Genomic DNA, 72,089 nt, shown 5'->3' on the forward strand with positions numbered 1-72,089 from the left:
GTCCTCTGGCTTTGGACAACATGAGTCAGGCTCAGGACAATCCTCTGGCTTTGGACAGCATGAGTCTAGATCAAGTCAGTCTAGTTATGGCCAACATGGTTCTGGCTCAAGTCAGTCATCTGGCTGTGGCCAACATGGGTCTAGTTCAGGACAGACAACTGGCTTTGGACAACACGGGTCAAGCTCAGGTCAATACTCTGGCTTTGGACAACATGGATCAGGCTCAGGTCAGTCCTCTGGCTTTGGACAACATGGGACTGGTTCAGAACACTCCTCTGGTTTTGGACAACATGAGTCTAGATCACGTCAGTCTAGCTATGGCCAACATGGTTCTGGCTCAAGTCAATCATCTGGCTATGGTCAACATGGGTCAAATTCAGGACAGACATCTGGCTTTGGACAACACAGGTCAGGCTCAGGTCAGTCCTCTGGCTTTGGCCAATATGGATCAGGCTCAGGTCAGTCTTCTGGCTTTGGACAACATGGGTCAGGCACAGGAAAATCCTCTGGCTTTGCACAGCATGAGTACAGATCAGGTCAGTCTAGCTATGGCCAACATAGTACTGGCTCCAGTCAATCATCTGGCTGTGGCCAACATGAGTCTGGCTCAGGTCCAACCACAGGTTTTGGACAGCATGTGTCTGGCTCAGACAAGTTCTCTAGTTCTGGACAACATATATCTGACTCAGGTCAGTCCACTGGATTTGGATTTGGCCAATATGGTTCAGGATCAGGTCAATCAACTGGCTTGGGCCCGGGTGAATCTCAACAAGTAGAGTCAGCATCCACAGTTCATGGGAGACAGGAAACTACTCATGGTCAGACAATAAATACCACTAGACATAGCCAGTCTGGTCAAGGACAGTCCACACAGACAGGGTCCAGGGTAACTAGAAGACGAAGATCTAGCCAAAGTGAGAACAGTGACAGTGAAGTGCATTCAAGGGTCTCACACAGACATTCAGAACATATTCACACACAAGCTGGATCTCACTACCCAAAGTCAGGATCCACAGTTCACAGAAGACAAGGAACTACTCATGGACAGAGAGGAGATACCACTAGACATGGCCATTCTGGTCATGGACAGTCTACACAGACAGGGTCCAGAACATCTGGAAGACAGAGATTTAGCCACAGTGATGCCACTGACAGTGAAGTGCACTCAGGGGTCTCACATAGACCACACTCACAAGAACAAACTCACAGCCAAGCTGGATCTCAACATGGAGAGTCAGAATCCACAGTTCATGAGAGACATGAAACTACTTATGGACAGACAGGAGATACCACTAGACATTCCCACTCTGGTCATGAACAAACCACACAGACAGGGTCCAGGACAACTGGAAGACAGAGAACTAGCCACAGTGAGTCCACTGACAGTGAAGTGCACTCAGGGGGCTCACACAGACCACGCTCACAAGAACACACTTACGGCCAAGCCGGATCTCAAAATGGAGAGCCAGAATTCACAGTTCATGAGAGACACGGAACTACTCATGGACAGACAGGAGATACCACTGGACATTCCCACTCTGGTCATGGACAGTCCACACAGAGAGGGTCCAGGACAACTGGAAGACAGAGATCTAGCCACAGTGAGTCCAGTGACAGTGAAGTGCACTCAGGGGTCTCACACACACATACAGGACACACTTACGGTCAAGCTGGATCTCAACATGGACAGTCAGAATCCATAGTTCATGAGAGACATGGAACTACTCATGGACAGACAGGAGATACCACTAGACATGCCCACTATCATCATGGATTAACCACACAGACAGGGTCCAGGACTACCGGAAGAAGGGGATCTGGCCACAGTGAGTACAGTGACAGTGAAGGGTACTCAGGAGTCTCACATACACATTCAGGACACACTCACGGCCAAGCCGGATCTCAACATGGAGAGTCAGAATCCATAGTTCATGGGGGACATGGAACTATACATGGACAGACAGGAGATACCACTAGACATGCCCACTCTGGTCACGGACAGTCCACACAGACAGGGTCCAGGACAACTGGAAGAAAGGCATCTGGCCACAGTGAGTACAGTGACAGTGAAGGGCACTCAGGGTTCTCACAAAGACCACACTCACGAGAACACACTCACAGCCAAGCTGGATCTCAACATGGAGAGTCAGAATCCATAGTTGACGAGAGACACAGAACTACTCATGGACAGACAGGAGATACCAGTGGACATTCTCAGTCTGGTCATGGACAGTCCACGCAGTCAGGATCCAGTACAACTGGAAGAAGGAGATCTGGCCACAGTGAGTCCAGTGACAGTGAAGTGCACTCAGGGGGCTCACACACACATTCAGGACACACACACAGCCAAGCCAGATCTCAACATGGAGAGTCAGAATCTACAGTTCACGAGAGACACCAAACTACTCATGGACAGACAGGAGATACCACTGAACATGGCCACCCTAGTCATGGACAAACCACACAGACAGGGTCCAGGACAACTGGAAGAAGGGGATCTGGCCACAGTGAGTACAGTGACAGTGAAGGGCACTCAGGGGTCTCACATACACATTCAGGACACACTCACGGTCAAGCTGGATCTCACTATCCAGAGTCAGGATCCTCAGTTCATGAGAGACACGGAACTACTCATGGACAAACAGCAGACACCACTAGACATGGCCACTCTGGTCATGGACAGTCCACACAGAGAGGGTCTAGGACAACTGGAAGAAGGGGATCAGGCCACAGTGAGTCCAGTGACAGTGAAGTGTACTCAGGAGTCTCACACACACATTCAGGACACACTCACAGCCAAGCCGGATCCCAACATGGAGAGTCAGGATCCTCAGTTCATGGGAGACAGGGAACTGTACATGGACAGACAGGAGATACCACTAGACATGCCCACTATGGTCATGGACAGTCCACACATAGAGGGTCCAGGACAACTGGAAGAAGGGCATCTGGCCACAATGAGTACAGTGACAGTGAAGTACACTCAGGGGTCTCACGCACACATTCAGGACACACACACAGCCAACCCGGATCTCAACATGGAGAGTCAGAATCCACAGTTCATGAGAAACACCACACCACTCATGGACAGACAGGAGATACCACTGAACATGGCCACTCTGGTCATGGACAAGCCACACAGACAGGGTCCAGGACAACAGGAAGACAGAGATCTAGGCACAGTGAGTCCAGTGACAGTGAAGTGCACTCAGGGGGCTCACGCAGACCACACTCACAAGAACACATTCACGGCCAAGCTGGATCTCAACATGGAGAGTCAGAATCCACAGTTCATGAGAGACACCAAACTACTCATGGAAAGAGAGCAGATACCACTGGACATGCCCACTCTGGTCATGGACAAGCCACACAGAGAGGGTCCAGGACAACTGGAAGAAGGGTGTCTGGCCACAGTGAGTACAGTGACAGCGAAGGGCACTCAGGGGTCTCACACACACATTCAGGACACACTCATGGCCAAGCCGGATCCCAACGTGGAGAGTCAGGATCCTCAGTTCATGAGAGATATGGAACTACTCATGGACAGACAGGAGATACCACTAGACATGCTCACTCTGGTCATGGACAGTCTACACAGAGAGGGTCAAGGACAGCTGGAAGAAGGGGATCTGGCCACAGTGAGTCCAGTGACAGTGAAGTGCATTCAGGGGTCTCACACACACATTCAGGACACACTCACGGCCAAGCCAGATCTCAACATGGAGAGTCAGGATCTGCCATTCATGGGAGACAGGGAACTATACATGGACAGACAGGAGATACCACTAGACATGGCCAGTCTGGTCATGGACAGTCCACACAGACAGGTTCCAGGACAACTGGAAGACAGAGATCTAGTCACAGCGAGTCCAGTGATAGTAAAGTGCACTCAGAGGCCTCACCCACACATTCAGGACACATTCACAGCCAAGCCGGATCTCGACATGGAGAGTCAGGATCCTCAGGTCGTGGGACACAGGGAACTACTCATGGACAGACAGGAGATACCACTAGACATGCCCACTATGGTCATGGACAATCCACACAGAGAGGGTCCAGGACAACTGGAAGAAGGGGATCTGGCCACAGTGAGTCCAGTGACAGTGAAGTGCACTCATGGGGCTCACACACACATTCAGGACACATTCATGGCCAAGCTGGATCTCAACAAAGACAGCCAGGATCCACAGTTCATGGGAGACTGGAAACTACTCATGGACAGACAGGAGATACCATTAGATATGGCCATTCTGGTTATGGACAATCCACACAGACAGGTTCCAGATCTAGTAGAACAAGTCATTTTCAGTCACATAGTAGTGAAAGGCAAAGGCATGGATCAAGTCAGGTTTGGAAACATGGCAGCTATGGACCTGCAGAATATGACTATGGGCACACTGGGTATGGGCCTTCTGCTGGCAGCAGAAAAAGCATCAGTAATTCTCACCTTTCATGGTCAATAGATAGCACTGCAAACAAGCAACTGTCTAGACATTGACAGTTATTTTCTAGTTCTGACCTTATAGTATCCAAAGCAACTAAAAGAACAGGAAGACACGGTTTAAATCATGAACAGTCAATGATAAGTTATGAACATTCAGTTGATTCTCAGTATCAGTCTCAACCTATTATAATAAGAAGTCAGGAATCTAGTCATGGACATTCTGTAGTAACTCATAAACAGTCAAACAACACTTATGTTCAACCTGGATGTAACACAGCCAGAAGGGAAGGATGTACACATAGCCAGTCAAATGACCACCTTGGATTTGGCCATGGACAATCCATATCAGTTCATGGCCATTCAAAATCTAGTTCGATCAGAAAACAAGAATCCCATACTGATAATAAAAAGCTTCAGAAGACTGGGAGAAAGACACTCATGAGCAATTAGGATCTAGGCATGGGAAGTTAGAGTTCAATACAATAGCTATACATGGATCTAGTCAGCAACATTTCGGAGATACAACTTTTCATGGGCAGGTAAGATCCAGCACAGGTTTTGCCAGATAGATATTAAGTCATGGGCCATCAAGAGATGCCTAGGGTCAGTCTGGATTCAGCACCAATGAAAGACAAGTATACAGCCATGGCCAATCAAATGACAGTTACGAGTAGTCAAATGACAGCAAAAGTCAAAGATACATTTTCATTCACTTTCTTGACAGCCAAGACCCTGCAGGAATTGAAGAGTATAGGTATAGATATTCATCAAGCAGTACAACCACATGCAGTGGGGGAGACAAAGGCAAGAGTCAGAATCAAGTCTGTCAGGAGGTATCAGTATATACAGTGAGGATGTGGGCAAAAAACAGACAAGAGGCTCTGAGGCCAGTGGTTACCATACAAAGGAAAGAACAGGCTCTGGTTCCTTCTGCTTAGATAGCAACACCCCACTCTATGAATATGTCCAAGAACAAAGGAGTTATTACTTTGAATAAGAAACCAACACAAGCTAGCCCAAGATAAGAACTAACCCAGAGAAGAAATGAGACACATACATGAAATTAAGGTATTTAACATGATCTCCTCTTTTGGTAGTAGGGGTATATGTCTGTGCTTTCATTTTAACTATAGTTCTGTATGATATTACTTTTGTTTGGTGCCAGGTGTTTATGAAAGGCTCCACATTCATTGAACTCCTTGGTTAGAAAATAGTGAATAGGGCCGGGCACGGTGGCTCACGCCTGTAATCCCAGCACTTTGGGAGGCCAAGATGGGTGGATCACGAGATCAGGAGTTCGAGACCAGCCTGGCCAACATGGTGAAACCCCGTCTCTACTAAAAATACAAAAATTAGCTGGGTGCAGTGGTGGGCACCTGTAATCCTAGCTACTCAGGAGGCTGAGGCAGGAGAATTGCTTGAACCTGGGAGGCAGAGGTTGCAGTGAGCCGAGATCGCACCACTGCACTCCAGCCTGGATGACTGAGCAAGACTCCACTTTGAAAAAAAAAAAAAAGAAAGAAAGAAAATAGTGAATGGAAGAAAAAAATAAACATCATTTGGGGCTATATTCAGAACTATATAATAAAGTGAGATTTGTGTGGTTGGGAATAAAATTAGGTTTTAAAAAAATTTCCAAGTTTCAAAATTTGGATTTTCCAGATTTTGTTTTAATTAATTATTGACAAACCTATCCAAGGAGCTAAATGATGTGGTTTAGGAGCCAAAATGTCTCTAGAAACATTATAACACATCCCATCCTGAACAAAGTATGTTGTAGTAGTTTCCCACATGAATATTCAGAATATTTGCATCTTTTTGTGTCACTACTGGAACTCTGTACAATTATATTTAAATTTATTGTCATGGCCTTCTGGATATAGGATCCAGAAAATTGTACTTCATAAAAATTGGCAATAAACATTTCATCAGGTTATAGTTTCTCTTCTCTTTCATCTCCACAAACACATAGTTTCCTGCCATGAGATCAGATGCGGTTTTCTTCCACCTCCACACAGCTAGATGACAGTGAAGCACTCAGGTACTAATAATAAGGACTCCAAAGAAGACAAAACTCAACCATATCTGATCTTTTCCTCAATCTAATCGCTGTCCAATGCTTCTGTAAAGCATTTACATAAAGGCTTTGTACTGATGAGTTGACCTCAGATGTTCCGGTTAATCATGATCATCACAGCAATTATTATCAAACATAATCCCAAGTAGCTACTTTCTAAGACAACCCAAGCTCTGGAAATAAGAGTTATACACCATGGATTTTCTCTGTCAAAGATATTAATGGAAGAATCACTATCAATAGAAGCTAATTGGGTCCTGAGGTTTCCAGTAGCAGAAAAACAATTAAAAATATATTATTCCTGCCTATAAGGAGAAAATACATGAATTTATTATGAATAGTGAGAGAAGTAATGATGAGTAGAAGAATTATGTACAAAATGCACTATCCTCAGTAGAAAGTTTACTACTATAAAACCCAAATAAAATGTCCAGAATGTCAGAACTAGTAAGAACTTTAAAGATTACTTCCTTAATTTGCAAGTTAAAATAAAAAAACCAAGCACACCGTGTTTAATTAAAAGAGTGATAATTCTCTCCATTAAATTTGGTGCTATCCAAATTTATCCTCTTTTCACTCAAAAATCAAGCTACTTTTCCTCCACCTTCACTTTTGTAATTCAAACTAAACTGAAATTCATCAGTGAGTGTTCAAAATCACAAGTCCCTATTAGAAGCAGAAGTTACATGAAAAAACAACAACAAAAAACAGTCTCATTCTTCTGATTAGACTCAGAATATATCTATCTAATCTAATTTTTAAATTTTAATATTAAGAAGGACTTGTACTTTATGAACTTTAAATCATGCTATGTAATCAACATAACATTAGTCTGTTTGCTAGTGAAAAAGCTACTGTTATGCTATTAATGATACTCAGCAAAATTACTGTGTATATAGGAGTTAACTCTAAATAGTAACCAATTCATACCAATCTATCAATCACCATTTATTCACTGAATATAAATACTAATTATCAGAGAACAATTAGAAATTTAAATTTGATATTTAATCTCTTTCTATTATAGATAAAGTAAGTCTCTACCTACAATAAAAGGAGAAATCCATAGATTTTTATCCTCCCTCTGCACAGCTAGATGGCAGTAAAGTAAATCTATGGATTTACTTTATTTACAATAGAAGAGATTAACTTGCTAATTGGAAGTGCTGCTATGACCAAGGTATAGGTTTCTGATTCTCAAGCCAAAGCTCTCTCTATTGTGTCAGGGCGTCTGCACTCATTCCATACATCTGTAATTCCATATTCTACCGCTAGACGGCAGTAAAACACTCAGATACTAATGATGAGTCCAAAGAAGGTAAAACTCAACATCTGATCTTTCCCTCAATCTAATCACTGTCTAAAGCATTTACAAGAAAGAAAGGCTTTATTCGCTAAGTATACGTTTACAAATGTCTAAAGTTTCACTGGTATCCTGAATAAACGTTAATGTGCCTTTATTGTATGTGTGTGTAAATATGTATATGTGTATATATAAATATATAGGTTATGTACCTAAATGACCCCCATAATCCCTTGACCACACCCATTTGAAATTTAAATATAATATATTCCACATTGCTAAAACTCTCAATAATATGCTCTAATCAAATAGGGGGCAATTGTTCCTTATAAATTACACCAGAAGTATTAAATAACTCAAAGAGAGTTACACATCTCCCTTCTAAGATAAAAGGAAAGATAAAAATGAGACACCAGGTATGGTCTACAAAGAAAAAGTTCAAAACTGGGGTGCCCCCATGTGAAACCTCTGTGAACAGTTGAATTTCTTAGATGCTAGAAAGAGAAGTGTCATAGGTACATACAGTTAGAGATTTCCCCTCTACTACCATCTGTGTGCTAGCAACCTATAGGTAAAGCATTTCTGTGCCAAGAAATACCCAGTGATGTCAAACCATGGCTGAGACTGTCATGGAGAGTACATGGCACTGAAGAGGAACTCTGGGTGGTCAAAATGGGAGGAAAGAAAGATAAAATCCCTCTTCTTGCAAACTTTCTAGATAAAGATGACCTTTGGATGAGGGAAATTGAAGGTCAGTTTGTACCAGACACACTGCATGCACTGGCTGTTCTGTTAGAGTGTAATACACAGTCCCTGTGTTCCAAGAGTCCTTGATAACCAGAGAAGACTTTCTAATACTACATGCTCAGTGCAACCTTTGTGGAGCACTCTAACACAATCAAAGGTGAGTATGTAAACTGTGGGGAAATGAGCAAGACAAAATAGAAAATTTTTAAAAAGTAAAGATTGAGGCAATTCTGGATGTGGTTGGAAATTAATCAAGCCAGCAAACAGAGAGAAGCTTCCTCTCTAATAATGATTTGAAACAATTAAAAGGCCACTAACTCAGGCTTTGAAACTGGTTTTAAGCAACATCTTACTGAATCTTTGGAAAACATGGTAAGTGAAAGTGAGTGAAGCTCTCCTTAAAAGTGCATAGAATTACCAGTAGAAGTTCACAAGTATATTTTTTGCATTATAAAGCCATCTAACACAAAGAAGTATGAAATTTGCAAGGAAAAACGTGATCATTTTCTAAAGATTGTTTAGATATGTTAAGTTGTCTCATATTATTTTTTTCATTTCCCCACAATGTACATTAATAAAAATCTTACGTCGTCTTACTTTCTACAAATAAAGTGCAGTAATTAGGAAAAGGATGAAATGGAGGAACAGCCTCTGGTTCCAAATCACTTAGATGTGTTTCTGGCTTTACCACTTTCTCTAGAATTAAAGTTGTAAGAATTGGCAGGTTATCCGTTTTTAATTAGAACATAGAAATGAAGGGTGGGAGAGGAGTTTCGTATACCGAGGCTATTAGAGAAGAGGAAATATAGAGAGACCCTGAAATTCACAAATAGGGTGATCTGCTTTGGCTACAAGAACAAGATCTAAGGAGCTCAAGAACTTACATACAAGTACAGACAGATTATCCCTAGCTTAAAGTCATTACTTCAAGATTCCTCTGAGGCTGATTAAGAAACAACAACAAACAAAAAAATCTGTATCCATCTACTGGTTGCTGCTTTCTAAAACTTGGTACAAAATATTCAATATTTGTGTTATTTATTCCACTCTGGATTACAAAAAGAAAATTAAAATTTACCGAATGCCTACTCACTATGTTTAAGACACTTGCTCTAAAACAACCTTGCAAGTAAAAAATTAACCATACCTTACAGACAAAATTGAGGGTCATGGAGGTCAAAAAAAAAATCCTAACACTCAGAGAATACACATCAAATGTTACTTTCCCTCACTTTCTTTCCTCTAAAAATCACTTTATACTTCCTCTTTTAGAATCAATAGACTACATAGGTAGATTGATGCTAGGTGATAAGAGATAGATAGATGACAGATAGACTAATAGATACATAATAGATTTTAAATATATTTTTAAAATTTTTAAATGTTAAAATATTCTCCATACCTCACTCAGTAGTATCATTCTTTATCTTTTGTCAAGAGGGCTTTAATAGGACAGTAGTTCAACCCTGCTTCTTCCTGAAATTCTCAAGATGACATTTTGTCAGCTCTGATGTTGTTTGTTGCCTTGCTAGTCTAGCTGAATGTCTTAAAAACCAATCAACCAGTAAACAAATAAAATCATGTCTCATCCAAACTAATTTTTTTCAGGTAGCATTAAAAAATGTATTAGAGCCTGCAATTGTTTCCATTTGGTGCAATTTCAGAGGCTGGACAAGGGTTATGTTGTCTCCCAAAGTGTACCACATAGGCTCTAGATTTGAATATTTGCAGATTAAGGGAATACCCAATAGGCTTCATTTTCCAGCAACATTACTAGTTCCTACTGCCAGTTCCTACTGCTCTTTTCTTTACAATACTTGCCCCATTCTTCCTAATACCTTTCCTGACTAGTTTTGTCAGGGCTGAAAGAATAGATGGTTGAGCTCCACCTATGTGTGACCAAACATTCATATTTCTACAGCTCTCCTGCAACATATAATCCAAGAATGTGGGCTAGGCTGATTAGCAATCTCTCTATGATTATTTTAATGACAGAATCCAGATGATCCAGATAATGTGGGTGTTGTCAATGCAACATTAGGGTCACTCGTTCACTCATCTATTCATTGGAGGGAAGTTAATAACAACTTAAATGACAGATAATGTACTTGATACTGAAATTAGAAATAGAAGACATTGTCCCTGTTCCTTTCTTTATATGTTCATCAAGGAGATCAACATATGAGAAAACAACAGATATGAATACTGTGGCAAGTACTATAATAGACATGATCAAATAAGACATAATCAAGGAACTATTATTGATCATGTCAATTATAGTACTTGCCACAGTATGATCAGCATGCGAAACTTCCTCTCCCACCCTTCATTTCTATGTTCTAATTAAGAACTGACAATTTGCCAATTCTTTTTAATTCTAGAAAAAGTTGGTGAAGCCAGAAACACATCTAAGTAATCTGGAACCAGAGGGTGATCCTCCATTTTCAGTAAAGTGATCAACTAACCCTGATTAAAGGTGAAGAAAGGATTCAGAGAAATCTCATGGAAAGAGGAGAATTTGCAGTGGGTCTCCAGAGATGGTCAGGAGTTATTCAGGTTTACCTGAGGAGACTAACTACTCCAGGCATTTGTTAAGTGTACGTAAAGTCTTAAGTAAGGAAGACCATAGTGAGTTTAGGGAACCTGAAAATAATCCGGCATAGCTAAGACATAGGTTGTATGTGGAAGCATAGCAAGAAATGATGTTGGAGTAATAGGCATGGGAAGATTGTAAAATGAAAATAAAGATAAGTTTCTTTGGAATCTTTTGTAGCAAGTTAAATATGAATAAAAATTAAGATACTATGGAAAATTGTTAACTTTTTATTTAAAATTGCATAAATGGTATGATTCCATTGTGTTAAATAAATTTCGTCTAACTCTCCATCCAGCTGCATACAAAGAAATTTGAAATAATGTTTTCCAGAAGTTAACATTGATTATTTCTATGTGATGGAATTCATGATGATTTGTTGCTGTCTTCTATTACAATTTTCTGTATTGCTTGACTATTTTATAATTAAGGAGCATTCATTCTTTCAAATTTAAAAAGTCACTAAAGTAAAATATAAACGAACGCATATGTTTACACTCACACAAAGTATAGACAGAGAGACTTTGGAGCAAAAGAACATGATCCAGATAGACAAAGAATAATTCCTGCTCCAGGGAACTGGGAAAGCAAGGTCATTCAGGCAAACAAAGAGAGGTCAGATCAAGAAGAAATGTGTCATCAAAGTCATACAATAGAGCGAGACTTAAGCTTAGGTTATTCTTCTGGAAGGAGGCAAAGTGTTAACACGATCAGAGAGTACAGAAAAAGAAGATCTAACTGGGATGGAGATCCAAGCATTTTTATGAAAAACTCCCAAATGGAATTATTTTATGTGGCAGATCTCCAAGCTTTGGTCAGCATTTCCGGCATATAGGATCCGTTTTCTATTATGAATTTGGCTCTTGTCAGCCTTCTAGCTAAAAAACATGATTGCAAAAAAGTCCATTTCACTTAGAGAAAAAAGTTAAAAGTTATTCATAAAAACAAGAAATTGAGCATGATGACAATGTCCAGGATGAAGGTAAACCATAGTTTTCTCCGTATTTTTTATCCATTTAATGAACAATTATTTCTACAGAGAAGTAATTCTCAGTAGAATCAGCAGAAGTGATTCTTGAGGATTTCTGCCTCAAGTCCCCTTTTTGCTCTTAAAAATTACTGACAAACATGAAGAGCTTTTGTTTATGGGGATTATGTCTATCAATATTTTCCATATTAGAAACTAAAACTGAGAAGTTTTTAAAATATTTATTCATTTAACAAGTCCATTACATATTAACATACCATATTTTTATTAAAATGTAACTATTTTTAGAAAACAAATAATGAGAAGAGTGGCATTGTTTTACACTTTTGAAAATCTCATTGATGTCTAGCTTAATGGAAGACAACTGGACTATAGTACCTAGTTCTGCCTTCCAGCTGTTGTGACATCATACATCTAGAAAACTCTACTGGATACTTGTAAGAGAATGAAAATTAAAAGGACAAATAATGTCTTAGTATTATGATGAAAGTACTTTTTACTTCACATGTACCACAAGACTACATATTGAGAACCACGGCTATAGAAAATTCTAGTAAGAACTTTAAAAAGTGTAACTCTATTATTTTTTGCAAGGTCTTTAATAAACATTCTAGGCCTTGGACCCTCTAGGTGAGAAAAAAGACAAGAAGTGAGGAATATGAGGCCAAATTTTGGAAGAAACTAACATTGATTGAATGCCTATCATTTTCCAGCTTTTGGACAAAGCAGAGTTTCTACTGGTTTTCTCAGAACTTAAAGAATTTTCCAGCCTTAATCATTGACTATTTCAAAGTTTATCACCTTCCTCCCTCGAGCTAAAAAAATTATAGGCCTAGCCTACTGGCTTAGGGATTTAAACTTGCTGTTGTAACGCCAATAAATTCCACTACTGCTCTTTTTTAAAAAAATTATGTTGTTTGTTTACTCTGTGCCAGACCGTGGTAAAGGGCTTTACATGAATTATTCCATTTAATAATCATATTAACTTTGGTAATCAAATATATATTTTGTAGTTGATGAAACTTGATAACTGTTTTTTGTTTTGTGTTCAGGAGTTTGATAAATGGAAAGAGAAACGGATAGGACAGGGCAAAAAGCCTCAAGCCTCAAGGATTACTTTTAACAGAATTTCACAGCTGAAAGGTCACTGAAGATCATCTAGGTCAATGGCTCTTAACCTTTTGTTGTTTTCTTGTTCCAGAACTATTTGAGCATCCCTCTCCCAAATGCCCTTCCCCTCAAAAAAATGCGGAGACCCACTTACAAATGTTTCCTTATAATTTTGGGGACTTTACAGACCTTTCAAAGTACACTCGTAGATATTGCCAGGCTAGGAACCCCATGATATTCCCTTTATATTTCATTTGAAAAAAGTGAATTCCAATGTCACACAACCAATAGATGTCAACTGTTTAATCAGAACAACACTGCATACCATAACCCAGACCAGGGCTTTTCCTACCATCTCATGTTGTCTTTTGGAAATACAACCAAAGGGAAATGGGTTAGTGTAGGTGTAGCGGAAGTTAAAGGAGGACTTAATATGAGAGCCCATCTTTTTAAGTGTTATCAATGTTTTTTCTTATTTTTTAATATAGACACGTTACATAAACATGCACCAGGTATGGTGGCTCAGAGGCCATGGCAGGAGGACTCCTTGAAGGCAGGAGTTTGAGACCAGTCTGGGCAATGACGTGAGAACCTGTCTATACACACACAAAAAATTAAAAAATTAGCTGGGTTTGGTGGACTGTACCTGTTGTCCCAGCTACTTGGGAGGCTGAGGTGGGAGAATCACTTGAGCCCAGAAGTTGAAGGCTGCAGTGAGCTATGACTGTGCCACTGCACTCCAGCTTGGGCAACAGAGTGAGACCCAGTCTCCAAATACAAACAAACAGACATGCAAGCCTGCTAGTAAAATAAGCCAATATATTACTGTAAATATATAAAATTGTCATCAAAACTATTCTCCTATTAATTATATGCACAAAAATTACTGAACACATCATTAGTTCATACCATGCATTCTTTCAACAAAAACATGCCGCAAATAAAAAACATTTTAAAAATTGATTTTAATTATGAAATGATACAGAAATATATTCTTCCTTTGAAAAATTAGAATATTTGTAGATATATGCTATAGCCTCCTCTGACCTTCATCCCAAATCCAATAACTTCTTTTCTCTACCCAGGAATAATCACTGAGGAATAGAGCTTGATTCTTTCCAGACAACTTAAAGATACTTTTATAGACGTATATACACACAGAAAACACCTAACATTTAGAGTACATTTTTAAGTGGTATGTCTAAGTGAGAATGCAGATATCTCTTCAACACCAATTTTAATTCCTTTGGCTATACACTCAGAAGTGAAGTTGATGGCTCATATTGTAATTCCATTTTTTTTTTAAAGACCCCCATACATTTTCCAAACTGACTTGACAACTGGTCATCTTAACATGCTGTATTTCACAATTTATTCAGATTTTCTTTTATATCCTTTTGTAAGTTTTTTGTCCTATAAGAATATTTCCCTTTTTCATCAGGTTTATTTGTGGGTTTATTTTTGTTAATACAAATGGAATTTTTCTATCATATTTTTGAATCGGTGATTTCTATTGTATAGGAAGCTATGAACTTATTCATTCTGATTGTATATTTGACTATCTTGCTGCACTCTTATCTTTGTTTTTTTTTTGTTTGTTTGTTTTAGGAAAGAAAGTGATAGCCAAAGCCTTTATGTCCAGATACACTGTTCTCCAAGCTATCAGAGCTTTAAAAAATTTTTTTTAATTTTTTTTTATTATTGTACTTTAAGTTTTAGGGTACATGTGCACAATGTGCAGATTTGTTACATACGTATCCATGTGCCATGTTGTTGTGCTGCACCCATTAACTCATTTAGCATTAGGTGTATCTCCTAATGCTATCCCTCCCCCCTCCCCCCACCCCACAACAGTCCCCAGAGTGTGATGTTCCCCTTCCTGTGTCCATGAGTTCTCATTGTTCGATTCCCATCTATGAGTGAGAACATGTGGTGTTTGGTTTTTTGACCTTGCGATAGTTTACTGAGAATGATAGATTTCCAGTTTCATCCATGTCCCTACAAAGGACATGAATTCATCATTTTTTATGGCTGCATAGTATTCCATGGTGTATATGTGCCACATTTTCTTAATCCAGTCTATCGTTGTTGGACATTTGGGTTGGTTCCAAGTCTTTGCTGTTGTGAATAGGGCCGCAATAAACATACGTGTGCATGTGTCTTTATAGCAGCATGATTTATAGTCCTTTGGGTATATACCCAGTAATGGGATGGCTGGGTCAAATGGTATTTCTAGTTCTAGATCCCTGAGGAATCACCACACTGACTTCCACAATGGTTGAACTAGTTTACAGTCCCACCAACAGTGTAAAAGTGTTCCTATTTCTCCACATCCTCTCCACCACCTGTTGTATCTTTGAATGTTTGTCAATTAATTTTGGGGGGTTCATTTTGTCTGAAACTGGTGAACAAATTATCTTTCTTTCAACATTGATTCCACATTTCTAAATTATTTATTGCGGTAGGATACACATAATATAAAATTTATCATTTTAATGATTTTTGGTGTACCATTAAGTAGCGTTAGTACATACATATTGTGTAACAGTCAAAACCTTCCATCTCCAGAAATTTTACATCTTCCCAAGCTGAAACTCTGTATCCATTCAACAATAATCCTCCATTCTCCCTTTCCATCAGCAGCCGTCATTCTCTTTTCTGTCTCAATGAATTTGACTACTCTAGGTACCTTATCTAAGTGCAATCATACAACATTTGTCCTTTTGTGTCTGGCTTCTTTTGCTTGGCATAATTTCTTCAAGACCCACCTGTGTTGTAGCATGTATTGGAATGCCATTCCTTTTTAAGGTTGGACAATATTTCATTGTATGTAAATACCACATTTTGTTTATCCATTAACAAAATTGACATTTAGGCTGTTTCCACCTTTTGGCTATTGTCGATAACACTGCTATGAACGTGGGTCAAAAAGTATCTGTCCAAATCCCTGCTTTCAATTGTTTTGGATAACTACCCAGAAGTGGAATTGCTACTTCATTTCTTATTGATTAGGACTATCTAAATATTAGTACTCATAGTAGGCATCCTTGTCTTCTTTCTGACTTCAATGACATTGTTCTAATGTTTCAGTATTTGAAGTAGAGCATAATGTTTGCTATAGATTTCTGTTAGATAGCCAATATCAGATTAAGAAAGTTCCCTTCTATTCCTAGTTTGCTGAAAACTTCTACTACAAATGAGTTTAAAATTTTATCAAATGTCTTGTTCAATCTACTGAAAGGATTATATATTTTTTTCACTTATTTTTAAATTATATTAATTGATTTTCAAAAGTTAAACTGATCTTAGAATCTTTTGGTAAACTGTATTTGGGAAATAAATTTGGGACACTCCTGGAAATTGATATGCTAATATTTTATTAGGATATTGCATTCTGTGTTCATAAGTGAAATTAATCTATAGTTTTATGTTCTTGGGCTTTCACTATCTAATTTTTGTACCAGGTTATACTAACCTGATAAAGTTGGTTGGGAAATTTTCATTCTTTTCTGTGCACTGGAATAGTTCATGCAAAATGTGGATTTCTTAAAGGTTTGGTAGATCTAGCTAAAACTAGTGGGTGGGCCTCCTGACTTTGGAGTTTGAAACAGTCAGTCTTTCATGGTTGAAAATAGAAAGTCAGATACAGATTCCTTGGCAATTGACATTTTCTTACTAACCTATCCATTTTGTGTTGATTTCAACATTACTGGTACTTAGTTGTTCATAATATTCAATTTTTTCAGCTTTTTGGAGGGATAATTGACAATAATATTCTATTTTTAAATCATTAGTTTATCTGTAGTTATTTTTGTTACTTTTTACTGCTCTTTAACCCTTTGCAAAAGGTTGCAAAATATGTTATGCCTTTAATTACCAAAATTCTTTATCTTTAATTCTATTTTAATCTGCTGTTAACTGTATTAGTGTTTGCCTGCCATATCTTTTACATCCTACCTTTTTAATCTTTACTTTGTCATTTGTTTTAGGTATGTTTTTAATAAACAATATACAGTAAAATATGGGTTGTTTATTTATTTATTTAATTGGAGTTTATCTGTTAATAGAAAAAATTAGCCAATCATTTTATTTTAAAAAAATGTAAACAACCTATAGAAAAGGCAAAGTATGAAATAGGATGGCAGAAATACTATGTTAGTTAAATGAACATAATTAAAATAACATAATTTCAAAAATGTAAATAGCCTAAACTAATGAAATGACAGAGACATTTATAGTTGATAAAAACTACAAAAAAGATTCAACATGTTGTCTACAAAATACATGCTTAATAATTATATACATATTATGTATAATTACCTATATAATCATTATATATAATGATTAATTCAGATTGATAACAGGATGCAAAAACTATTAAAAATCATATAACCTATCTTTAAAATTTGTCACATTAATATACTAAAAAATTAAAATAACATGTTCATCTCAATTAATTCAGGAAATACATTGACAAATTTCAATGCATATCAAAGATAAAAACTCATACTAGAAATAAACGGAAATTTATTAATATATCAAAAAATACAGTATACCTCATAATTAATGAAGAAATCTTAGAGGCATTCCCTCCAGAAACAAAATCAGGAGCAATATCATTATTAGTGTTTACCATAGTGGGGTGCCCTGCCCAATGCTATAAGGAAAGAAAGAGAAATAAATACATTGGTAGAAAAAAAAAGAAAACAAATGACATTATTTGCAGGTAAGATAATATGACTCTCTAGCTAGAAAAAAGCACCTAATCAACAAAGTATTACAACTAATAAGATAATTCCACAAGTTTATCAGAAACAATCAAGTTACAAAAATTAAAAGCGCTTTTCTCTCCAACAATAACCAATTACAAAATGTATTTAAAAACAAGATATCATTCAGAACAGCAACAAAAAATGTAAAATAACTAGAAAATAATGACAACATATAATACTTCCATGGAGAAATTTTTTAAATCTAATAAATGACACAGAAGATTACCTGAATAAATGGAGTGATATTCCATATCTTGGGTGGGATGACTTAATATTATAAACATGTCAGTTCATATTAATCCATACATTCAACACAATCACAGATACTTCAAAATATTTGTGTTGAATTTCTTGAGAAGTTCAATAACCTCAAGTTTTCATGGAAGAATAAAGATCCACGAACAGGTAAGTCAACATTTCAAGAAAAAGACAAAGAATGGGTACTTGCCCTTCCAAGTATTAAGACATACTACGCAGTCAAGTAATAATAACAATGTGATATTATTGCAATGACAAACAGATCAGTGAAACATGATAAGGAGCTTAGAAATAAAGTATGTTTATATGGGAACTTAATATATAGTAAAGTACGTACCATATATCAATGGGAAAAGGGCAGATTAATAGAAGGAGTTGCAAACCTGGCTCATGCTGTAGATAAAAACAAAATTGGATCTTTACCTAAAGTCACATACAAAGGTAGACTGCAAATGAAATAAATATCTAAATGTGAAGCTTAAAACAACAAAGTAAAGAAAAGAAAATATGGGAAAATACCTTAGTAATCTCAGCACAGGAATGAACATTGTAGATAGAACTTTACATGCACACATAATACAAAAATAGTGATGACTTTTATTACATTATAATTAAAGATTTCTGTTCAGTGAAAGACACCATGAACAAAGTTAACAGAGAGATGACACACTGAAATTATTTGCAGTGTCTAAAAATAACAATGTACTAATATCTAGAACATAAAATGAACTTCTTAAAGTAAAAAAGAAAATTAACAGAAAAATGGGTAAAGTATTTGAACAGGCAATGTATAGAACAGGGTAATCAAAATGGCTTACAAATATACATAAAGATGTTCAAACTCATGAATAAGGGAAATCAAAATCAAAATAACAGTGAAATGAGCTGGAAAAAGTTAGGAAACTAGATATTGCTAGGTGTTGGCTGGGATGTGGGTTCAGGAAATCTCATGTACTCCTGGTAAGAAAGTAAAGCTGTTCTGGAGAGTTATCTGACAGTATCTAGTCAATATCAAGTATACACATAGCCTACCACCCAGAAATTCTACTTCTGTGTTTATGACCCCCCAAAATATCTCCCAGAGATCAATAATGGACATATGTAAGAGGATGTTCATCACAGCATTATTTTTAGTGCTGAGGAATTAATTAGAAGCAATTTGAGTGTTCATCACCAGGGAAGTGCAGAGGTATACTGAGTAGATGCAAAACAACAGCACAATTAGAAGCAATGGACTAGACATACATACTGCAACATGGATACTAAATGAAAAAAAGGTAAAAAAAAAAAAAAAAAAGAATGAGATCTAACAAAAAATAGCACTTACATAAAAGTAAAACTCTATGAACATAAAAGTAACAATAGATACTTTACAAGCACCTGTACAAGTTAAGACATATACAGTAAACTCATTAGAATAATTATCTGGTGAGGGAGGGGGAGAGGACTGGGAATAAAGAATGGGGATGAAAGTTAACCAACTCTTCCACAGAAGAATCTGCATAGCTCAATAATTACAATGTGCCATGAAATAAGGAGTATGATTAACTCATATCTCTATACCTAGGATTTAAAAAAAAAATGATATCCTGAGTGCTGATGGTCTCAAGTCAGCAAAAAGTCTGGGGCCAAAGTCTATGAATGGTTAATTTTGCAAGCTCACATAACTGAGTGCTACAATAGAACATCCTTGGTGAAAGCATAGGAGAGAATAAAAGGGCTGAGACCTAAGAACAAACAGATTCTGGATTTCTGGCTTCGGAAGACAAAGGAAAAGAAAGACAAGGAAAATTGAATCATTTTCTAGAGGGGTGTTAACTTAAAAATTACACAATTTATAAATTTCGAAAGGAGAGCTATATTTCTCATAGGGGGTTACAGTCACAAAGTTGACAGGCAAATTCTGACAAGCTGGGAAGCCTGGCCTCTGGCAAAGGCATGTACTTCGAAAGAGGAGGGATTGGGGTAGGAACTTTATGCTGAATGGGTTGACTAAACATATTCAATGGATTACAGAAGGAGCCATGAATATTCGTGGTCCTCCTAATGCACACATACTGAATAAATGTACATATTACATCTGAGCAATGTTCACCTTGGGGTGGAGACTTAACATTTAAATATATTATAATTAGGCTTTATAAGGTCTTTCCAGGACACAAACGCACTCACGTATGCAGCCTTCGTAAACTGGCCAGAATCCATCCACGGTCGGTGGTCTTCTTATCAAGAGAAAGTTATTGAAATAGCCTCTTGTCTAATCAAAGCTGTAGCTATAGTTTGTGGAACAGGAGGATGGAGTCAGTGTCTGGCAGTGAATGAGCTACGAATTGTTTTCATATTGCTCACCTGGAGGCCAGTGCTTGTTTAGCTGCTGAAGAAAAATAGAAACCTTATGGCATTTAGAATATAGTTTATTCTTTAAGTGCGGAAGTGTGTGACTTAACCCTTGACTGGCATGGTCTTACCTCCTGTTTACAATTTGGTATCTTAGTGCCACAAACAGTCTGTTCTATCAGTCTTAACGTTCTCTATTTTCACATCAATGCTGGCCAGTTGTGTCTAAACACTGCAAAAGGGAGGGTATATAACAAGATATATCTGACTTCCTGAGCCATCATGGCTGGGAACTAAGTCTTTAAGATTTATCCAGGGTCCATTTGGCCAAGATGGGGGTGGGGAGGGTCTGTTCAGTCACTTGAGGGCTTTAGGATTTATTTTTAGTTTACAGGAGGAACCATGCTCAGACTGCCAAATAGTTTCCAATGCTGAGCAGGGCTAGGGCTACAGACACACATTCCTGTTTCCATAGAAATTCCTCAGGCAGGCCTCATGTACTTAGCCAGGACCCTGCTCTTGCCCCCAAAGGAATTTATCCTTTTAAAAGTATAATATTCCTCTTATCTGACTGTTCTACTGCACAGTGGGGTAACCACAGTTAACAATATCATATACTATATCTCAAAATAGCTATTAATAGAAGAGAGAATTTTGAATATTCTCACCATAAAGAAATGACAAATGTTTGAAGTGATTGATATGCTAATTACCCTGATTTGATCATTACATAATGTAAACATGTATAGAAACATCACTTAAATATAAACATGCACAATTATTAGATGTCAATTAAAAACAAAATAAAACTTAGAAAAGTATAATGTGATAATACTGGTTCAGGGATCTGATCTTTAATCCGAAGGAAAGGAGGAGACATGAAAGAACTGAAGGGAGGGCTTGTTATTCCTCTTCCTCCCCTTTTTCTATTACCACCCTTGCATTAACATGCCCCTGGTTATCTTGCCATGTTTTTTATATTTATTATGAATGCAGAACACAGCAAAAAGTAAATAGCAATTATATCAGTTCTAATTCTGCTTGAAGTAATAGAACAACTCAAAGCTTATTAAATAAAAGGGATAATGTATTGGTTCACGTAACTGAAAAGTCTTGAAATGGGGCAAGCAGGCTGTACTCACTTCAAGGCTCAAAGTATATCATCAAGATTGGGTGAGTCTCTCAATCTCTCAGCTCTGCTTTTCCCTCTGTTGACTCCAGTTTTGACATGTAGTCATGAGATGGCTGCAGCAGCTTGGACTACATTCTTCCCTGTTCAAATCTCAAGGTGCAGGGGCCAAGGGGTTGGGGGGAGAGGTGGAGGAGGAATGCTATGTCTTTACTGGTAGTTCCCACAATAGTCCTGAGATTCACTCTGCCTTAGACATCCCAGGTCACATGCTCACCCATCCCTGTCCACTAACATCCAAGCAACATTCTTCACCCTCATAAGTCAAAGATAAACTCCTCCCCTCACCCTGACCACAAGGAGTAAGAATGGGCAATAGTTGGATTCCTAAATGAAAATCAGGGACTGTTGCCAGAAAAAAAAAAAAAAAGTGGAATGTATACAATGGAGGAAAACAATAAATGTACTAGAGCAATTTTTGCTACTTTTTTTGTAGTATTTGTACTCAACATTCAATATTCTCCTAAAGCTACTCTTTTCCTAAAACAGATGAAAACCTTCTCCCCAATCTTCTAGAGATGATCACACTGAACCCTAAAGGACATTTAAAAACCTCCATAATCTCACGGAGAGGGACTCAATTAAAAAAATTCTTGGAAAAGAAAAAGGAAAAGTTATATGTTTCTTGCTCTTCTCTCTTGATGGAAACAAATACACCTGCAAAAATTCAGTTGCAATAAGAGTGTCTCATACTGAGTTTACCAATTCTGTAAGACTTCATAGTTACATAAAGCTAATAATTACCATTTATTGGATACCTTGCTATCATGCTAGGCAAAGTGCCAGACCATTGACATATAATTCATTTAATATACTGAAGAACTATGAAAATGAGGTATTATTATCTTCACTCTATAGATGAGGAAACAGACCCAGAAAGGTTAAGAAATTTGCTCAAAGTCATAGAGCTGGCAACTGGAGGAGCCAGTAGTCAAAGGCAAGTCTGTGAGGTGTGTGAGATTGTGCTCTCAACACTATACCATGGATTTTGTGATCTTGGCTCTAATTAGGGGGCCAATATGATGGACATGGTGTTATTTGAATTTAACCATTTTTCATATCTCATATGAAAAGTTCCTAGAATTAAAAATTTCATGAAGAAAACAAAAAATAGCTGAGGATTTCTAGATGCATACTGTGAAAAGAAATGCAAATATTAATAGTAATCATGTTCTATGAATTAGTTTAAGCATATACATGAAATGCTGTTAGAGTACACGTTGCAAGAGTAAGTAACTAATGGCCTGATTAGAAAAATGATAGAATGAGGTAAAGAAAGAGGTAGATTCTGGGAAATATGGATTAAAATGATGAAACAAAAAATGAGAACAAAAACTACCTTACCTTCTCAAGTACTGCCACAGAAGAGCAGAAGTCATCCTGAGCAAAGCTAAAGGCAAAAAACCTAGGCTCCAGACTGATACACTGGCTTGATAATCCACACTGTGAGATGTCACCAAAAGTTGTCTGATCTAGCTGTGGGGACTTGGCTCCAAGTTGTCTGGATATCCTAAAATAATATAAATCCCTTGAAACAAATGCTCTAAGAAATGGAGGAAGCCATACTTTAGGGAATGCTGATAAAATGAGTGGAAATGTTGGTGGTGTGAGTCCACCTCTACCTCAACAAGGTCACCACTGATGTGAGAATCCATGAGGTTAACAAAAACGAGCATCATTAGTCTCATAAATAAACACTTGAAGGACTTTGGAGCCTTGGGTCTCAGTAATTCTTCTGGAAATATGGTAGTTTAGGGTCTTGAATAATTTTTTTAACTTTTGTTATGAGCAGAAATTGTAAATAACATGTAAACACAACTCCAGAGTGGTTCTGATGTTCACCTTCTGAACTCATCTAGTTCTCAAACTACTAGATTATGCAACCCTTCTGCTCCTACAGCTAAACCACATATACTATTCTGAGCCCTCCCCTAACTACACCTGGGTAAGAGGAGTGTGGTGTAGTCTGGTGTTGTGCTATACCAACAGTCATGGAGATTATCAATCAAACATCTGCCTAATCTACAGGGTGTAGGTGGTGAATTAAGAAGAATGAGTAACCAGGAGACTTACAATGACAGAATAAAGTCTAAGTTGATAAAAAGTTAGTGCTGAGTAGATAGAGGGGTCTTCAGGTATTGGAAGCTTGGTGAGGGTCCCCATCATCCAGAATAAGTACTGATCTTCAGCAGGAAGAATTTAAGAATAGAAGTTACCTAAAGCTCACGAATTAGCATCAGTTCAATTATGCTGCTAATCTGATTTTGATCTTTCTCAGTTATGATAAAAGTCTCTGCCTGGTCATGATAGAAATCTTCTTTGTTCTTTAGTCTTCCCTACTTCCAAGATTAAAGTCCTGGCCTAAAATATGGGCCCTAAGGTCCTGCTACCTAGTGACATGATATTGTTGATACCAACTCCCCATTACCCACTGCCCACTGAAATCTGCTATTCCTGCCTTCCGCATCATTGAGTTCTGTCCACCCGTCAGACTCTACTTCATTGGGTTGCCCTCCCTAACTTGCCCAACACCGACTGCTTGCCAGGCCGCTAACCTATTCCCTCTTGTTCTTCACCGTCTCTCACATTCCACCTCCAATGCATCACCAAGATCTGCTTCTAAAATGTATCTTCTCTTCAATCCCACTGCCAATGCCTTAGTTTGAGATTTTACTATCTCTTCCTTCTTTTATATAAATTGCCTGTATCCAGCTCAATCCACCATCCATACTTCCAGTAGTTACATTTACTGAATGAAAATCTGCTCCTGTCACTTTTCCACTTAAAAACCCTTCAGTTGCCACCCAATGTAAATAATATATACATCACTTAGAGGCTTCCAAGGCTTCCAAGCCCTTTCCATATGACCTTTCAGGCCTGCCTCTCCCTGACCTTTCCCATACAATCCAATAAATGCTTTTAATGTCCTTTAATGTTCAGCTCAAATATTACCTCCCCTTGACCGCTCTAAAAAAAAAAAAAAACAGCTTGCTTCCTCAAGTAAAGCTATTTACTAATACCTAAGGTATTCCTAAAGGTATTTACAAATACCTTTATTATAACACATATCATACTGTTTATATGTATGCTTTCTTCATTAGATTATAAACTCTTGGCAGACAAGGAGCATGACTTCTTCATTTACAGTTCTGTGACAAGCATGGTGACTGGCAAGTAGTCACTGGCAAGAAATGTTTCTTGAATGAATAAATGATCCCTAAATACTGTGACCTATCTCTTAGTCTGAATTTCCCTCAGTTACCTGAAGAAATTTTCCCTCTGGAATATATTCTTGTCTATCTATCTGTCTACCTGTCTGTCTGTCTATTCTATCTATCTATAATATCCCTATATACAAAGGAAACAGGTGAGAAAGGGGAGTAGAAGCTTATTTCAAGTTCCAGTCCCTCCTGATCTACATTCTCCTGTAATTATTAGCCTTTGTTACCATGTCTGAACAGAAAATATTGGTGACACCCTTGATCATGAATAGCTATCACGTCTCTGTTCTGGCTTGCTCCTGGATTTTTTTTTCCAGTTTCATGATGCTGCATCACTCTGTCACCAGTCCTCACTGTTTGTTTCTGCGGAACATGAAATGGTGAATGGTCCATCCTTTACTGCTGATACTAGTCATTGCTGAAATAGCCACCCTAAAGATCTCACAATCTCTCTGTTTATAAACATTTAAGAGTCAAGTCATGAAGGCTTTCTCCCTTAACTACATGGGATGATCAGTTGTTTTATCTGTTATTTTTTCTGTTATTACTTTTGTCCTTAATTGTTAGAGAAAACTTTCATATAACACAGTTACTACATAAATGACCCTCCCTTCACACTTTAGAATGCCTCTGGCCATCTCTGTAGTTGTACCTGAGAGGTTTAATAAAGCACCATAAGTTTGGGAAAATTAGCTTTATTGATATAAGCACTTCCTGGAGAATATTTCTTCACTATACAAAAAACTCCTATTTGATCATTGTTTTCTCTGTATCTATCTCTCTCACATACATTCTGAGTGTGTGTGTGTGTGTGTGTGTGTGTGAGTGTGTGTGTGTCCAGTGACTTCTGCATGATAAAATCTTCTGGAATAACATGTGTGTCACATGTACCCCCACTACACACACACACACACACACACACACACACACACACACCTCTGCCATAGGCTTCATTCAATTCTATTCTCAATTTCCAACCTTGTCAGCCATCTTGATTTCCTCTTCTCCAAACCTCAGAGAAACTGTTAATGAGTACCTGAGAATGAAAATGTTGGGCATATAGAAAAACTGAAAGACAATCCATATTGGCATAAAATGGCTTGCTTTTATCTGGAAAAGCCTTATTATCACTCACACTCATTCCTTCTACATCCTTTACCTCCTTCTCTTTGTCTTTCTGTCTCTCTGTCATTCTGTCTCTATCACACACACACACACAACATACACACACACACACACAGAGAGAGAGAGAGAGAGAGACTGGCTATAAAGAAAGCAGCATCTGAGGGCATCAATGGTAATTTGAACATTTTGTTTGCTTGGGATCAAGATTCCTGTCCATCACCATTGTCCTGGCAAATATAAGCTGCAAGTGGAAGTGTTTTAGCCAGATACTGCTCCACCACTGTATGGCTAACTAAGCAGGAATATCAGCTTCAACTATGGCATGGAATTCAAGAGAATATTCAACCTGGAAAAATTCTAACCCCAAACAGCACCTCCCAAAAGATGACTACAGCTCCTGTAGGAAATCATTTAACCACAAATTCCAACTCCCCTTCACTCCTACAGCCTCAGTCACACATCTCAAAGGGCTGATCCTTGAATCGTGACAACCTGACCCACATCAGCAGCCCAGAGGCCAGATGGCAACACAATGCCTTTCCAGCCTACTGGGTAGGAAAAGGGAGGGACAACCAATTGAATGATTATAATTGAAATCCTGTAATTTATTATTTGTCAATAACCCCTGCCTTGGGGGAGTTCTCTTCACTGCTTAGCAAATGCTGGCAGCCGCAATATGTGATCACAGACACCTAAAACACCACTGAAAGCATTTCATTATGTGGCAAAAATGATATGGAGAATAAGATCTCTCTGGAGATACAGAAGACATGCCACATCACAGAGTTCACTATTCAACAGCCAAGAATTTTAAAGACTTAGGGGGGAAAATTCCTGTGAGATTCTGAGGGTAAAAAGCTAGCATGCAAGTGGGATCAGCCAGACTGGCAGGAAGTGGGGCATGAAAACCCAAGAACTATCCTCCTGTTTGCAGCATAATGTTACCCCTGCAGTTATTAAACTGCACAGATCAAATAACTATCTGAACTGAGCTGAGCTGAGTCAAGCAAAGAAATTTACTTCAATCATAGAATAGTAGCTGTCAGGTTGAAAAGGGCATCTATCAGACATCTACCCAACGTTCCTCTACCTAAATCCCGTCCAAATTATCCCTGTCTCATGTTCATCTCCCTTTAATTGATGCAACCTGATGCAACATAAAGAGGATTTGGAGTGAAAAGCCCTGAGTTGGAGGCCTGGGCCTTGACTTTTTAATTTACTAGCCATACAACATTGGTCCTTCTAGTCTTCAGCTACAATGTAAGCAGATTAAACTAGCTGATGCCAAGATTCCATCCAGTTCAAAATTCTCTAGGCAATAATAGGGAACTCACTATCTCCAAAAATAATTATTGGCATGTTTGGACAATTCTATTAAAAAGTCCTTACTTATATAAAGCCAAAACATGGTTTATTATAGTTTCTACATATTTATCTGAGTTCTACCTGCCTTGAGATTATATAGTCCAAGTATAATCCCTCTTCTATATAACAGCCACTCATATAGCCAAAGAGATATTGCATCTCCCATCCATCCATCCATCCGTCCATCCATCCATCCATCCATCCATCCATCCATCTATCCCACTGAGTTCTGTTTGCCGTTCACCTAGACAATCATTCTATCTATTTTACTCAGAACACATACCAATTTGTCCACATCCTTATTGAAAAATGGTCATCAGAACTGAACAAAGAGCTACAGAAATAGTCTGATAAATGCTGAGCAAAGTACATCACCACCTATTTTGTTCCAGCTAATGTGTTTCTTTTAATGCAGCCTAATATCACATTACCTTTTTGGCTATGGCATCACTCTGCCACTGTCACAATACTGCTTCTTTTACTCATGTCTTCTACCCTATCCTTGTAAAGTGTAATTTGGAACTGGAGTCAGAATTTTACTTTTTCAATAATATTCATTTATCAGATTTGAGCCATTGGTGCAACATGATAAAATCTTCTTGAATCCTCAGTCTATCCTAAAAATATTTGCCATCTATCCAAATTTTCACCTAAGTTATTGATAAAATACAATGAGCATAACATGGTCAGGAAAAAAGTCCTAGAGCAGACCACTAAACACTACCCTCCATATTGACATAATTCGGTAAGATTTGGGGTCTTTTGGCCCCAAAGAAGGTCATATCCAAGATTGCCTCATTCTTGACACTCTCTCGACTCTACCTTCTTCACTTACTCATAGTCCATGGTCTAGTCTTTCTGCTGATCCTGCAATAATTTCCACAGTTAAGTTCACCCAGACGTAGGTACTTTGAAAGAAATCACTGTTTAAAACATTAAAAATATAAATAAGGCTAACAAAAAAAGGATAAAAGTTCACACCCAGAACAATATGCCATGGTGGAAATAATGTGGGAGTTGGAGTCTGAATAACCTCAGATTAAATCCTAGTTCTGTAACTTACTTGCTTGGTGACCTTGGGTGCCTTATCAGTATCAGTTCCCTCATCTCTAAAATAGAGGAATAACAATGACTTCAAAGGTTTGTCCTGATGATTAAAATTAATACATGCAAAATCTTAGCACATTCCTATCACATAATGGGTACACAATATAGATTACTATCATTATTACATCACGGTAGAGACAAAAATGCAATAACTACTGGCATAAAAAAATTAAACCCAAGAAGAAAAAAGGAGAAAATGAATATCTGTGTTCTATAGATGTTAACCAATACTCCACAAAAGAAAGAATCAACGGTCTGATAAGGTTAAGAATGAGGACATTAAACAGTTTTAAAATCTTGGGCATATTTTTATCTCTTTGACTCTGAACAAGATTGGCACACCCTTGCATCTCTTATTTGATCATGTCCCAGGCATTGCTGTAGGGCCCAAGGACAAAAAGGATGACTCAGACCCAGTCAATGCTAGGGTGAGAAGAAACACAGGATTCAAGGCACCAGGGGGCCGGGGGCACACATAAAAATAAGTAATTAATATAAAATATCACCAGTGCTATTGAGAGGTAAATACAGAGTATGTGAGGGAACACTGATAAATCTGGAGATGTCAGGTAAGGCTTTATGCAGGAGGTGGTAATTTTGAAGAATCTTAAAAGATAAAGAGAAGTTATGGTTGACAGTCTCTCAAGTTAAGGTAGTGGAGGATAGCACACAAAGATTTTGAACAGTAGCGGACCAATACGGGCTCATCCAAGAAATATTGCTCATTCTAGAGTGACTTTTCCATGAGATACAGGTAATAAGAGGGACAATTGAAAAGATACAGATTCATGCCTATTGTAAAGGGGCTTGTATGTCAGGTAAAGAAGTCTGGAATTCTGCAGGCAAGAAGAAACCAGCACAGCAAATGACATAAGATGGCAAGCCAGCTTAATAGTAGAAAGAGAGGCTAGTTACGACACTTTTTTTCTTTACCAATACCCAACTGAAAGATGGTCAGGTCCAGAACTAAAATTATAGCACTGGAGGTAGAGAATAGGCCTACATAACAAAATCTAAGCCTGAGTAGAATTGATATGATGTGACATGAGTATGAGGGGTTAAGGAAAAAGAGAAATGAAAATGACTTTGTCTAGCTTGAGACACCCAGTGTGTGGGGGCATCATTACCAATATATGGGCTTCTGGAGGATAGTACATTTTGGTAGAAGGCACAATGTAAGTTCAGTTTTCAACACTATGGATTGAGATAACCACGGGACATCCATATGGAGATGCAATCTGCTCAACATAACAGTGCGTATATCATAAGACAGATCAGGGATAGGAGTCCCCTGTATATTTGTGGCAATAAAAGAAAATTCATGGTTTAAGAAGGAAGAGTATGTGGAACATGTCTCTGATGCCACAATGTAATAACCTTGAAAACAAAGTAAAATTACACTAATGAGTCTTGCCTAATAAACTCATGCTCCTAGTGATCACCACTTCTAATTCAATTGTTCACATTCTTGCTCTGCTTTGAAAAATTAAAATTAAATCTGCCTATCCTCTACTGACCATAATTTCTAGAAGACAGCATTCATCTCATGGCAAGTTCTTTCAGTACCCAAAGATGGAATTCATAGATTAAAAAAGAACACATAAGTAGATGCTTGTGATGTTTTCCTATCATAAATTGAATTTCAAGTTCTTATAAACATATTAATATGTCCTGCTCTTCTAGAGACAAGGATCAGGAAGTGTATTTATCAATAGATATTTATCAAGCACCTGTCAAGGCAAAGTGGGGTTACAGAAAAGTAGGTATGGGCCCTGCACACAAAGAACCTGTATTAGCCAAAGGGACCCTTCAATAAAATTTCCAATATGTAAACCTAAATTTGGAACTTGATAAAACAAGTACAGATGAGTACGTGAGGAAGCTGGGAAGTAAACACATGTTGCTGGAGAAATACAGGTGGAGATATGGGTGGATCTAGGTTTGGTTAGGAATGAATCAGACCATCCCACAGAGGGTGGCTCCTCCCTGCATGGGGCCTGCTATAAAAGGGCCATTATCTCAGCCTTCAGTACCCAGCAGGCTCCTTCAGGCTACATTCTATTTGCTCTTTTGGTGAACGAGGTAAGAAGGAATACATTTAATTTTGCCTACTTACTATTAACCAAGGTGGAAATCTGAATGTATGTGTACTATAAGGCAAAAGGTTCTGGAAGTTTCGGGTTTTTCTCTTTCTTTTTAGTGGCACTGTCACTAAAAGGTTTATTTCTATATAGAAGGAAAATGAGGGCATAAATTTGCTTTCCATGGAGCTACTCAATACTCTGTATTGTTAGATTGTCCATTTATTCATTTACTTAACAAATACGTATTAACTACCTTCTATTTGGTCTTGGCTCTGACTATGCGGCAGTGAACTACATAAACTTCCTAGCAGCTTACCTTTAATAGGGGGAAACATTTAGTAAACAACAATAAACGAATAAGATAATTTCAAACAGTGATAAGAACAATGAAGAAAATAAAAGATTGATGTAGTAGAGCAGGGGTGTCCCATCTTTTGGCTTCCCTGGGTCACAATGGAAGAAGAATTGTCTTGGGCCACACATAAAACACACTGACACTCATAATAGCTGATGAGCTTAAAAAAAAAAAACTCATAATGTTTTAAGAAAGTTTACAAATTTGTGTTGGGCCACATTCAAAGCTGTCCTGGGCCACAGATTGGACAAGCTTGTAGTAAAGTGATGGGAGGGAGGAGGAGAGTCCTTTAAATTAGATGGCCATGGGAAGACCTCTCTAGGGAATTATCTTTGAGTTGAGATCTTAAACACAAAAGAAACTAGCCAAGGCAAAGGGCAAGATTCTAAGCAAGAGTAAACTTGTCCCAAAGAGCGAAAAGAAGCAAGTGTGCCTTAGAGCATACGTAATTAAAAAGAGGACCAGTGGTATATGGTGATGTCAGAGAGCTAGACAGGGGTAGGTCATGTAAAGAGGGACACAGTAGAATTAAAACAGTACATGTTAGATTTTAACATGTACTTAAAGGGATATTAAGCAGGAGGAGTAAGATAATCTACATTTTTAAGAGACCACTCTGGGCTGCTATGTGGAAAACAGGAATATAGGAAGGCAAGAGCAGGAACAGGGAGAGACTGCATTCTTTTACTGAAAGATGATGGAAATAATAGAAATAACGAGAAATAACTGTTTGCTCATACCAAAATCTAGAAGTTATCCATGATTCCTGTTTTCTCATCACACTGATTCATCACCACGTCCAGTCAACTCTGCCTATAAACCTGCCAAATCTATCCATTTATCCCCCTCTCTGCCATTATCATCCTAGTCCAGGCTACCTTTATCTCCCAACACTGACTATTATGTTATCTGAAAATATAACAACTTATTTATCCATTTGTCTATGGGTAGATATTTGGGTCTCTTCCATTTTGGGGGTTTTTAAATAATAGGGCTATGCACTTTTTTGTATATTACTTTTGGTTACACATATTTACATATTTCAGTTGGGAATATTCCTAAGAGTAAATCGCTGGTACTTAGATACTGTCAAACAATTTTCCAAAGTGCTTCTGTCAGTTTATGCTGCCTCCAGCAGTACATAAAAAAAAAAAATCTCAATTCTCCACATTCTCACCAATATTTGGTATTGTCAAGGATTTTTTTCTTTCTTATCTTTTTAGTCACTTTGGTGGGTGTATTGTGGTCTCACACGTTATTTCAATTTGCATTTCCCTGGTGCATAACAAGGTTGAGAAGTTTTGATATGTTTATTGGCCATTTGGATATCCTTTTCTGTAAAGTTCCTAAGGTAGAGATTCATTTTTCTATTGAGTTAACTGTATTTTTTTATTGATTTATAGGAGCTATTTTTATATTCAGGACAGATTCCTTTATTGGTTAAATGTGTTTTGTAAATCCTCCCACTGTGTGGCTTGTCCTTCTCTCTTCTAATGCTATCTTTAAAAGAATAAACATTCCTACTTTTAATGCAGTACAATTTATCAGTCTTTTTCTTAGTGATTAGTACTTTTTGAATTTTAAGTATTTCCCCACCCCGAGGTCCTGAAGATATTCTCCAATGTTATCTTCTCTTATCTCTTACATGTAAAATCAACCCAGAAACTAATTTTTTTTCCATTTGAAAATTCAATTAACCCAGCACCATTTATTCAAGACTATTCTTTCTCTACTGACCTACACTACCATCTTTGCCATTAACCAAATGTCCAGAGTGATATAAGACTGACTTTATAGTATTATCTTTTATCATGCCATTTGTTTAGCCTTGCACCATGCCATATTGTCTTCCTTTATAATACACCTTGCTATCTGGTATGTCTTCCAACTTAGTCTTCTTCAAGATGGTCTTACCTAATCTTGGCCCTCTACATTTTCATATAAATTTTAGAAATCACCTTATTAATCTTTATTTTTTAAAAAAACTTCAGATATTCAGAATGGGATTTCATTGCATCTAATGGGATTTCATTGAGGAGATTTGATATCTTAATGCTATTGAGACTTTCAGTTAATAAACAAGCTATATATTCTTCCAGTTATTTAAATATTTAGTTTATCTCAATATTTATAATTTTCTGAGTATAGCTCTTTCATGTTTTCTTAGATTTATTCCTAAAAATTTCCTTTTTATGCTTTTATGAATAGCCTCCTTTCTTATTTCATTTTCTCAGCACTTATAATCTCAACTTTTATAATATTCTGAGTACAGTCATTTCATATCTTTAATTAGATTTATTCCTAAAATGTTTCTGATTTTTTATGCTTTTGTAAATAGCATCCTTTATTTCATTTTCTAAGCATTTATTGCTGTTATATAGAAATACAATTGATTTTTATATACTTATAACCAGAAGCATGTTTAGTTTATTTATTCTAATAGTTTAGCTATATATTCTTTTGGATTTTCCACATACAAAAGTTATATCATTCCATGAGTAATAACAGTTTTATTACTTCTTTTCCAATTACTCTGCTTTTAATTCCTTTTCCTAACGTATTGCTCTAGCTAGGACTTTTAGTACAATGTTAAATAGGATGATACTATACATAGTATATATCAATAGGATGATACAGGCATACTAGCTTCATTCCCAAACTTGGAGATGAAAGCTTTCATTTCACCATTAAATATAATTTTTGCTATGACATTTTTCAAAGACATAATCAATCTTTTATTTATTAATCAGAATTAATGTTGGATTTTATCATTTTTTCATCAATTGAGAGGTTCATATAATTTTCCCCATTATTCTATTTCAGTACTTACTTGGTTGGTTTTCAAATGTTAATCCAAACATGAATTTTGGAATAAAATGTAGTTAGGAATAACATATATTCTTTTTATATACCACTGAATTCAGTCTACTATTATTTTCTTTCAGAGTTTTGCATCTATATGAAAGGAATTGTCCTGAAAATTTTGATTCTTATATCATTGTCAGGTTATGGTACTGAGGCCAGTTTGGATTAATAAAATGGGTGTTTCCTCTTTTTCATTTCTCTGACATAATCTATGTCATATTATAGTTATTTCTTTCTTTCACATTGAATAGAATTCAGTAAAGCCATCTGACCTGCAGTTTCTCCCCCACTGGAAATGAATGCATTTAAGATTCAATTTCTTTAATAAACATAGGACTATTTAGGTTTTCTATTTATTGTTGGTTCAGTCTTGGTAACAAGTGTTTTTCTAGAAACACTTCTTCTATGTCATCTAAATTTTCAAATTAACTGGTATAATGTTTTTTATAATATGCTCTTGTCATCTTTCTAACGTCTAAAACCTCGATAGCAATGTCCCCTTTTACTTTCCTGATATTGGTACTTACTCTTCTTTTCTTGATTAATCTTGCCGGGGTTATCAGTTTTATTAGATTTTTCAAAGGCTGCATCTTGGCACTGTTGATTCTCTAAATTTTCTTTCTATTTTATTAATTTTAGTTATCTTTATTATTTCCTTCATTATACTTTCTTAGGGCTTAATTTGTTCTTTTTAAAACTTCTTGAGATATATGCTTAGGCAATTAATTTTTCAGTCTTTCATATATATATATATACACACACACAACTGTATGCTGCTTATAAGATTCACACATAAAAAATGATAACAGTGATTGAAAATTAAAGGATGGGAAAAAGATATATCATTCATATATATATGTGTGTGTTTATATGTGTATATATGTTGAGTGTATATATGTATATATGTGTGTGTATATATATATATAGGCTATAAATATCTATTAGGCATGGAATTAATGTATTCCACAAGTTATGCTATTTCATATTTTTCTCATTTTCATTTACTTAAAAATATTTTCTAATTTTGCATTGTAATTTATTCAATGACTCATTGATTATTTAGAAGTTATTGCTTAATTTTCAAACACTTAAAGATTTTTCTAGTTATCTTCCTATTATTTAATGTGTGCTTCATTCCACCGTGTTAGAGAACAAACTCTATGATTTCAACCCTTTAAAATTTATTGAAACTTGCTTTATGGCCCAGTATATGGTCAATTTCAAAAGAATGGGCATTCTGCAGTTGTTAGGTGTAGCGTTCAATGTATGTTGATGTTTTATTAATAATTTTGTAGAAATATTCTATATTCTTACATATTTTTTACTTGTTCGATCAGTTGCTGAGAGAGGTGTATTTAAATACCCCACTATGATTGTAGATTGCCTGCCTGTTCCTCCTTATACTTCTGTCAATTTTAATTTATATATTTTGAGGCTTCCTGGAGAATTGATCTTTTATTATTATAAAATTTCCTTCTAGCAATATTTTTTGCCTTAAAGTCTACTTGACAGATATGATTATAATAATAACAGCTTTCTTTTAGTGTTTGAATGGTATCTCTTTCTTCCATCCTTTCATTTATGATCACTTTAATCACATTTTATGTGTGTCTCCTATAAGCAGCATACAGTTGGTTTTTTTTTTAATCCAGTCTGACAGCCTTGTCCCTTAATTAGCATATTTACTCTATTTATATTCAGAGTTATTATGGAACTATTTGGTTTACATCTGTACCATATTACTACTTGGTTTCTACTGTCTCACCTGTTCTATATTTCTTTTTCTATTCTTGACTTTTTTGGATTAAGTTAATATTTGCCAGTTAATTATCTTTATACAAAAGCTTATTAATTATACACTCTTTTATTATCTGCATCCTTGCCCTAAAAATTATAGCATGCATCCTTGATTTGTTAGAGTACATTATTAAGAAAAAAAATCTTTAACCCCTACCCAAATGATACAAGTGTCCTACAATACTTAACTCCATTTTCTCACTGCCTTATCTGGGATTGTTGTGTATTTTAATTCTATTTACCTTAAATCCTGAAAGATTACTATTATTATTTTATGCAATCAATATCTAGCTATATTTTTCCACACATATGCTCTTTCTGTTGTTCTTATTCTTTCTTGCTCCTCTGTGCTTCCAACTAGAATTACCCTTTAATATTTCCTTTACAGTAGGTCTCTGGTGATTAGCTCTGTTTTTCTTTGCTTGAAAATATCTTTACATGTTTTCATTTTGGTGGATATTTTCACTGTTAACATATAACTTATTTTGCTTCAGAAAGATGAATATAACATTTCATTGTCTTTTAGCTTCCATTGTTTCTTTTGAAAAGACAAGTATCAATCTTATTGTTGCTCCTTTGAAGGTAATACAAGTGTTTCTCTGTCTGCTCTTAAGATTTCCTCATTGCCTCAAATGTTCAGCAGTTTTATTATTATATGTCTTGCTTTGGTTTTATTTTATATCTCCTGCTTGGAGTTTATAATATCCTTTTGAACCTATACCTTGATATCTTTCATCAGTTTTAGAAAATTTTGTCTTTTAATTCCCAAAATACTGTATTTCCCTCTAAATCTGAATGTAAGCCCCAGTAAATTGTCACAATCTTGATAACTCTGTGATACCTTCAACCACACACACACATACACACACACATTTCTAGTTGTATTCAGAGTCTGAAACTAATAAACAATTGCACAAAGCAATCTTTAAAAATCAAACCATATTAGATCACTCTCTTACCAAAAATTTCATCTAGTCTCATCACACCTAAAATAACATGCACAAATGTCACCTTATGTAGAAGATCATCATTATCTGACCCGTCTGTATCTCTGACTTTATGTTGTATTACTCCTGCTTTGTCCACAATTTTCTAACTGAGTTGGTCTTTTTCTATATCTCTAACATGCCAAGCTGATTTTCATCTTAGAATCTTTGCACTGTTCCCTTTGCTAAAATTCTCTAATTAATTAACAAGGCTACTTCCTTCTTATTTTTCCATTTTAAGCTCAAATGTCCCCTCTACCACAAAACCTCCTTTCCTTAAAGTACCCCCAAATATTCTGTATAATAGCAATCTTATTTTAGTTATGTACATATCACTTACCAATATCTAATTGTTGAATTAATTTATTGTTTGTTTATTGTCTTCACAAAAGTAGGCAGGCACCTCATCTATCTTGTTCACTACTATATCTCCAAAGCATGAAACAGTGCCTAACCCTTTAGTAACTGTTTGATACTTGTTAAATAAATGAAGGAATGAATGAATGAATGTAAGCTCTGAGAAAAGGTTATGCCTAGAGGTATCAATTTTGAAGTCATCAGATAGATGGTATCTGAAGTCATGGGATCCAATGAGATTGCCTCAGAAAAGTGTGTAGATTTTTTTTAAAAAGAAGGCCTAAGACACAGCCACAAATATTTCCAACCTTTTGAGATTGAGCAGAAGAGAGGTTAGTAAAGAATACTGAGAGACAACAGCATTCAGTGGGTAAGAGGAATATCAGAAGAATATGGTGTCATGAGATCCAAGAAACAAAAAGACTCCATTAAGAAAGGAATGGTTAATTCTATTTCACATACCAAGAGATTAAGTAAGATGATGATGATGAGGTGACGATGGAGAAATGACACTGTATTTAACAACTTGGAGATCACAGATGATTTGACACAAAGCAGTTTCAGTAGAGTTTGGTGATAGAAAATTGAGAGAAGCAGGTTAAAAAGAAAGTGGGTGGTAAACATTTTAAGAGAGAAAGCAGAGAAAACTTCTCCAGGACTCCTGTGAAATGAAGCAGTTAATTAGGCTAGTAAGATGTTAGGAGAAATATTGGGGGAGGGCGGAATAATGGTTCAAGGGAAGGGTTTTAAGATGGAAGATACTCCAGTATATTTCTGTGGTGATAAAAATAAACTACTAGAGAAGGAAACAGAGTGAAGTAGGGAAAACTGACTAATTTTAGGGATATTTTGAAAGTAGGACCAATAAAACATGTTGATGGAATAGATATTGGATGTAAGAAAAGGAGAATCAGAACTAATTTTCAGGTTTATGACTTGAGCCATCAGGAAGACAGGAATAACTGATGAGGATAATGGGTGTGGGACATTTTTAGGGTAAAGCAGTTGAAAATCAAGACTTCTGTTTTGAATATAATAGATTTAAGATCTCTACAAGACTCAAGTAGAAATATCGGATAGGCATTTAGACATACACGTCTCAAGTTTAGGGGACAGTCAGTGACTGGGGGTATAAACTTGTGAGTTGTCAACTTATTTAAAAAGTTATATAGAACTAGATGAGATGACCCGAGGGAGTATAATAGAGAAAAGAAGCTAAGGAGTGAATCATAGGGCATAGCAACATTATCAGCTGAATGAGGAGGCTAGAAAAAAGTGGCCATTGAGGTTGGAGGAGAAACTTGAGAGTGCCAGGTCTCTGAAGAAGGATGCAGCCAGTTGCATCAAATGCTGCTGATATGTCAAGTAATATGTAAAATAAAAATGGATACGTGGATTTGGAAATATGAAGGATATTTTTTACTTGGTGAGAATTTTAATACATTTTTTAGAAAGAAAAATACTTTGAGTAAAGGAAAACAAGAATGAGGAAGTAAAGACAGAATGTATAGGCATATTTTTTGAGGAATTTTGCTATAAAAGGGAACAGATAAATCAGATGGTACCTAAAGGCAGATGTGAGATTGGGGGTGGGGTGGAGATGGGAAGGTAAGTGTTAGATAGATATTTCAGCATGAATATATATTGAAGGGAATGATCTAGTAGACCAAGAGTAATTAATGATGCATATGAGAAAGTAGGCAACTGCAGAAGCAAAGTGTTTGGGTAGGCAAGAGAGAGTGGGGCTCAGTGCCAAAGTAAAGGACAGGAGGAGCACAGACTGTTTATTACCCTAAATAAAGTGAAGGCAAGGTATATGGATAGAAATGTAGTAGGTTGGGAGATCAGATATTAGGAGAATGAGGAAACTCTTTTCCAATGGCTTCCAAGTTCTCAGGAATCAAAATCAAGGACATCAGAGATAAAGGAAAGGAGAAGTTGTTGAAGCTTTGGCCAGTGGGTATAAGAAAAAGTAGGACAAGTGGATGTATCCAAAGAGCATTTGGGGAGATTAAACATAATGTCTAACCAAGGTAAAAAGGGAAGTGAGTACATAAAGCAGTAAATAGAGAGGTTAAAGAATTATTGACATCAGGGTACAAGAGGAGGTCAAAGAGTGAGATCCTTGAGACAGAGATTTTGCTTATGTTGCAAGTAACGATAAGTTCAGAGAATAAAATATCATCATAAATAAGACTGGCTGAAAATAATCATAAACTTTAAAAAGGTTTTGTAAGAAGCATATAGCTGTAATTTTTTAAATTCAACCTTTACAATCTATATTTTAACTGGCAAGATCTGGTCTATTTTACATATATTGTAATTAGTAATAATAAAATTATTTGTAATTCTATTAATTTGTTTTATGCTTTCTGTTTACCCTTCTTTTTCTATGCTTCTTATTTTCTTCTTTCCTGGCTTCTGTTGAATTATTAAAGTTTCTTAATTCCCCTTTTTCATCTCTAATGGTTTAGAAATTATTAATTTTTTTTTATTATTATTATACTTTAGGTTTTAGGGTACATGTGCACAATGTGCAGGTTTGTTACATATGTATCCATGTGCCATGTTGTTTTGCTGCACCCATTAACTCATCATTTAGCATTAGGCATATCTCCTAATGCTGTCCCTCCCCCCTCCCCCCACCCCACAACAGTCCCCAGAGTGTGATGTTCCCCTTCCTGTGTCCATGAGTTCTCATTGTTCAATTCCCACCTATGAGTGAGAACATGCGGTGTTTGGTTTTTTGTCCTTGCGATAGTTTACTGAGAATGATGTTTTATAAATTCTATTATTTTAGTAAATACCCATAAACTTACCCAAATACATATATTACTTAACCACAGCAAAATTCATTAATATCTAATTCCTCTTACCAAACAACCCAAGGTCCAAAAATATTTTAGTTCTGACTGCTACAGTAATCTCCTTCACATTGTTTTCTACAGTATTTTAGTTTCACCTGGTTTTGCAAGTCCTAATAAAGTTATAATTCTTTATATAATACATGCTTAGATTTACTGACATGCTTACTAATTTCTTCACCAATGAGATAAACTGAACATTCCTTAAATGGCAAAATGAAACCCAGTCAGAAAAACCTTTCTCTTTAAATATTGAAGAGCTATTAAATCCATCCTATACAATGAAATATTATAAACTTCATGAAATGTTTAAAACACAAGTAAAAAATTGAATGAACTTTCATTGAGTATCTTGTCATATGGCTAACTGGCTTTCAGAAAATTGTGTCTTAGCAAATTAATCATTTACTAAGTTAGCTTTTAGGGAAGTAATTTTCAGTAAATTTGTATAAGTAAATTTTATGCTTAAAACCAGTCAGCCTTTCTAAATTCTTGTTATTAGCAATGGCAAGATCAGCAAGAGGGATGATCTTACCTAGAGCGCACTGAGGTCTGTGAGACTACTAAGTCCAGCTGTAAGTGGGCACAAGGCCAAAAAATGGGCAATTTTATTTAAGTAAGGAAAACTCTATTCATTTGTTTTATGTAGATGGTAGAGAAAAGTTTCTCATGTCCATCTTCCATTCTTAAAGATGGATTACTTAGAAGAAAATGTAGGTTTAAAATGTGGAAAATGATTGTAATAATATAACCTAGAAAAAAAAGATGTACAAAAAAAGTGCACTTTTATTTCTTCTTTCTAGGTTCACATTTATTGCCAAAAGATGTCTACTCTCCTGGAAAACATCTTTGCCATAATTAATCTTTTCAAGCAATATTCAAAAAAGGATAAAAACACTGACACATTGAGCAAAAAAGAGCTGAAGGAACTTCTGGAAAAGGAATTTCGGCAAATCCTGAAGGTAACAGTCTCTGACAAGACCAAAGATAGAGCATTTGTGTTTCTCATCAATAATCTAAGCAAGGGTTATTTTGAGCTCTTTGTGAACTATTTCTCTTAAATTAGGAGAAGAGTTAATCTTGTCTCAAAAGAGATAGATTTTATTTTCTTCCCCTATACCTGGATGTATATTATAAACATAAAGACACCCTCAGAGAAAAAAATATAAATATTTAAAAATTAACGTAAATTAGTGCTTAGTATTTTGGTATTTATAATATTCTCCCAAACATCAACATTGCTAAAGGGATTTTAATTAAAGAAAACTAAGTAATGAATTATATATACTTCTGACTTTTAAAATAAGAAAAAGAGTCACTTACCCCATCAAATCCTGACACCTTACTAGTCTTTACAACATCTTTATTCACATATAACACCTGAATGAGGATGAGATGAAAAAGTCTTTAAAAAACAAAAAGATTTTGTCCCACTTTTTAATACTCAAAGATCAGGTTCCTTAAATTAACTTTGAATTAATTGGCTGATAATGTGATTCTATCTGATGCAGTCTCCCTCTGTGACTTCCCTCTGTACAGAATCCAGATGACCCAGATACGGTTGATGTCTTCATGGATCACTTGGATATAGACCACAACAAGAAAATTGACTTCACTGAGTTTCTTCTGATGGTATTCAAGTTGGCTCAAGCATACTATGAGTCTACTAGAAAAGAGAATTTACCGATATCAGGACACAAGCACAGAAAGCACAGTCATCATGATAAACATGAAGATAATAAAGAGAAAGAAAACAGAAAAACACCTTCGAGTCTGGAAAGAAGAAACAATAGAAAAGGGAATAAGGGAAGATCCAAGAGCCCAAGAGAAACAGGGGGGAAAAGGCATGAATCTAGTTCTGAAAAAAAAGAAAGAAAAGGATATTCGCCTACTCAAAGAGAAGAAGAATGTAGAAAAAAACATCATAAGTCAAGTAAAAAAGAGAAAAACAAGACTGAAAATACTAGATTAGAAGACAATAGGAAGAGGCTAAGTGAAAGACCTGAAGAGAAAGAAGACAAAGAAGAAGGAGGATATGATTATGAAAACACAGAAAGAATGACTGAAAAATTGACAGAATCAGGCCAGATTGCCACATATTACACAATACAGGATGAAGCCTATGACACTACTGATAATCTATTAGAAGAAAACAAAATATATGAAAGATCAAGGTCATCTGATGACGAATCGTCATCGCAAGTGAACAGGTCAAGACATGAAAATACAAGACAGGTACCACTGCATGAGTCCAGGACACGAAGGCATAGGGGATCCAGTGTTAGCCAGGACAGTGAGGGACACTCAGAAGATTCTGAGAGGCGGTCTGGGTCTGCTTCCAGAAACCATCATGGATCTACTTGGGAGCAGTCAAGAGATGGCTCCAGACACACTGGGTCCCATCAAGAAGACAGAGCCGGTCACGGGCACTCTGCCGACAGCTCCAGACAATCAGGCACTCGTCACACAGAGACTTCCTCTCGTGGACAGGCTGCGTCATCCTATGAACAGGCAAGATCAAGTCTAGGAGAAAGACACGGATCCCGCCACCAGCAGTCAGCAAACAGCTCCAGACACTCAGGCATTGGGCATGGAGAAGCTTCAACTGCAGTCAGCAACCATGGACACCAGGGGTCCAGTGGTAGTCAGGTCAGTGACAGTGAGGGACATTCAGAAGACTCAGACACACAATCAGTGTCAGCCCACGGTCAGGCTGGGCCCAGACACCAGAGCCACCAAGAGTCCGTACACGGCCGGTCAGGGGAAAGGTCTGGACGTTCAAGGTCTTTCCTCTACCAGGTGAGCACTCATGAACAGTCTGAGTCCGTCCATGGACGGACCAGGCCCAGCACTGGAGGAAGACAAGGATCCCACCACGAGCAGGCACAAGAAAGCTCCTGGCACTCAGCATCCCAAGAGGGTCAGGACACCATTCGTGGACACCCAGGGTCAAGCAGAGGAGGAAGGCAGGGATCTCACCACGAGCAACAGGTAGACAGCTCAGGACACTCAGGGTCTCATCACAGCCACAACACATCCCAGGGAAGGTCTGATGACTCCCGTGGGAAGTCAGGATCCAGAAGTGCAAGCAGACAAGCACGTAATGGGGAACAATCAGGAGAAGACTCCAGACACTCAGGGTCGCGTCACCATGAACCTTCCACTCAGGCCGACAGCTCTAGACACTCACAGGTGGGCCAGGGAGAATCAGCGGGATCCAGGACAAGCAGGCATCAAGGATCCAGTGTTAGCCAAGACAGTGATAGTGAGGGACACTCAGAAGACTCTGAGAGGCGGTCTGGGTCTGCTTCCAGAAACCATTATGGATCTGCTTGGGAGCAGTCAAGAGATGGCTCCAGAAACCCCGGGTCCCATCAAGAAGACAGAGCCAGTCACAGGCTCTCTGCAGACAGCTCCAGACAATCAGACACTCGTCACACAGAGACTTCCTCTCATGGACAGGCTGCGTCATCCCAGGCACATGGAAGATCAAGTCCAGGAGAAAGACATGGATCCCGCCCCCAGCAGTCAGCAGACAGCTCCCAACACTCAGGCACTGGGCGCAGACAAGCTTCATCTGCAGTCAGAGACAGTGGACACCGAGGATCCAGTGGTACTCAGGCCAGTGACAGTGAGGGACACTCAGAAGATTCAGACACACAGTCAGTGTCAGCCCATGGACAGGCTGGGTCCCATCAGCAGGGCCACCAACAGTCTGCAAGTGGCCAGTCAGGGGAAAGGTCTGGACGTTCAGGGTCTTTCTTCTACCAGGTGAGCACTCATGAACAGTCTGAGTCCGCCCATGGACGGAACGGGCCCAGCACTAGAGGAAGACAAGGATCCCGTCATGAACAGGCACGAGACAGCTACAGGCACACAGCATCCCAAGAGGGTCAGGACACCATTCATGAACACCCGGGGTCAAGCAGAGGAGGAAGGCAGGGGTCCCACCATGAGCAATCGGTAGACAGCTCTGAATACTCAGGGTCCCATCACAGCCATACCACATCCCAGGGAAGGGCTCAGGCATCCCGTGAGCAGTCAGGACCCAGAAGTGCAAGCAGACAAACTCGTAATGAGGAACAATCAGGATATGGCTCCAGGCACTCCGGGTCACATAACCATGAGGCATCCACTCAGGCCGACAGCTCCCGACACTCACAGGTGGGCCAGGGAGAATCAGCGGGGTCCAGGACACGCAGGCACCAGGGATCCAGTGTTAGCCAGGACAGTGACAGTGGAGGACACACAGAAGACTCTAAGAGGCGGTCTGGGTCTGCTTCCAGAAACCATCGTGGATCTGCTCAGGAGCAGTCAAGAGATGGCTCCAGACAACCCTGGTCCCATCATGAAGACAGAGCCGGTCACGGACACTCTGCAGAGAGCTCCAGACAATCGGGCTCTCATCACGCAGAGACTTCCTCTCGTGGACAGGCTGCGTCATCCCATGAACAGGCAAGATCAAGTCCCGGAGAAAGACACGGATCCCGCCACCAGCAGTCAGCAGACAGCTCTAGACACTCAGGCATTCGGCATGGACAAGCTTCATCTGCAGTCAGAGACAGTGGACACCGGGGGTCCAGTGGTAATCAGGCCAGTGATAGTGAGGGACACTCAGAAGACTCAGACACACAGTCAGTGTCAGGCCATGGACAGGCTGGGCCCCATCAGCAGAGCCACCAAGAGTCTGCACGTGGACGGTCAGGGGAAAGGTCTGGAGGTTCAGGGTCTTTCCGCTACCAGGTGAGCACTCATGAACAGTCTGAGTCCGTCCATGGACGGACCGGGCCCAGCACTGGAGGAAGACAAGGATCCCGCCACGAGCAGGCACAAGACAGCTCCAGGCACTCAGCGTCCCAAGAGGGTCAGGACACCATTGGTGGACACCCGGGGTCAAGCAGAGGAGGACAGCAGGGATCCCACCACGAGCAATCAGTAGATAGGTCTGGACACTCAGAGTCCCATCACAGCCACACCACATCCCAGGGAAGGTCTGATGCCTCCCATGGGCAGTCAGGATCCAGAAGTGTAAGCAGACAAACTCGTAACGAGGAACAATCAGGAGACGGCTCCAGGCACTCAGCGTCGCATCACCACGACGCTTCCGCTCAGGCCAACAGCTCTAGACACTCACAGGTGGGCCAGGGACATTCAGTGGGGTCCAGGACAAGCAGGCACCAGGGATCCAGTGTTAGCCAGGACAGTGACAGTGAGGGACGCTCAGAAGACTCTGAGAGGTGGTCTGGGTCTGCTTCCAGAAACCATCATGGATCTGCTCGGGAGCAGTCAAGAGATGGCTCCAGAAACCCCGGGTCCCATCAAGAAGACAGAGCCGGTCACAGGCACTCTGCAGAGAGCCCCAGACAATCAGGCACTCCTCACGCAGAGACTTCCTCTCGTGGACAGGCTGCGTCATCCCAGGAACAGGCAAGATCAAGTCCCGGAGAAAGACACGGATCCCGCCACCAGCAGTCAGCAGACAGCTCCAGACACTCAGGCATTGGGCACAGACAAGCTTCATCTGCAGTCAGACACAGTGGACACCGAGGGTCCAGTGGTAGTCAGGCCAGTGACAGTGAGGGACATTCAGAAAACTCAGACACACAGTCAGTGTCAGCCCACGGACAGGCTGGGCCCCATCACGAGAGCCACCAAGAGTCCGCAAGTGGCCGGTCAGGGGAAAGGTCTGGACGTTCAGGGTCTTTCCTCTACCAGGTGAGCACTCATGAACAGTCTGAGTCCACCCATGGACGGACTGGGCCCAGCACTGGAGGAAGACAAGGATCCCACCATGAGCAGGCACGAGACAGCTACAGGCACTCAGCGTCCCAAGAGGGTCAGGACACCATTCGTGAACACCCGGAGTCAAGCAGAGGAGGAAGGCAGGGGTCCCACCATGAGCAATCGTTCGATAGCTCTGGACACTCAGGGTCCCAACACAGCCACACCACATCCCACGGAAGGTCTCATGCCTCTCGTGGGCAGTCAGGATCCAGAAGTGCAAGCAGAACAACATGTAATGAGGAACAATCAGGAGACGGCTCCAGGCACTCAGGGTCACGTCACTATGAAGCTTCCACTCGGGCTGACAGCTCTAGACACTCACAGGCGGGCCAGGGACAATCACAGGGGTCTGGGACAAGCAGGCACCAAGGATCCAGTGTTAGCCAGGACAGTGACAGTGAGGGACACTCAGAAGATTCTGAGAGGCGGTCTGGGTCTGCTTCCAGAAACCATCGTGGATCTGCTCAGGAGCAGTCAAGAGATGGCTCCAGACAACCCTGGTCCCATCATGAAGACAGAGCCGGTCACGGACACTCTGCAGAGAGCTCCAGACAATCGGGCTCTCATCACGCAGAGACTTCCTCTCGTGGACAGGCTGCGTCATCCCATGAACAGGCAAGATCAAGTCCAGGAGAAAGACACGGATCCCGCCACCAGCAGTCAGCAGACAGCTCTAGACACTCAGGCATTCGGCACGGACAAGCTTCATCTGCAGTCAGAGACAGTGGACACCGGGGGTCCAGTGGTAATCAGGCCAGTGATAGTGAGGGACACTCAGAAGACTCAGACACACAGTCAGTGTCAGGCCATGGACAGGCTGGGCCCCATCAGCAGAGCCACCAAGAGTCTGCACGTGGACGGTCAGGGGAAAGGTCTGGAGGTTCAGGGTCTTTCCGCTACCAGGTGAGCACTCATGAACAGTCTGAGTCCGTCCATGGACGGACCGGGCCCAGCACTGGAGGAAGACAAGGACCCCGCCACGAGCAGGCACAAGACAGCTCCAGGCACTCAGCGTCCCAAGAGGGTCAGGACACCATTCGTGGACACCCGGGGTCAAGCAGAGGAGGACAGCAGGGATCCCACCACGAGCAATCAGTAGATAGGTCTGGACACTCAGAGTCCCATCACAGCCACACCACATCCCAGGGAAGGTCTGATGCCTCCCATGGGCAGTCAGGATCCAGAAGTGTAAGCAGACAAACTCGTAACGAGGAACAATCAGGAGACGGCTCCAGGCACTCAGCGTCGCATCACCACGACGCTTCCGCTCGGGCCAACAGCTCTAGACACTCACAGGTGGGCCAGGGACATTCAGTGGGGTCCAGGACAAGCAGGCACCAGGGATCCAGTGTTAGCCAGGACAGTGACAGTGAGGGACGCTCAGAAGACTCTGAGAGGTGGTCTGGGTCTGCTTCCAGAAACCATCATGGATCTGCTCGGGAGCAGTCAAGAGATGGCTCCAGAAACCCCGGGTCCCATCAAGAAGACAGAGCCGGTCACAGGCACTCTGCAGAGAGCCCCAGACAATCAGGCACTCCTCACGCAGAGACTTCCTCTCGTGGACAGGCTGCGTCATCCCAGGAACAGGCAAGATCAAGTCCCGGAGAAAGACACGGATCCCGCCACCAGCAGTCAGCAGACAGCTCCAGACACTCAGGCATTGGGCACAGACAAGCTTCATCTGCAGTCAGACACAGTGGACACCGAGGGTCCAGTGGTAGTCAGGCCAGTGACAGTGAGGGACATTCAGAAAACTCAGATACACAGTCAGTGTCAGCCAACGGACAGGCTGGGCCCCATCACGAGAGCCACCAAGAGTCCGCAAGTGGCCGGTCAGGGGAAAGGTCTGGACGTTCAGGGTCTTTCCTCTACCAGGTGAGCACTCATGAACAGTCTGAGTCCACCCATGGACGGACTGGGCCCAGCACTGGAGGAAGACAAGGATCCCGCCATGAGCAGGCACGAGACAGCTACAGGCACTCAGCGTCCCAAGAGGGTCAGGACACCATTCGTGAACACCCGGAGTCAAGCAGAGGAGGAAGGCAGGGGTCCCACCATGAGCAATCGTTCGATAGCTCTGGACACTCAGGGTCCCAACACAGCCACACCACATCCCACGGAAGGTCTCATGCCTCTCGTGGGCAGTCAGGATCCAGAAGTGCAAGCAGAACAACACGTAATGAGGAACAATCAGGAGACGGCTCCAGGCACTCAGGGTCACGTCACTATGAAGCTTCCACTCGGGCTGACAGCTCTAGACACTCACAGGCGGGCCAGGGACAATCACAGGGGTCCGGGACAAGCAGGCACCAAGGATCCATTGTTAGCCAGGACAGTGACAGTGAGGGACACTCAGAAGATTCTGAGAGGCGGTCTGGGTCTGCTTCCAGAAACCATCGTGGATCTGCTCAGGAGCAGTCAAGAGATGGCTCCAGACAACCCTGGTCCCATCATGAAGACAGAGCCGGTCACGGACACTCTGCAGAGAGCTCCAGACAATCGGGCTCTCATCACGCAGAGACTTCCTCTCGTGGACAGGCTGCGTCATCCCATGAACAGGCAAGATCAAGTCCAGGAGAAAGACACGGATCCCGCCACCAGCAGTCAGCAGACAGCTCTAGACACTCAGGCATTCGGCACGGACAAGCTTCATCTGCAGTCAGAGACAGTGGACACCGGGGGTCCAGTGGTAATCAGGCCAGTGATAGTGAGGGACACTCAGAAGACTCAGACACACAGTCAGTGTCAGGCCATGGACAGGCTGGGCCCCATCAGCAGAGCCACCAAGAGTCTGCACGTGGACGGTCAGGGGAAAGGTCTGGAGGTTCAGGGTCTTTCCGCTACCAGGTGAGCACTCATGAACAGTCTGAGTCCGTCCATGGACGGACCGGGCCCAGCACTGGAGGAAGACAAGGATCCCGCCACGAGCGAGCACGAGACAGCTCCAGGTACTCAGCGTCCCAAGAGGGTCAGGACACCATTGGTGGACACCCGGGGTCAAGCAGAGGAGGACAGCAGGGATCCCACCACAAGCAATCAGTAGATAGGTCTGGACACTCAGAGTCCCATCACAGCCACACCACATCCCAGGGAAGGTCTGATGCCTCCCATGGGCAGTCAGGATCCAGAAGTGTAAGCAGACAAACTCGTAACGAGGAACAATCAGGAGACGGCTCCAGGCACTCAGCGTCGCATCACCACGACGCTTCCGCTCGGGCCAACAGCTCTAGACACTCACAGGTGGGCCAGGGACATTCAGTGGGGTCCAGGACAAGCAGGCACCAGGGATCCAGTGTTAGCCAGGACAGTGACAGTGAGGGACGCTCAGAAGACTCTGAGAGGTGGTCTGGGTCTGCTTCCAGAAACCATCATGGATCTGCTCGGGAGCAGTCAAGAGATGGCTCCAGAAACCCCGGGTCCCATCAAGAAGACAGAGCCGGTCACAGGCACTCTGCAGAGAGCCCCAGACAATCAGGCACTCCTCACGCAGAGACTTCCTCTCGTGGACAGGCTGCGTCATCCCAGGAACAGGCAAGATCAAGTCCCGGAGAAAGACACGGATCCCGCCACCAGCAGTCAGCAGACAGCTCCAGACACTCAGGCATTGGGCACAGACAAGCTTCATCTGCAGTCAGACACAGTGGACACCGAGGGTCCAGTGGTAGTCAGGCCAGTGACAGTGAGGGACATTCAGAAAACTCAGATACACAGTCAGTGTCAGCCAACGGACAGGCTGGGCCCCATCACGAGAGCCACCAAGAGTCCGCAAGTGGCCGGTCAGGGGAAAGGTCTGGACGTTCAGGGTCTTTCCTCTACCAGGTGAGCACTCATGAACAGTCTGAGTCCACCCATGGACGGACTGGGCCCAGCACTGGAGGAAGACAAGGATCCCGCCATGAGCAGGCACGAGACAGCTACAGGCACTCAGCGTCCCAAGAGGGTCAGGACACCATTCGTGAACACCCGGAGTCAAGCAGAGGAGGAAGGCAGGGGTCCCACCATGAGCAATCGTTCGATAGCTCTGGACACTCAGGGTCCCAACACAGCCACACCACATCCCACGGAAGGTCTCATGCCTCTCGTGGGCAGTCAGGATCCAGAAGTGCAAGCAGAACAACACGTAATGAGGAACAATCAGGAGACGGCTCCAGGCACTCAGGGTCACGTCACTATGAAGCTTCCACTCGGGCTGACAGCTCTAGACACTCACAGGCGGCCAGGGACAATCACAGGGGTCCGGGACAAGCAGGCACCAAGGATCCATTGTTAGCCAGGACAGTGACAGTGAGGGACACTCAGAAGATTCTGAGAGGCGGTCTGGGTCTGCTTCCAGAAACCATCGTGGATCTGCTCAGGAGCAGTCAAGAGATGGCTCCAGACAACCCTGGTCCCATCATGAAGACAGAGCCGGTCACGGACACTCTGCAGAGAGCTCCAGACAATCGGGCTCTCATCACGCAGAGACTTCCTCTCGTGGACAGGCTGCGTCATCCCATGAACAGGCAAGATCAAGTCCAGGAGAAAGACACGGATCCCGCCACCAGCAGTCAGCAGACAGCTCTAGACACTCAGGCATTCGGCACGGACAAGCTTCATCTGCAGTCAGAGACAGTGGACACCGGGGGTCCAGTGGTAATCAGGCCAGTGATAGTGAGGGACACTCAGAAGACTCAGACACACAGTCAGTGTCAGGCCATGGACAGGCTGGGCCCCATCAGCAGAGCCACCAAGAGTCTGCACGTGGACGGTCAGGGGAAAGGTCTGGAGGTTCAGGGTCTTTCCGCTACCAGGTGAGCACTCATGAACAGTCTGAGTCCGTCCATGGACGGACCGGGCCCAGCACTGGAGGAAGACAAGGATCCCGCCACGAGCGAGCACGAGACAGCTCCAGGTACTCAGCGTCCCAAGAGAGTCAGGACACCATTCGTGGACACCCGGGGTCAAGCAGAGGAGGACAGCAGGGATCCCACCACGAGCAATCAGTAGATAGGTCTGGACACTCAGAGTCCCATCGCAGCCACACCACATCCCAGGGAAGGTCTGATGCCTCCCATGGGCAGTCAGGATCCAGAAGTGCAAGCAGACAAACTCGTAACAAGGAACAATCAGGAGACAGCTCCAGGCACTCAGCGTCGCATCACCACGACGCTTCCGCTCGGGCCAACAGCTCTAGACACTCACAGGTGGGCCAGGGACATTCAGTGGGGTCCAGGACAAGCAGGCACCAGGGATCCAGTGTTAGCCAGGACAGTGACAGTGAGGGACGCTCAGAAGACTCTGAGAGGTGGTCTGGGTCTGCTTCCAGAAACCATCGTGGATCTGCTCAGGAGCAGTCAAGAGATGGCTCCAGAAACCCCGGGTCCCATCAAGAAGACAGAGCCGGTCACAGGCACTCCGCAGACAGCTCCAGACGATCAGGCACTCCTCACGCAGAGACTTCCTCTCGTGGACAGGCTGTGTCATCCCAGGAGCAGGCAAGATCAAGTCCAGGAGAAAGACACAGATCCAACCACCAGCCGTCAGCAGACAGCTCCCGACACTCAGGCACTGGGCATGGACAAGCTTCGTCTGCAGTCAGTGACCGTGGACACCAGTTGTCCAGTGGTAGTCAGGCCAGTGACAGTGAGGGACATTCAGAAGACTCAGACACAGAGTCAGTGTCAGCCCATGCACAGGCTGGGCCCCATCTGCAGAGCCACCAAGAGTCCGCACATGGCCGCTCAGGGCAACAGTCTGGACATTCAGGGTCTTTCCTCTACCAGGTGAGCACTCACGAACAGTCTGAGTCTGCCCATGGATGGACCGGGTCCAGCACTGGAGGAACACGAGGATCCCGCCACGAGCAGGCACGAGACAGCTCCAGGCACTCAGCGTCCCATGAGGGTCAGGTCACCATTCGTGAACACACAGGGTCAAGCAGAGAAGGAAGGCAGGGATCCCACCATGAGCAATCAGTTGACAGCTCTGGATACTCAGGGTCCCATCACAGCCACAACACATCCCAGGGAAGGTCTCAGGCATCCCGTGGGCAGTCAGGATCCAGAAGTGCAAGCAGACAAACACGTGATGAGGAACAGATAGGAGATGGCTCCAGGCACTCAGGGTCACGTCACCATGAGGCTTCCACTCAGGCCAACAGCTCTAGACACTCACAGTCCAGCCAGGGAGAATCAGTGGGGTCCAGGAGAAGCAGGCACCAGGGATCCAGTGTTAGCCAGGACAGTGACAGTGAGGGACACTCAGAGGATTCTGAGAGGCGGTCTGAGTCTGCTTCCAGAAACCATCATGGATCTTCCCGGGAGCAGTCAAGAGATGCCCCCAGACACCCCGGATCCTATCCCCGCGATACAGCCAGTCATGTACAGTCTTCATCTATACAGTCAGACTCTAGTACCACTAAGGAACATGGTCACTTTAGTAGTCTTTCACAAGATTCTGCGTATCGCTCAGGAATACAGTCACGTGGCAGTCCTCACCGTTCTAGTTCTTATGATTATCAATCTGAGGGCACTGAAAGGCAAAAAGGTCAATCAGGTTTAGTTTGGAGACATGGCAGCTATGGTAGTGCAGATTATGATTATGGTGAATCTGGGCTTAGACACTCTCAGCACAGAAGTGTTAGTTACAATTCCAATCCTGTTGTCTTCAAGAAAAGATCTGATATCTGTAAAGCAAGTTCATTTGGTAAAGATCATCCAAGGTATTATGCAACTTATCTTAATAAGGACCCAGGTTTATATGGCCATTCTAGTGATATATCAAAACAACTGGGATTTAGTCAGTCACAGAGATACTATTACTATGAGTAAGAAATTAATGGCAAAGGAATTAATCCAAGAATAGAAGAATGAAGCAAGTTCACTTTCAATCAAAAAACTTCATAATACTTTCAGGGAAGTTATCTTTTCTTGTCAATCTGTTTAAAATATGCTATAGTATTTCATTAGTTTGGTGGTAGTTTATTTTTATTGTTTAATGATCCTTAAACTCTATATTTCAGAAATATCAAGTGGAAGAAATCAATATCATGGAAAGCTAACTTTAGAAAACTAGCTGGAGTATTTTAGGAGATTCTGGGTCAAGTAATGTTTTATGTTTTTGAAAGTTTAAATTTTAGATACTCTCCAAATTTCTAAATTAATCTTTTTCAGAAATATCGAAGGAGCCAAAAATATAAAACAGTTCTGTATACCAAAGTGGCTATATCAACATCAGGGCTAGCACATCTTTCTCTATTATCCTTCTATTGGAATTCTATTATTCTGTATTCAAAAAAATCATCTTAGACATAATATTTTAGTAAGCTGCATCTAAATTAAAAATAAACTATTCATGATATAATACTGTTTGTCTCTTGTATGCTTATTTGTCATAAACACAAATTACATACTTCCCCATGGCCAGAATTAGATGTCTTCTATATCAATGGAAAGCTATATGACCATAGAGCAGATACATTCCATTCAAAATAATAAGTAATTAATAATGAAAGACAAAATTTAATCAAGGCCTATATTTTTCTCCAACACAATCATTGTCCCACAATCACATTCAGGAAAAAAAACACGCTTTGCTCAATCATGAATATCACTATTATTAATATGGAATTATCAACTTAGGTGGTGATTAAGCCATGTCAAAGAAGATCAGGAAACAGGAATTACTGACCATAGATCCTTCTTCCAAAGACAGTAGGAGATGCTTTGCAATATAGACTAGTTGGAGCAGAGAAGTTGTGCTGATATATCCTGACAAAGGGAAAAGTATTAAAAAGAAGTGTCCTCCTGACCTGGAAGGAAAATATTTGTATCTTTATAATTTAAGCAAGTAGATGAAAAGGCTGAAAAAAGAATAGTAAAAATATCAATGAAGTTCTACCATTAGAAGGAATATGCTTCTGTAAGAATACTACCCAAATTTTCATTCCCATAATATCAGACTAGAAGTGATATGTAGGCCAGTGATCACATTTTGCAGATGAGTCTATTACACAAATAATCCACACCAAAGTAGCACTTAGATCTCAAGTCTCCAAATCTGCGTTTAGTGGCTTTATAAAAGCACTTCCAAAAAACTGCCTTTATTGAACTTACACTTGAGTAAACCAAGATAAAGTGAAACTGATTGTCAAAGTTACAATATACCCAATAGGTGCAGGGACTGAATGAAAAGCAACAAACAAGCTCATTTTTCTAATTAGCCTCAAACAATAGTCTATATTTGTTCTCCACAAGCCACTTGAAGATGGCATTTCCTTCCCACCAGTGTCATGCTTCCCTGCTTGAAGTGTTGTCCCCAAATGCCCCTACAAAGCTGCAAACTCCATAAGATACCATACCTTCAGACCTCATTGAACTTCCACAGACATACATAGAGAGGATGCCTTTGTCCATTTCTCTAATACACTTTGCTACCTTGCCCCCAGTCTCACAACCAGCTTATGTGGCTACCTCCTGTAGCTCCTGTCTAAAGGAGCCAGGCATAACTAACAGGCTAAGAAAACAATACATAATGAGGAAACAGTGCAGACCTAGTCTAATTATGGCAGAGGTACTGATAGAAGGACAGAAAGACCTTAAAATAGTTTTAGCCAGATGTTTAGAGAGCTAAATTCTCAAGTTTTCTGAAGAACCCATAAACAACTGAAACTGTTTTCTTTCATATCCCTGCCCACTCAAGGATAAATTACCAGATACTCCTTTTTGTTGAGAGAAAATCAGTTTACCCAAAAAGATGCCAACAAGATTCACTCGGAACACCAATTTTTCCCCGTCCTGTCTCCTTTCTTTATAAAATTTGTTTTTTACCTTTTTCCTTAACTTGGTTGACCAATTCTCTCACATATAAGTCAACAATTTTCCTGCAAGATAACTATAGGTTTCTAAGTTTTTCTTCGGGACAATCTTTTTAAAAATTTTTGTGGGTACATAGTAGGTATACATATATTTATGGGATACATGAGATATTTTGATACAGACATACAGTGTATGATAATCATATCAAAATAAATAGGTATCCATCACCTCAAGCACTCATCATTTGTGTTACATGCAATCCAATTATCCTATTTTACTTATTTTTAAATGTACAATAAATTACTGTTGACTGCAGTTGCCCTGTTGTGCTATCAAATACTAAATCTTATTCACTCTATTTAGCTATATTTTTGTATCCATCAACCATCTCCACTTACCCCCTACCTTTCATTACCCTTCCCAGGCTCTGTTAACCATCATTCTACTTTCTATCTCCATGAGTTCAATTGTTTTAATTTTTAGATCCCACAAATGAATGAGAACACGTGAAGATTATCTTTCTGTGCCTGACTTACTTTACTTAATATGATGTCCTCCAGTTCCATCAGTGTTGTGGCACAGTACAGGATCTCATTCTTTTCTATCACCCCATTGTGTTTAGGTACAGTTTCTTTATCCATTCATCTCTTAATGGACACTTAGGTTGCTTCCAATATTGGCTGTTGTGAATACTGCTGCAATAAACATTAGAGTGCAGATATCTCTTCATTATACCGACTTACTTTCTTTTGGGTATGTACCTAGCAGTGTGATTGTTGGATCATATAGTAGCTCTCTTTTTAGTTTTTTGAGAAACTTTCATGCTGTTCTCCACAGTAGTTGTAATTTACATTCCTACCAAGAGTGTACTACTGTTCCCTATTCTCTACATCTTGCCTTTTGTTTGTTATTTCCTGCTTTTGGATAAAAGCTTTTTTAACTCAGTGAGATGATATCTCATTACATTTTTGATTTGCATTTCTAAGATGGTCAATGATAGTAAGCACATTTTCATATACTTGTTTGCCATTTGTATGTCTTCTTTTGACAAATGCCTGTTCAGATCTCTTGCCCTTACACACCCACCATCAGCGTACTACTGTTCCCTGTTCTCTACATCCTTGCCTTTTCTTATTTCCAGCTTTTGGATAAAAGCTATTTTAAGTCAGATCATATCTTGTAATATTTTTTATTTGAATTTGATTTGCATCTGATGATCAATGATGGTAAGCACGTTTTCATATATCTGTTTGCCATTTGTATGTCTTCTTTTGAGAAACGCCTGTTCAGATCTTTTGCTCATATTTTAATTGGATTACTAGATTTTTTTACTATTGAGTTGTCTAAGCTACTTACGTATTCTAGTTATTAATGCCTTATCAGATGGAGAGTACAAATATTTTCTTCCATTCAGTGATTTGCCTCTTAACTTTGTTGATTGTTTCCTTTGTGGTGCAGAAGATTTTTAACTTGATGTGATCCCATTTATCCACTTTTGCTTCGGTTGCTTGTGCTTAAGGTATTACTCAAGAAATCTTTGCCCAGAAATCTTTCTTTTTTTTCTTTTTCTTTTATTATACTTTAAGTTTTAGGGTACATGGGCACAACGTGCAGGTTTGTTACATATGTATACATGTGCCATGTTGGTGTGCTGCACCCATTAACTCCTCGTTTACATTAGGTATATCTCCTAATGCAATCCCTCCCCCTCCCCCACCCCACAACAGGCCCCGGTTTGTGATGTTCCCCTTCTTGTGTCCATGTGTTCTCATTTTTCAATTCCCACCTACGAGTGAGAACATCCAGTGTTTGGTTTTTAGTCCTTGCGATAGTTTGCTGAGAATGATGGTTTCCAGCTTCATCCATGTCCCTACAAACGACATGAACTTATCTTTTTTAATGGCTGCATAGTATTCCACGGTGTATATGTGCCACATTTTCTTAATCCACTCTATCATTGTCAGACATTTGGATTGGTTCCAAGTCTTTCCTATTGTGAATAGTGCCGCAATAAATAAACGTGTGCATCTATCTTAATAGCAGCATGATTTGTAATCCTTTGGGTATATACCCAGTAATGGGATGGCTGGGTCAAATGGTATTTCTAGTCCTAGATCCCTGAGGAATCGCCACACTGACTTCCACAATGGTTGAACTAGTTTATAGTCCCACCAACAGTGTAAAAGTGTTCCTATTTTTCCACATCCCCTCCAGCACCTGTTGTTTCCTGACTTTTTAATGATGGCCATTCTAACTGGTGTGAGATGGTATCTCATTGTGGTTTTGATTTGCATTTCTCTGATGGCCAGTGATGATGAGCATTTTTTCATGTGTCTTTTGGCTGCATAAATGTCTTCTTTTGAGAAGTGTCTGTTCTTATCCTTCACTCACTTGTTGATGGGGTTGTTTGTTTTGTTCTTGTAAATTTGTTTGAGTTCTTTGTAGATTCTGGGTATTAGCCCTTTGTCAGATGAGTAGGTTGCAAAAATTTTCTACCAGTGTGTAGGTTGCCTGTTCACTCTGATGGTGGTTTCCTTTGCTGTACAGAAGCTCTTTAGTTTAATTAGATTCCATTTGTCAATTTTGGCTTTTGTTGCCGTTGCTTTTGGTGTTTTAGACATGAAGTTCTTGTCCATGCCTATGACCTGAATGATATTGCCCACGTTTTCTTCTAGGGTTTTTATGGTTTTAGGTCTAACACATAAGTCTTTAATCCATCTTGAATTAATTTTTGTACAAAGTGTAAGGAAGGGATCTGGTTTCAGCTTTCTACATATGGCTAGCCAGTTTTCCCAGCACCATTTATTAAATAGGGAATCCTTTCCCCATTGCTTGTTTTTGTCAGGTTTGTCAAAGATCAGATGGTTGTAGATGTGTGGTATTATTTCTGAGGGCTCTATTCTGTTCCATTGGTCTATATCTCTGTTTTGGTACCAGTACCATGCTGTTTTGGTTACTGTAGCCTTGTAGTATAGTTTGAAGTCAGGTAGCGTGATATCTCCAGCTTTTTTCTTTTGGCTTAGGATTGACTTGGCAATGCAGGCTCCTTTTTGGTTCCATATAAACAATAAAGTAGTTTTTTCCAATTCTGTGAAGAAAGTCATTGGTACCTTGATGGGGATGGCATTGAATCTATAAATTATCTTGGGCAGTATGGCCATTTTCACGATATTGATTCTTCCTACCCATGAGCATGGAATGTTCTTCCATTTGTTTGTATCCTCTTTTATTTCATTGAGCAGTGGTTTGTAGTTCTCCTTGAAGAGGTCCTTCACATCCCTTGTAAGTTGGATTCCTAGGTATTTTATTCTCTTTGAAGCAATTGTGAATGGGAGTTCACTCATGATTTGGGTCTCTGTTTGTCTGTTATTGGTGTATAAGAGTGCTTGTGATTTTTGCACATTGATTTTGTATCCTGAGACTTTGCTGAAGTAGCTTATCAGCTTAAGGATATTTTTGGCTGAGACCATGGTGTTTTCTAGATATACAATCATGTCTTCTGCAAACAGGGACAATTTGACTTCCTCTTTTCCTATTTGAACATGCTTTATTTCTTTCTCTGCCTGATTGCCCTGGCCAGAACTTCCAACACTATGTTGAATAGGAGTGGTGAGAGAGGGCATCCCTCTCTTCTGCCAGTTTTCAAAGGGAATGCTTCCAGTTTTTGTCCATTCAGTATGATATTGGCTGTGGGTTTGTCATAGATAGCTCTTATTGTTTTGAGATACTTCCCGTCAATACCTAATTTATTGAGAGTTTTTAGCATGAAGCGTTGTTGAATTTTGTCAAAGGCCTTTTCTGCATCTATTGAGATAATCATGTGGTTTTTGTCTTTGGTTCTGTTTATATGCTGGATTACGTTTATTGATTTTCATATATTGAACAAGCCTTGCATCCCAGGGATGAAGCCAACTTGATCATGGTGGATAAGCTTTTTGATGTGCTCCTGGATTCGATTTGCCAGTATTTCACTGAGGATTTTTGCTTCGATGTTCATCAGGGATATTGGTCGAAAGTTCTCTTTTTTGTTGTGTCTCTGCCAGACTTTGGTATCAGGATGATGCTGGCCTCATAAAATGAGTTAGGGAGGATTCTCTCTTTTTCCATTGATTGGAATAGTCTCAGAAGGAATGGTACCAGCTCCTCCTTGTACCTCTGGTAGAATTCGGCTGTGAATCCATCAGGTCCTGGACTTTTTTTGGTTGGTAAGCTATTAATTATTGCCTCAATTTCAGAGCCTGTTATTGGTCCATTCAGAGATTCAACTTCTTCCTGGTTTAGTCTTGGGAGAGTGTACATGTCGAGTAATTTATCCATTTCTTCTAGATTTTCTAGTTTATTTGTGAGAGGTGTTTGTAGTATTCTCTGATGATAGTTTGTATTTCTGTGCGATCAGTGGTGATATCCCCTTTATCATTTTTTATTGCATCTATTTGATTCTTCTCTCTTTTCTTCTTTATTAGTCTTGCTAGCGGTCTATCAATTTTGTTGATCTTTTCAAAAAAACAGCTCCTGGATTATTGACTTTTTGAAGGGTTTTTTGTGTCTCTATCTCCTTCAGTTCTGCTCTGATCTTAGTTATTTCTTGCCTTCTGCTAGCTTTTGAATGTGTTTGCTCTTGCTTCTCTAGTTCTTTTAATTGTGATGTTAGGGTGTCAATTTTAGATCTTTCCTGCTTGTCTTGTGGGCATTTAGTGCTATAAATTTCCCTCTACACACTGCTTTGAACGTGTCCCGGAGATTCTGGTATGTTGTGTCTTTGTTCTCGTTGGTTTCAAAGAACATCTTTATATCTGCCTTCATTTCATTATGTACCCAGTAGTCATTCAGGAGCAGGTTGTTCAGTTTCCATGTAGTTGAGCGGTTTTGAGTGAGTTTCTTAATCCTGAGTTCTAGTTTGATTGCACTGTGGTCTGAGAGACAGTTTGTTACAATTCCTGTTCTTTTACATTTGCTGAGGAGTGCTTTACTCCCAACTATGTGGTCAATTTTGGAGTAAGTGCAGTATGGTGCTGACAAGAATGTATATTCTGTTGACTTGTTGTGGAGAGTTCTGTAGATGTCTATTAGGTCTGCTTGGTGCAGAGCTGAGATCAATTCCTGGATATCCTTGTTAACTCTCTGTCTTGTTGATCTGTCTATTGTTGACAGTGGGGTGTTAAAGTCTCCCATTATTATTGTGTGGGAGTCTAAGTCTCTTTGTAGGTCTCTAAGGACATGCTTTATGAATTTGGTGCTCCTGTATTGGGTGCATGTATATTTAGGTTAGCTCTTCTTGTTGAATTGATTCCTTTACCATTATGTAATGGCTTTGTCTCTTTTGATCTTTGTTGGTTTAAAGTCTGTTTTATCCGAGACTAGGATTGCAATCCCTCCTTCTTTTTGTTTTCCATTTGCTTGGTAGATCTTCCTTCATCCCTTTATTTTGAGCCTTTAAGTGTCTCTGCACATGAGATGGGTTTCCTGAATACAGCACACTGATGGGTCTTGACTCTTTATCCAATTTGCCAGTCTCTGCCTTTTCATTGGAGCATTTAGCTCATTTACACTTAATATTGTTATATGTGAATTTGATCCTGTCATTATGATGTTAGCTGGTTATTTTGCTCATTTGTTGATGCAGTTTCTTCCAAGCCTCGATGGTCTTTACAATTTGGGAGGTTTTTGCAGTTTCTGGTACCAGTTGTTCCTTTCCATGTTTAGTGCTTCCTTCAGGAGCTCTTGTAAGGCAAGCCTGGTGGTGACAAAATCTCTCAGCATTTGCTTGTCTGTAAAGTATTTTATTTCTCCTTCACTTATGAAGCTTAGTTTGGTGGGATATGAAATTCTGGTTGAAAATTCTTTTCTTTATGAATGTTGAATATTGGCCCCCACTCTCTTCTGGCTTGTAGAGTTTCTGCCAAAAGATCAGCTATTAGTCTGATCGGCTTCCCTTTGTGGGTATCCCTACCTTTCTTTCAGGCTGCCCTTAATATTTTTTCCTTCATTTCAACTTTGGTGAATCTGACAATTAAGTGTCTTGGAGTTGCTCTTCTCGAGGAGTATCTTTGTGGCATTCTCTGTATTTCCTGTATGTGAATGTTGGCCTGCCTTGCTAGATTGGGAAAGTTCTCCTGGATGATATCCTGCAGAGTGTTTTCCAACTTGGTTTCACTCTCCCCGTCACTTTCAGGCTCACCATTCAGATGTAGATTTGGTCTTTTCACAGAGTCCCACATTTCTTGGAGGCTTTGTTCATTTCTTTTAATTCTTGTTTCTCTAAACTTCTCTTCTCACTTCAATTCATTCATTTGATCTTCCATCACTGATACCCTTTCTTCCAGTTGATCGAATCGGCTACTGAAGCTTGTGCATTTGCCACGTAGTTCTCGTGCTGTGGTTTTCAGCTCCATCAGATCCTTTAAGGACTTCTCTATATTGGTTATTCTAGTTGGCCATTCGTCTAATCTTTTTTCAAGGTTTTAAACTTCTTTGCCATTGGTTCAAACTTCCTCCTTTAGGTCAGAGAAGTTTGATCATCTGAAGCCTTCTTCTCTCAACTCGTCAAAGTCATTCTCTGTCCAGCTTTGTTCTGTTGCTGGTGAGGAACTGTGTTCCTCTGGAGGAGGAGAGGTGCTCTGATTTTCAGAATTTTCAGTTTTTCTGCTCTGTTTTTTCCCCATCTTTGTGGTTTTATCTACCTTTGGTCTTTGACGATGGTGATGTGCAGATGGGGTTTTGGTGTGGATGTCCTTTCTGTTTCTTAGTTTTCCTTCAAACAGTCAGGACCCTCAGCCGCAGGTCTGTTGGAGTTTGCCAGAGGTCCACACCAGACCCTGTTTGCCTGGGTATCAGCAGTGGAGGCTGCAGAACGGCGAATATTGGTGAACCACAAATGCTGCTGCCTGATTGTTCCTCTGGAAGTTTTGTCTCAGAGGAGTACCCCGCCATGTGAGGTGTCAGTTCGCCCCTACTGGGGGGTGCCTCCCAGTTAGGCTACTCGGGGGTCAGGGACCCACTTGAGGAGGCAGTCTGTCCATTCTCAGATATCAAGCTGCATGCTGGGAGAATCACTACTGTCTTCAAAGCTGTCAGACAGGGACATTTAAGTCTGCAGAGGTTTCTGCTGCCTTCTATTTGGCTATGCCCTGCTCCCAGAGGTGGAGTCTACAGAGGCAGGCAGGCCTCCTTGAGCTGCAGTGGGCTCCACCTAGTTTGAGCTTCCTGGCCACTTTGTTTACCTACTCAAGCCTCAGCAATGGTGGGTGCCCCTCCCCCAGCCTCACTGCCACCTTGCAGTTTGATCTCAGACTGCTGTGCTAGCAATGAGCGAGGCTCTGTGGTCATAGGACTCTCTGAGCCAGGTGCAGGATATAATCTCCTGGTGTGCCATTTGCTAAGACCGTTGGAAAAGCGCAGTATTAGGGTGGGAGTGACCCAATTTTCCAGGTGCTGTCTGTCACCCCTTTCCTTGGCTAGGAAAGGGAATTCCCTGATCCCTTGCACTTCCCGGTGAGGCGATGCCTCACCCTGCTTCAGCTCATGCTCGGTGCGCTGCACCCACTCTCCTGCACCCACTGTCCGACAATCCCCAGTGAGATGAACCTGGTACCTCAGTTGGAAATGCAGAAATCATTCATCTTCTGCATTACTCACGCTGGGAGCTGTAGAGTGGAGCTGTTCCTATTCGACCATCTTGGCTCATCTCCCAGAATTAAACTTTCAACTTGAAAGATACAGACTGGCTAAATGGATTTTTTAAAAACCCAGACCTAACTATACGTGGCCTACAAGAAACTTGTCTAACCTCTAAAGACACATATTAGACTGAAAATAAAGGGATGAAAAAAGATATTTCATGCAAAAAAAAAGTGAGCAGAAATAGCTATGCTTGTATCAGATAAAACAGACTTGAAGTAAAAAACAGTAAGAAGAGACAAAGAAGGTAATTATATCATGATAAAGGGATTAATACAACAAGAAGATAGAACAATTTTAAATATACATGCACTCAACACTGAAGCACCCATTAGATAAAGTAAATGTTATTGGAGTTAAAAGGAGAGATAGATTCCAATAAAATAACAGCTAGGGACTTCAACACAGCACTCTCAGTATTAGACAGATCTTCCAGACAGAAAATCAGCAAAGGAACCTTGAATTTAAAGTTCACATTAGACAAAATAAACCTAACAGACATTTATAGAATATTTCATCCAAACACTACAGAACAGATTCTTCTCATTACCACAGAAACATTTTTCAAGGTAGACCATATGTTAGGACAAAAAAAAAGTCTCAACAAATATTTAAAAATTAAAATCATATCAAGTATCTTCTCAGACTAAAATAGAATAAAACTAGAAGTCAATAACAAGAGGAACTTGGGAGACTGTACAAATACATGGAAACTAAACAACATGCTCCTGAATGACCACTGGGTAAAGAAAGAAATTAAAGATAAAATTTTAAAAATTTCTTCAAATGAAAATTGAAACAAAACATAACAAGACCTATGATATACAGCAAAAGCAGTGATAAGAAAGAAGTTTACAGCAATAAACAACTGCACCAAAAAAGTAGAAAGATTTCAAATAAACAATCCTAAAATATAGTTCAAATAACTAAAAACCTAAGAACAAACCAAATCCCAAATTAGTAGAAGGAAAGAAACAATAAAGATCAGAGTCCATCACCAAATGAAATACAGACTAAAATAATGATAGAAAGGGTCAATGAAATAAAAAGTTGGTTTTTGAAAAGATAAAATCAATAAAGTGTTTGCTAGACTAACCAAGAAAAAAAGACCCAAATAAAGACCCAAATAAAGAAAATCACTTGCTAGACTAACCAAAAAAATGAAAAAAAAATGAAAAATGAAAAAGGAGAGAGCACAACTAATACCACAAGAATACAAAAGTTCATCAGAGACTATAATAAATGATACACTAACAAACTAGAAAACGTAGAGAAAATAGGTAAATTCATGGACACATACAACCTATCAAGAAATAAAAGTTCAGGACTGACTGCATGGCTTCATTGCCAAATACAACCAAACTTTCAAAGAAGAATAAAACAAGTCTTAAAGAGTCAAAATCATATCAAGCACCTTTTCTGATCACATTGGAATAGAACTATAAATCAATAAAAGGAGGAACAATGGAAGTTGTACAAATTGAAGGAAATGAATGAATTCCTCAACAATGAATGGGTCAATGAAAAAATTTAAAAGAAATTTAAAAGGTTCCTAGAAAACAACAACAAAAAAAAAATTATACAACATACCAAAACCTATAGAATGTCAGTTATATAACAGTTCTAAGAGGTAGGTTCATAGCAATAGATGCCTACATGAAAAAAGCAGAAGGACTTCAAATAAATAATCTAAAGATGAACTTCAGGGAAACTAGAAAGGCAAGAACAAACTAAACTCAAAATCAGTAGAGGGAAAAAAGAATAAAGATCAGAGTAGAACTGACTAAATACATAAATATGTATATATATACACATATAGTCTTGATTTTTTATTTCATACATATAAAATATCAATGAAATTAAAAGTTGGTTTTTGAAAAAATAAAACTGACAAATATTTATCTACACTAACTAAGGAAAAAAAGAAAATAAATAAAATTAGGGATAAAAAAGAGACATTACAACTGATACTTCAGAAATACAAAGGATTAGAGGCTATTAAAACAACAATAAGCTAACAAATTGAAAAAACTAGAGGAAATAGAAAAATTCCTGGACACATGCAACCCACCAAGATTGAATCAGGGAGAAATAGAAACCCTGAACAAACCAATAATGATTAATATGTAATCAGTAATAAGAAGTTTCCCAAAAAAGAAAACTCCAGGACCAGATAGATGGCTTCACTGCGAAATTCAACAAAATTTTCAAAAGAGAACTAACATCAACTCTCCTCAAACTATTACAAAATATTAAAGAGGAGGGAATTCTCCCTTATCCCACCAGGCCAGCATCACCCTAATATCCAAACTAGACAAGGAAACAATGACAAAAAATGAAAACTACAGGCCAATATTCTTGATAACATAGATGCAAATTCCTGAACAAAATACTAGCAAACCAAATCAAACAGCACACCAAAACACACACACACACACACACACACACACACACACACACAATGATTAAGTAGCATATATCCTAGCAATGCAAGGATCGTTGAACATATGCAAATCAGCAAACATGATACATCACATCAACAGAATGAGGGACAAAAACCATATCATCATCTCGATAGATGCAGAAAAAGCATTTGATAAAATTCAACACACTCACAAAAAAAAACTCTCAATAAACGAGGCAGAGAAGGAACATTCCTCAACAAAATAAAGGCCATATATCACAAACCCACAGCCAACATCATACTGAATGAGGAAAGGCTGAAAGCCTTTCTCCTAAGAACTGGAGCTAGACAAGAATGCTCACTTTCACCATTCCTATTCATCACAGTACTAGAAGTACTAGCTAGAGCAATCAAGAGAAAGAAATAATAGGCATCTAAATTAGAAAAGAAGACAAATTATCCTTCTTCACTGATGATATAATCTTATATTTAGAAAAACCTAAAGACACCACCAAAAAAACTCTTCGATCAGATCAATAAAGTCAATAAAATTGTAGGATAAATAATTAATATACAAAAATCAATAGTGCTTCAATACACCAATAATGAACTAGCTGAGAAAGAAATAAATAAGTCAATCTCATTTACAATAGCTACCAAAAAAAACCAATGAATTAATTTAACCAAGGAGATTAATGATCTCTAAAAGGAAAACTAGAAAACAATGATGAAAGAAATTGAAGAGGACATAAACAAATGGAAAGATATCTCATGCTCACGAATGGAAGAATTAACATAGGTAAAATGACACACTTCCTAAAACAATCTCCAGATTCAATGTAACACCTATCAAAATACCAATGCCATTTTTCACAGAAATAGAAAAAAAACCCTAATATTTGTATGGAACAACAACAAAAAGAAAAATAAAAACACAAATAGCCAAAGCAATCCTAGGCAAAAAGAGCAAAGCTAGAAACACCACACAGCCTGACTTCAAAATATATTACAAAGCTATAGTAATCAAAACAATTTGGCATTGGTATAAAACCAGACACATAGACCAATGAAACTGAGTAGAGAATCCAACATAAATCTACATATTTACAGTCAATTGAATTTCAATTAAGACACCAAGAACATACATTGGGAAAAGGACAACCCCTTCAATAAATGGTACTTGGAAAATTAGATATCGATATGCAGAAGAATGAAACTGGGCTTCTATGTTGTACCACATATAGAAATTAACTCAAGATGGATTAAAGACTTAAATGTGACTCCATTCCAAGATGGCCAAATAGAAACAGCTCCTGTCTGTAGCTCCAGCCTGATCCGTGCAGAAGATGAGTGATTTCTGCATTTCCAACTGAGGTACCTGGTTCATCTCACTGGGACTGGTTGGACAGTGGATGCAGCCCACAGAAGGTGGGCTGAAGCACCGTGGCACAAGAACTTCATGATGCATGCACAAGCTTAAATAGCTGATTCAATCAAGTGGTAGAAAGGATATCAGTGATTGAAGATCAAATTAATGAAATAAAGTGAGAAGACAAGTTTACAGAAAAAAGAGTAAAAAGAAAAGAACAAAGTCTCTAAGAAATATGGGACTATGTGTAAAGACCAAATCTACTTTTGATTAATGTACCTGAAAATGACAGGGAGAACAGAACCAAGTTGGAAAACACTCTTCGGATATTATCCAGGAGAACTTCCCAACCTAAGAAGGCAGGCCAACATTCAAATTCAGGAAACACAGAGAACACCACTAAGATTCTCCTCAAGAAGAGCAACCCCAAGGCACATAATTGTCAGATTCACCAAGATCAAAATGAAGGAAAAAATGTTAAGGGCAGCCAGAAAGAAAGATCAGGTTACCTGCAAAGGGAAGCCCATCAGACTAACAGTGGATCTCTCTTCAGAAACCGTACAAGCCAGAAGAGAGTGGAGGCCAATATTCAACATTTTTAAAGAAAAGAATTTTCAACCCATAATTTCATATCCAGCCAAACTAAGCTTCATAATTGAAGGAGAAATAAAATCCTTTACAGACAAGCAAATGCTGAGTGATTTTGTCACCACCAGGCCTGCCTTACAAGAACTCCTGAAGGAAGCACTAAACGTGGAAAGGAACAACCAGTACCAGCCAATGCAAAAACCTCCCAAATTGTAAAGACCATTGATTCTATGAAGAAACTGCATCAATTAATGGGCAAAATAACCAACTAACATCATAATGAAAGGATCAATTTCACATATAACAATACTAACCTTAAATCTAAATGGGATACATGCCTCAATTAAAAGACACAGACTGGTAAATTGGATAAAGAGACAAGACTCATCAGTGTGCTGTATTCAGGAGACCCATCTCACATGCAGAGACACACATAGGCTAAAAATAAAGGGATGGAGTAAGATCTACCAAGCAAATGGAAAGCAAAAAAAAGCAGGGGTTACAACCCTAGTCTTAGATAAAACAAACTTTAAACCAACAAAGATCAAAAGAAACAAAGAAGGCCATTACATAATGGTAAAGGGATCAATTCAACAAGAAGAGCTAACTATCCTAAATATATATGCACCCAATACATGAGCACCCAGATTCATAAAGCAAGTCCTTAGAGACCTACAAAGAGACTTAGACTCCCACACAATAATAATGGGAAACTTTAACACCCCACTGTCAATATTAGACAGATCAACAAGACAGAACATTAATGATATCTGGGACTCAAACTCAGCTCTGCACGAAGCAGACCTAATAGACATCTAAAGAACTCCCCACCACAAATCAACAGAATATACATTCTTCTCAGCACCACATCACACTTATTCTAAAATTGACCACATAATTGGAAGTAAAGCACTCCTCAGCAAAGGTAAAAGAACAGAAATCACAACAAACTGTCTTTCAGACCACAGTGCAATCAAATTAGAACTCAAGATTAAAAACTTACTCAAAACCACATAACTACATGGAAACTGAACAATCTGCTCCTGAATGACTACTGGGTAAAGAATGAAATGAAGGCAGAAATAAAGATATTCTTTGAAACCAATGAGAACAAAGATACAATGTACCAGAATCTCTGGGACATATTTAAAGCAGTGTGTAGAGGAAATAGCACTAAATGCCCACAAGAGAAAGCAGGAAAGATCTAAAATTGACACCCTAACATCACAATTAAAAGAACTAGAAAAGCAAGAGCAAACACATTCAAAAGCTAGCAGAAGGCAAGAAATAACTAAGATCAGAGCAGAATGGAAGGAGATAGAGACATAAAAGACCCTTCAAAAAATCAATGAATCTGGGAGCTGGTTTTCTGAAAAGATCAACAAAATTGATAGACTGCTAGCAACACTAATAAAGAAGAAAAGAGAAAAGAGTCAACAGACACAATAAAAAATGATGAAGGTGATATCACCACTGATCCCACAGAAATACAAACTACCATCAGAGAATACTATAAACACCTCTACACAAATAAACTAGAAAATCTAGAAGAATGGATAAATTCCTGGACATATACACCCTCCCAAGACTAAACCAGGAAGAAGTTGAATCTCTGAATAGACCAATAACAGGCTCTGAAATTGAGGCAATAATTAATAAGTTACCAACCAAAAAAAGTCCAGGACCAGATGGACTGACAGCCGAATTCTACCAGAGGTACAAAGAGGAGCTGGCACCATTCCTTCTGAAACTATTCCAGTCAATAGAAAAAGAGGGAATCCTCCCTAACTCATTTTATGAGGCCAGCATCATCCTGATACCAAAGTCTGGCAGAGACACAAGAAAAAAGAGAATTTTCGACCAATATCCCTGATGAACATCGATGCAAAATTCCTCAATAAAATACTGGCAAACTAAATCCAGGAGCACATCAAAAAGCTTATCCACCACAATCAAGTTGGCTTCATCCCTCGGATGCAAGTCTGGTTCAACATACACAAATCAATAAACGTAATCCATCACATAAACAGAACCAATGACAAAAACCACATGATTATCTCAAAAGATGCAGAAAAGGCCTTTGACAAAATTCAACAACTCTTCATGCTAAAAACTCTCAATAAACTAGGTATTGATGGGACATATCTCAAAATAATAAGAGCTATTTATGACAAACCCACAGCCAATATCATACTGAATGGGCAAAAACTGGAAGCATTCTCTTTGAAGACTGGCACAAGACAGGGATGCCCTCTCTCACCACTCCTATTCAGCATAGTGTTGGAAGTTCTGGCCAGGGAAATCAGGCAAGAGAAAGAAATAAAGTGTATTAAATTAAGAAAACAGGAAGTCAAATTGTCCCTGTTTGCAGATGACATGATTGTATATCTAGAAAACCCTATTGTCTCAGCCCAAAATCTTCTTAAGCTGATAAGCAACTTCAGCAAAGTCTCAGGATACAAAATCAATGTGCAAAACTCACAAGGATTCCTACACACCAATAACAGACAAACAGAGAGCCAAATCATGAGTGAACTTCTATTCACAATTGCTACAAAGAGAATAAAATACCTAGGAATCCAACTTACAAGGGATGTGAAGGACCTCTTCAAGGAGAATGATAAACCACTGATCAACAAAATAAAAGAGGACACAAACAAATGGAAGAACATTCCATGCTCATGGAAAGGAAGAATCCATATCGTGAAAATGGCCACACTGCCCAAGGTAATTTATAGATTCAATGCCATCCCCATCAAGCTACCAATGACTTTCTTCACAGAATTGAAAAAAACTACTTTAAAGTTCATATGGAACCAAAAAAGAGCCCACATTGCCAAGACAATACTAAGCAAAAAGAACAAAGCTGGAGGCATCACGCTACCTGACTTCAAACTACACTACAAGGCTACAGTAACCAAAACAGCATGGTACTGGTACCAAAACAGAGATATAGACCAATAGAACAGAACAGTCCTCATAAATAAGACCACACTTCTGCAGCCATCTGATCTTTGACAAACCTGACAAAAACAAGAAATAGGGAAAGGATTCCCTATTTAATAAATGGTGCTGGGAAAACTGGCTTGCCATATGTAGAAAGCTGAAACTGGATCCCTACCCTATGCCTTATACAAAAATTAGTTCAAGATGGATTAAAGACTAAAATGTTAGAACTAAAACCATAAAAACCCTAGAAGGAAACCTAGGCAATACCACTCAGGACATAGGCATGGGCAAGGGCTTCATGACTAAAACACCAAAAGCAATGGCAACAAAACCCAAAATAGAAAATGGGATCTAATTAAACTAAAGAGCTTTTGCATGGCAAAAGGAACCACCATCAGAGTGAACAGGCAACCTACAGAATGGGAGAAAATTTTAGCAATCTACCCATCTGACAAAGGGCTAATACCCAGAATCTACAAAGAACTTAAACAAATTTACAAGAAAAAAACAAACAAACCCATCAAAAACTGGGCAAAGTATATGAACAGACACTTCTCAAAAGAAGACATTTAGGGCCGGGCGTGGTGGCTCATGCCTGTAATTCCAGCACTTTGGGTAGCAAAGGCGGGTGGATCACAAGGTCAGGAGATTGAGACCATCCTGGCTAACATGGTAAAACCCTGTCTCTACTAAAAACACAAAAAATCAGCCAGGTGTGGTGGCAAGTGCCTGTAGTCTCAGCTACTCAGGAGGCTGAGGCAGGAGAATGGTGTGAACCCAGAAGGCAGAGCTTGCAGTGAGCCGAGATCACACCATTGCACTCCAGCCTGGGCAACAGAGCGAGACTCCATCTCAAAAAAAAAAAAAAATTCATGCAGCCAACAGACACCTGAAAAAGTGTTCATTATCACTAGTCATCAGAGAAATGCAAATCAAAACCACAGTGAGATACCATCTCACACCAGTTAGAGTGGCGATCATTAAAAAGTCAGGAAACAACAGGTGCTGGAGAGGATGTGGAGAAATAGGAATGCTTTTACACTGTTGGTGGGAGTGCAAATTAAACCATTGTGGAAGACAGTGTGGTGATTCCTCAAGGATCTAGAACTAGAAATACCATTTGACCCAGCAATCCCATTACTGGGTATATACCCAAAGGATTATAAATCGTGCTACTATAAAGACACATGAACACGCACATTTATTGCAGCACTATTAACAATAGCAAAAACTTGGAACCAACCTAAATGTCCATCAATGAGAGACTGGATTAAGAAAATGTGGCCCATATACACCATGGAATACTATGCAGCCATAAAAAAGGATGAGTTCATGTCCTTTACAGGGACACGGATGAAGCTGGAAACCATCATTCTCAGCAAACTATCACAAGGACAGAAAACCAAACACCACATGCTCTCACTCATAGGTGGGAACTGAATAATGAGAACACTTGGACACAGGGCAGTGAACATCACACACCAGGGCCTGTCGGGGGTTGGGGGGCTAGAGGAGGGATAGCATTAGGAGAAATACCTGATGTATAAGACAAGTTGATAGGTGCAGCAAACCAACATGGCACATGTATACCTATGTAACAAACCTGCACGTTGTACACATGTACCCTAGAACTTAACAGTATATAATATATAGAGAGAGAGGGAGAGAGACTTAAATTTAAGGCCCAAAACTATAAAACTGCTAAAAGAAAACACACAGAAAAACCTTTCAGGATATTGATCTAGGCAAAGATTTTATGGCTAAGACCTCAAAAACACAGGAAGTAAAAACAAAAATAGACAAATTGGACTATGTTAAAATGAAAACCTTCTGCACAACAAGGGAAACAACAGAGTGAAGAGACAACGTGTTGAATGAAAGAGAATATTTGCAAACTATTCATCTGATAATGAACTAATAACTAAAATTACAAAAAACTCAAACAACTCAACATAAAAAATAATCTCATTAAAAAGTAAGCAAAAGACATGAATGGGTATTTCTCAAAAGAAGACATACAAATGGCCAACAGGTAATGAGAAAATGCTCAGCATCACTAACCATCAGGGAAATGCAACTCAAAACCACAATGAGATATCACTTTACCCCAGGTAGAATGACCATTATGAAAAGGACAAAAAATAACAGATGCTAGCAAGGATGAAAACAGGCAACTCTTACACACTGTTGGTAGAAATGTAAATTAGTATAGCCACTATGGAAAACAGTATGGACATTTCTCAAAAATCTAAAAGTAGAACTACAATATGATCCAGGAATTCCGCTGCTGGGTATTAATCCAAGGGAAAAGAAATCAGTATATCAAAGAGATGCCTGCACTCACATGTTTATAGTAGCACTATTCGTAATAGCAAAGATATGAAACCAACCTAAGTGTCCATCAATGGACAAATGGATAAAGAAAATGTGGTATACATATATATACATACTGTGATAGTTAATATTATGTGTCAGCTTGACTGAATTGAAGGATGCCTAGATGGCAGGTGAAGCATTTTTTCTGTTATGTTGTTTCCACAGGAGAATGACAGTAGACTGGGAGGGAAGACTTGCCTTTA

At 39.6% G+C, this 72,089-nt stretch overlaps 2 protein-coding genes and 1 long non-coding RNA gene across 3 annotated transcripts in view; 2 read left to right on the forward strand and 1 right to left on the reverse strand.

The window, feature by feature from the left end:
• The window catches only part of FLG2 (filaggrin family member 2), a 12,085-nt gene extending 7,587 nt beyond the window's left edge, over positions 1 to 4,498 (forward strand). The window contains exons 2-3 of the mRNA XM_030824500.1: positions 1 to 1,457; positions 1,683 to 4,498. The exon at positions 1 to 1,457 is cut by the window's left edge and continues 2,762 nt beyond it. Coding sequence (XP_030680360.1) covers positions 1 to 1,457; positions 1,683 to 4,498 — 4,273 coding nt within the window. The remainder of the gene's footprint in view (positions 1,458 to 1,682) is intronic.
• Positions 4,499 to 11,378: 6,880 nt separating this feature from the next.
• Positions 11,379 to 31,163, reverse strand: LOC115837626. The gene is made up of 2 exons (XR_004032658.1): positions 17,819 to 31,163; positions 11,379 to 12,042 (listed from the first exon to the last, which is right to left on the reverse strand). It is a non-coding gene; the product is annotated as an uncharacterized LOC115837626 (long non-coding RNA).
• Positions 30,710 to 53,219, forward strand: FLG (filaggrin). Its single transcript, XM_012511601.2, is given in 4 exon segments — positions 30,710 to 30,718; positions 40,748 to 40,906; positions 41,484 to 49,938; positions 49,941 to 53,219. Coding segments are annotated over 3 exon segments (11,190 nt in total). The 5' UTR covers positions 30,710 to 30,718; positions 40,748 to 40,768; the 3' UTR covers positions 52,538 to 53,219.
• Positions 53,220 to 72,089: the final 18,870 nt, after the last annotated feature.

Source organism: Nomascus leucogenys, chromosome 12 (assembly GCF_006542625.1).
Source record: "Nomascus leucogenys isolate Asia chromosome 12, Asia_NLE_v1, whole genome shotgun sequence".
NCBI lineage: Eukaryota > Metazoa > Chordata > Mammalia > Primates > Hylobatidae > Nomascus > Nomascus leucogenys.